Source organism: Hippopotamus amphibius, chromosome 11, assembly GCF_030028045.1.
Source record: "Hippopotamus amphibius kiboko isolate mHipAmp2 chromosome 11, mHipAmp2.hap2, whole genome shotgun sequence".
Lineage (NCBI taxonomy): Eukaryota > Metazoa > Chordata > Mammalia > Artiodactyla > Hippopotamidae > Hippopotamus > Hippopotamus amphibius.
The window spans coordinates 10,677,738-10,749,826 of NC_080196.1; the positions used below are offsets into that span (position 1 = coordinate 10,677,738).

Consider the following 72,089-nt stretch of genomic DNA (forward strand, 5'->3'; position numbering starts at 1 on the left):
TCCATCACACCTCAACAACTCAAACACTTTAAAGTTCTTTTATATATTCATTTGAAATTTATCTCCAGGTGGCTTTTATCCATTTGTTCTATTTCTACAGTGGGCCCATCCAGAGCAAATCACTCTTTCCTCCGCTAGAATGTAAGCCCTGTAAGAATTAAGAATCAATCGTGTTCACTACCGTGTTCCCAAGTTGGAAAAATACCTCCTGGCATGCGGCAGGGACTCACTAAATATTTATTGGGTAAATGAATGAATGAATGAATGAACAACAGCCCTTCAAATATTTGTGGTCAATTGCTGGAAATTTCCACTCTCTATTGAAAACCATCCCAGTCCCTTCAATTGTTCCATTAATATTCTAGTCACTGTCCTGGAAGGTGTGCCCAGAACTGAAAACAGTATTCCAGAGCTCACTGACCACCATCACTTTCCTCGTTTCAGATGATTTCCTTCCTTTAATTGAGCCTAAGAAATCACAACAGTTTTTTAAATGGCATTGTAAAAAACTATAGAAGAGTCTTACCGGCAAAGATGGTGGACTGAACATACACGTTAACCATTGCTCTGTCCTAAATTCCACTAAAACAACAGTAAACGATTTTTTTTTTTTTTTGCTTGCATAAGCCCCTGAGAACAAAAGTAATGAGAGAGGAGGAAACAGTAATAACACTTTAGAAGCTGGAAAGCAGATGAACAAATGGTAACTGACTTACCCGACCTAAGAGAGATGAATCTTAAGCCAGCAGGGAGATCAGGTGACACTAAAGAATTTCAAGTTTCAGAAATTGGTGGCATCAGTTATCTCTAGAATGAGGGCTTAAGGTGCAGGATCAAAACAAGAGGATTGGTCACAAATCTGTTAAAGACTTGAAATCTCTTTAGAGTCCTCCTTTACCCAGCAGAAGCCTAAGGGTCTATTCTCCAGAGAAGTAACAGAGAAGGTCTCCGAACAGGGGTTACACCAGACACAGTTTGGGGCAGGGGTACCTTAATAAAAGGAGGACTAAATCAGATGGAGGAGGGTTAAATAAATATGTCTGTACTGACTGCCAAGACCTATGCCCTCTTTCCTCACTCTGCTTATCTCTCTCAGGCAAGAGTTTGGAAAGTCTTTCTCTGGAGAATCCAACTAGTCCAAGAGGAAAGACATAGGAAACTGACAAGAACGGGGGTCCCCAAAGAAGTGGCTGACTCCATAGCATGTAAACCCTACACGTGAGCTCAGAACTTCCAATAAGCTTTAAAATTTAAAAAAAAAAAAAAAATTGGGGGGGGGCTTCCCTGGTAGCACAGTGGTTAAGAATCCGCCTGCCAACGCAGAGGACACAGGTTCAATCCCTGGTCCGGGAAGATCCCACATGCCGCGGAGCAACTAAGCCCATGCACCACAACTACTGAGCCTGTGCTCTAGAGCCCTCGAGCCACAACTAATGCGCTCACCCTCCTCAACTACTGAAGTCCGCATACCTAGAGCCGGTGCTCCACAGCAAGAGAAGCCACCGCAGTGAGAAGCCTGCGCACTGCAATGAAGAGTAGCCCCCGCTTGCCGCAACTGGAGAAAGCCCGTGCGCAGCAAGGAAGACCCAATACAGCCAATAAATAAAAATAAATTAAGGAATTAATTAAAAAATTTTGTCATTCATTGTAGTTAAATACACATAAGGTAAAAGTTTACCATATTAACTGTTGTTAAGTGTACAGTTCAATAGCTTTAAGTACATGCACATTGTTTTGCAATCGTTGCTACCATCTATCTCCAGAACTTTTCCATCATCCCAAAAGGACCTGTACCTATTAAACAGTAACTCCTCGCAACCTCCACCCCTTAGTCCCTATAAACCCTATTCGACTTTTGGTCTCTATGAATTTGACTCTTCTAGGCTCCTCATGTAACTGGAATCACATTGTTTAACTTCGCATAATGTCTTCAAGTTTCATCCATGCTGTAGCGTGTGTCAGAGTTTCCTTCCTTTCTAGGACTGAATGATATTCCCCGGATGGAGCAACATGGGACAAGAAACTATAGAGGTAAGGGAAAGCCTTTTGCTTAACTCTTAGCCTCGAGACTTTTCTCTTCCTTCCCAAAGCCAGGATGATTTCTAAAACCTCCTTGCACAGCAGCGCAGAGAAGCCACCCCAGGTTCTAATCGCTGCAGCAGCAGTTGGTTTTGCAGGCCCCACAGTAGAGCAGAGTAACCTTTGTAAATTGCAGTCTACATGGTATATAGATCTGCGCAGAAGCACATGAGAGAGCTAGCTAGGGAGACACAAAGGCGGCTGATGCAGACCCTGGACCCTGACGTCTGAGCTGTGAACAAACGTTAGCAAAGAGACAGAGAATTCTTTGCTGTTGGGGGCACAGCCCTGATTTGGAACAAGCACCCTGGCGTGAACCCCCACAGGGCATGAGCTGGTGTTCAATCTAGGAAACAACCACAGCCAGGTCGGCCACGGTCTGAAGATCCAGACCAAAGTGGAGATGTTTACATTAGTCTGCCTTCATAAGGGGTTTTTCCTGATTCCTATCAAAAGCATTGAGGTTCACATGAAAAATCTACAGTGGTTGCATCTTTATAGTAACTGATGTTCTTTGTGCATTCATTATTTTGGTTTTTTCTACACTTAGAGAATAAGTCTTTCCTTAGTTCAAATATTACTGAGCACCCGTGTGTTAAATGCTATTCATGCCACTTAGAATACAATGTTGAGTAATCAAGATGTCTTTTAGTATACTAGACAGATAAAAATTTTTCTATTCATTTAAACAAATACTTTTTAAGCCCCTTGGTATATCAGGGACTGCGCTAGAAGCTCAAACAGTGAGCAAAACAGAAATGATTCTGATAGTAAGTATATATACATATGCTTAAGTTAACTGGTTAAAAATAATATGCAATGTTATGCCACAGAGAATCGGTTCAGTCATTATCACTTAAATATTTTTCTTGTGTTTATGACATTCTAATCATGTTACTTGTCTGCTTAAAACTCTTTGATCTTCAAATACAAAATCCTTACCCTTCGAAACAAGGCCCTTTGGATTGGTTTCTGTGCCTGATTTTCCAACTTTTTTTCTCAGCACGTCTCCGAGGTATACCTATATGAAAACAAAACCAAACTTCTTAAATTTCCAGGCAGGGACCATGCCTGTCTGCTTTGGCACTAATTTTCCATTTGTCTGAAATCTCCTCCCAGCTCACATGCTCCCATCTGACTCTTCAAAGCTCAGACTTCAGCCACCTCCTGCCTTTCCTGTACGGCCACTCTGGTAACCCAGCAGGACTGGTGGCCTCTCCTGAGCAGGGACATGTGATGTGTGCAGCAGGACGAAATCTCGGTCCTCCTACTTAGCCATGTAGGAGCCAGCACTGTACTCATTAGGACAGAACACAGTTTTCTGACTGCGAGCACTGCTGCATCAGGCCGCAAGCATGTTAAATGCGGTCACACTTGAGACCTGCTCTCCCCGCCCTGACCTGTGCCCTGCATCTGCTGCTGCACAGCGTGGGGGTGAGGTGGGGATGGAAATGAGGCATCAAAGACAGATATTAAGAAATAAATCATGTAAAATAGATAACCAACAAGGATCTACTGTATAGCACAGGGAACTACACTCAATATTCTGTGATAACCTACAGTGCAAGAGAATCTGGAAAAGAATACACAGACACACATATATGTGTATATATAACTGAATCACTTTGTTGTACACCTGAAACTACAACACGACATCGTAAATCAACTATACTTCAATGAAAGAAGAAAAGTAAAAAAAATCGTGGCATAAACTGTTTATCTTGAACTGTTTAAATATAATTTAAACATTAGCAATTTAGTATAATAATTTCCCTGCAACATAGTTCTGGGAGGATCCTAGAACCAAATTCTTGAAATCTTCTCAGAATCAGAGAACTTAAGTATGCCAGCAGCAGCTCGTTTTCCAGAAATATGCGACAATGTTGTTTCTCAAACTCTAGATTTGCATAAAGATCACTTCGAGAGCTTAGGAAACAGATTTCTGGGCTCCCACCCCAAAAGATTCTGACTTAGTGGACCTGGAGTAGGCACAAAGCTCTGCATTTCTAGGAAGTTCCAAGGTGACTTTTATGCTGCTAGTCTGAGGATCCCACTTTAAATAGTACTGTTCTACAGCATGAGAAAATATTGTTCAACAAGTCCTCTTTGACCTGCCTTCATACTCTGCATGGTTTTCTATCCCCTTTCCTCTTTTACTTCTTTAAAATCTTCTTGTCTTCTTCCTTTTCCTCTCCCTGCCCTCGAAATATGGATATGTTCCAAGATTAAAACTTTGGTTCTTATCTCCTTGCCTTTCCTTCCATTGTAAGTCCAATAACTACTTATTGAGGATCTACTAATTGTTAAGCTTGGCTCTAGGTACCGTGTAAGGCAAAACCAGTAAGACCCATGCCCTTTTGCTCCCATATTATCTGCTCTGTGAAAATTTTCTCATAACTTTCTCACAAACATGACCATCTCCTCCTTTGCTTTCCCATAGCTCTTTATTTGTTTCACTCATCTGGCTTTCATTTCATACTATCTTGGTTGGGAATTCCCTAAAACAATATCCCAAATCCTGATTGAAAACAGGATCTGGACTGGGCAAAACTCTCTCAGCCTCCAACTTGGATTGTGTTACCCACCTGTATTTAATCTTTCATTCAACAGTAAGGTTCCATAATTATATCAGCCTTGTAATTGATCAGAAAATTGTGACAATCTTTTCAATACAACACCACCTTATATCAATGTAAAAATATATTGGAGTTACACAAAACTTTGATTAATATTTGGAGATGTTGCAAGATGACAGGGAAAGTGAAACAAAATTCCACTTCTAAGCATGTTAGCATAAGACAAATATTGAGGCATTTACTTTTATCTAATTAAGGTCAATCGACGTGTATTAACAAATCACAATATGCAAAACACCGTTCTGTTATACTTGCATGCATTCTTTCCCCTCTAGCCTACATCATACCTCTTCAAATGGTGGGGTGGAGGGGAGGGCGTGGTGGGATATATAGAAATTGGCTTTGCTGCCTCCATTCTGCATTGTGGCAGCAATCAATGACAATAGTGATCATCTCTGTGGATGTGTGTGTTTAAAGAGGATAGAGGTGGGAGCTGGGGAGAATATTTTTGCATAAAGTTTGAGTAAGTATCAATGGAAACCTCTCTGAGCTATCTCTGTCCTGTCCTCCCGACTTCCTTCTCTGTGATATACAGTGCTCACATAAGAAGTCAGAGTTGTAACGGAAATCCAAGCCTGGCCTGATTTACTAGGTCCTCAAATGTTGACCTCTCCTGGGTAAATAAGTAGAGCAGGAGGGCATTTGGATAAGAAAAATGAAGAAGAGCCATGGGTAAACCAGTAGATCTTTGGAATCAAACAATTTAACATAGAATGAATACCAAGCACTTCCTGGAGAAGGAAGGAAGCGTAATTCTGTCTATCAACCAACCTTAGGACCATATCAAATTTAGAACATCCTCATACATTCGCATTATAGTGGAGACATACACTCACATTAAACTCACACACTCAACCACATGTTTGCGGAAAACAACAGCCACAGCAACCATAGTTCTCACACAACATGGCCCCTAAACGCATGCCAACTGCTTCATCTGATGCTCAAGAAATGGAGATGTGTTTCAATGACGGAAAAAAAAAACCCAAAACTGGCTATATTGGCTCCATTGAAAGATGGTGTGATATATGTAGAGCATGCATGCTATTCTTCATGGGTGATTTAAGGGACCTTCTATGGTGGAAAAAAAAGCTGATGTCTCAGTGCTCCCAGGGCTTCCATAGGCAGCTGTGGAATTAGGCCAGTGGCTCTCAGAGACTGCTCTTCTAGACCACTGGCAGATGAGAGCACGAGGAAGGCTAGGTCTCTGTGGAAACCACCTTCCCCTCTCTTTCTATACTGCACACTCCTCCTTCTCCCCTCTTCTGCACTTCTCTTATCAGAGAACTTTCCTCATGTCACAAGATGGGGCAGTGGGGGAGATGCACTGAAGATTTCATTGATGGGGGTTGTTGGTACTGTGCACTTTTGCGGGGAGCTCTCACCCCAGATAAACTGTGTGGACCCTTCAGGGCTCATAAGCCCCAGTGCAATACAATAGCTACATCCAGCTAAGCATTGTCACAGCTTGGCTGTTTCCTAAGCCTGAGAGGTCTTGGGTGTCCTCACTATAAATTCAAGTTTGGGATTATTTCTAGGCAGGTCACCATGGAGACTATTTTTATCTATGCCAAATAGGAGCCCTTCGTCTAGCTGAATGATTACCAGGTTTTTAAGAGGATAGAAGTTATATTTATTTCTACTGTTGTGCGGAATTCTGGAGGAAATGTGTAATTAGAAGAAAAATCCAGATCTCCTGAAAGAAGATGGGAGGCCAGGGCCAAGTGGGAACTCATGGCACCAGGGCAAGTTGCTAATCTATCAGGGGAGCGTTGTGATTGCTCCAGAGGTCACCAGGAAAACCTTTGCTTAGAAACTAAATTAAGAATAAGGTCTCCATTGTTTGTCTTACAGTGGCCAGAGTTCATGAGTGTCTTGCTTTGTCCCCAGGGGCTCTGTTTCTCCACTCTAGGCCAGCTCTGATGAAGAGGAAGCCATATATCTTCTAAGAATATTTCTGTCTTGTGCTTAACTCGGTAACATGAACAGAGGGAAATGAGGTTATGTGAACTTCCCATGGATATTTGGATGGGAGTGACTCAGTTGACACAAAGGATTCCCTGTGAAACACATCCAAGTAAATACAGTCGAGTTGATTCTTGTGATTCCCCTAGGTTTCACCAGCTCAGGAAGGAGGAAAGAATATCCTAAGAGACAGTGACTCCATAACTACATGCAGATGGCCAAAACGCATGGCAGGGGTGCCCCTACCTAAAATAAAACAGTGCAAAAATCTTCCACGGCAAATGGATAAGATGTGCAATATTTTAATGATGGAGTCATTTCTGATGCAAATAGCACCCTCATTGCTGCATTTTCCAAATAAAAGGTTATTCTTGCTGGTAGTTAGGGTGCTAGTTTCAAAGCCTACCTTATCTTTAAAATCTTCCAGAGCAGAAAACCGATAGTAGTGAGGCAAATCAACTCTGAGGCAAAATAGTTTAGATTCACTCAGAGAATTTAGCAAATGTGAAAATAATTACATTTAAAAAAGAAATCTAGCCATTTAATCCTAGAATCAAACTTCTTACACTACCCCATACTCTCTCTCTTTCTCTCTCTCTCTCCCCTCTTAGATTTCTACTTTTCAGGAAGTATTAATTATAGCCCCATAGAAAACATTCAACCTTAACATGGGGAAAAGCAAGTCATTACCCTAAGCAAGGTACTAGAATAGGATACACTTTTCCATTTTTTGGACCTAGGGAAGAACCTAGGAGATCTAGGTCTCCTCTCCGAAATATGAGTGAAACTTGAGTCTCTAAGCAGCAAGGCAAAGCCACTGTGGGGCTAAATTGGAGGGGAAACAAATGTCTTTGACATTGATCTGTGGGTTCTATCTGCCTTTGGAACTACCTGAGACACAAAATCCTTGGCTACCCTTCTTCAGTTCTTATCCACTCAGTTACCATATTTTTTTAACTAATTAATTAATGCATTGTTATTTTGGGGTGCATTGGGTCTTTGCTGCTGGGCACGGGCTTTCTCTAGCTGTGGAGAGCGGGGGCTACTCTTCATTGTGGTGCGCGGGCTTCTCAGTGTGGTGGCCTCTCTTATTGCGGAGCGTGGGCTCTAGGCACTCGGGCTTCAGTAGTTGTGGCTCGTGGGCTCTCGAGCACAGGTTCAGTAGTTGTGGCGCATGGGCTTAGTTGCTCCACGACATGCAGGATCTTCCCGGACCAGGAATCGAACCCAGGTCCCCTGCATTGGCAGGTGGATTGTTAACCACTGCGCCACCTGCAAAGTCCATTTACCATATTTTTTGTATTCATCTTTTTCCTCTAATTTCTTATTCATCCCTCAGAGTGGTGAGTCAATGCCTTTAAAATAGTAGTTATTCAATAAATATTCCACAGACAAATGGATTTTTCCCATTCACTTCTAGGCTTCCAATGCTTGTTCGGCTTTCTCTCTCAACAGACATTGGTGTACAGGAAGTTTAGAAATACCACTATGGGAATTACTACAGGAATTACTTCTCCTGCTTCTTTAACAGCCTGGGCATCATATGCTAAAGTGGGTTACTGAAACCTGAAATTACTTACCATTAAAAAAAATGTGAATTGGGATCAAATACAGATGGGAAAAAGGGAAGACTAATTTCTATCACAGAAACCCTTCAGGCATCTTCCTCTTCTTTCACTCTTACTTTCACCATCAGTGGCCAGTAAGAGTGAAAATAACTCAGGCGCAAAAGGAAGGGAAACTCTCAAAAAGGCAATTAGAAATTTTAGACAGAGACGCATAACTCTGACACAACTCTCTTAGAGCGTCTGCTCCCTCCTTTCAGAAAGCCACCAGCTTTTGTTTTCATCAATAACTTCTGTCACCAGGTCCCATGTTACTAACATAAGGTATGGATAAAGAATTGGTAACAGAGGTTCCATAGCTTCTCTGGATCTGGTAAAATGAAAGGGAACTTTCTTCCTTGATGGAAATATTCCCACCAACAAAAGTAAAGGAACAAAGAAAAACTTGCCTTGATGCTTGTCCCCCGTGTACTTCCTACTTCCTCGCCTGGAAAACAAACTATCGAAAATGTTCACGGAAAGAAAGTTCTGCTCAGGCTTTGGGAGAATGCAGTACCTAATCTATATTCTGCAATGGCCTGAGTTGACAATATCAGCAAATATACTGCATTCACACAAAATTGTTCCAGGATAGAAGAGAAGCAAAGTTCCAGCTATCAAGAGATAAAGCTAGGATACCACAAAGTATTCATCTGAGTCCCCATACTTGAGAGTACCAGAGGTAGAGGGTATTCCAGGCCTGGAAGAAACTAGATTCATTTGACCTACATGTGGTTTTTCACTTGACCAAAATGAGACAGTAGCAAATGTCCAATTACACATTGAATAGACTTCAGACCATTTCAGAGAAGCTCAAGTATAGCGATGCTGAGGCACCATTATATTAGCTTTGCAAAGTCAGGTCTTTTGGATAAGTCAGATCCTGTGTGATATTTATATAACACCCATGTGTTTATAATCAACCCTGCGGACTTGTTCACAATCTTCTCAGATGTTCTCAGCTCTCTGTTTCATCTCCTACCACCACTTCATCCCTTTCAATACATGACAACCCAGCAAAGAAGAATCTCGTGGCCTTAAAACTTTTCCTTTTTCCTTGATGAAAGATTCATTGTCATTATTGAGACTTCTCTTCCTCCACACAAGATGGTACCCAGTATTCACTGTTCTGGACAAATCATTTTGTAAAGCAGTTTACAAGTGTATTCAGATGATAGTTAATATGGCGCGTTTTGAACCACTGATGGAAGATGAGTTAGGTCTGGTTGTCCAGAGACTGTGAGGCTTGTGCCTTTGGCCTTTGCTGTGTGAAGCAGCTGTGCAGCCAGAATGCAGAATGAAACTTTTGGGGCCATTGGACCTAGATGTGCTCGTGAAACTCACCTAAGAAAATCCTTGTAAGGTGCAAAAGTGGAGGAAAGAGGCTTAACAGACGCAGCCAAGATCTTAACCCTCAATGTTGATTGCAAGGAGAGTTGCATTAACAGGGGGCAGATGCCTTCCATTCTATTCTTAGACTTTTGGGTCAAGCTAAGGTATAGTCCAGGGGTCAACAAGCCAGGGCCTCCTGAGCCAAATGGCCTGTTGTCCTGTGAGTCAGGAGTGATTTTTACATTTTTAAATTGTTGGGGGAAAAAAAATCAAAAGAAGAATAATATTTTGTGATGCATGAACATGATATCAAATTTACATTTTAGAGTGCATAATAGTTGTACTGGAGCAAAATTACACCATATTGACAAAGGCTACTCTTACACTACACAATCAGAGCTGAGTAGTTGCAAAAGAGACCATATGACCACCAAAGAAAAAAATAACAACAAAACACCGTTACAAAAACAGTTTTCTGATCCCTGATAAAGTTCATCCTTAAGTTCAACCTTGTTCCTTAAATAGATGCCTGAGGTCGTGCATGGATTCTTTTCAGAGGGTGGTTACAACATCTACTGAGGAATGAGCCATTGATTTTTATAAAATAGGAACTGACATGGGACAAGTGACTTGACTATTAGGGAAACACAAATTAAAACCGTAAGATACTGTTTCACACCTACCAATTTGTAAAGAAATTTTAAGGCTGATAAATGCCGTGTTGTGAGGGCGCAGAGCAGTACGTACGAGCACTGCTGGTGGAAATGAAAATTGGCACAGCTGCGTGGGAGAGCAACTTGGCAATTCCTAGTAAAATGGAAGATAGGTTCATTAAATGACCTATGATTCCACTCCCAGGTTTATCCCCTATTCTGAAGAAATTCTAGCCGATCTGCAAGAGGGAACACATTGAAGGATGTTCCACCTCGCCCGGTTTACATGGTAAATTAACGCTGTTAGTTAATGGTTTCCCCCTTTGCTCCCCGGCACATGGTAGGTTGTGCTTTCAGTGCCCTTGTGGCTGGGTGGAGCCCTGTGGCTAGTTTAGGACATTGGGTTGTGAGCAGAAGTGACACATGTCACGACTGGAGTGTATACAAGGCCAATGTGAGATGCTTCCAAGTTACAACAACCCATAGAAACCAAGAAGAAATTATAGCACAAAATAGAAAATACTTCAAATTAAATAACACTCCATATCAAAACTTACCATTATACTATCAAATACTACATATCAAAGCTATAGCCGTGCTTAACATGTAACTTATAGCTTCAAGAGCATATGAGCAGAGAAGAAAATCTGAAAAAAGTCAATAAACTTTGAATCTGAGTTTGGACTCCTCAGAAGCAGATCGCAAGCCAATGATTCGAAGGTAAACAGTTTACGGGGAGTACAGTAGTTTCCCGGGGCTGCTGTAATAAAGTACCACAGACCAGATGCGTTAAACAGCAGAAATTTATTTCTTCACAGCTCTGTAAACTAGAAGCCTGAGACCGAGGTGTTAGTGGAGTTGGTTTCTCAGGCCTCTCTCCTTGACTTGTAGACAGCCACCTCCTCCCTGCATCCTCACATGGCCATCTCTCGGTGGGTGTCTGTGCCCTGACCTCCTCTTCTTATAAGGACAACAGTTAGCTTGCATTAAGGCCCATTCCAATAACCTCACTTTAACTCCATCACCCATGTAAAGGTCCTGTCTCCAAATACTGTCACATTCTGAGCTATTGGGGGTTAGGATTTTGACGTGTGAATTTTGAGGGGAACACAAGTTAGCTACAGGAGCGAGGTCTGGGAAGGTAGAAACACAAACAGAGAGTGAGACAGGGAAGGGAAGGCAGCCAGTAAAGGGTGTAATATTAGGGCAGACATCACAACAGGTGACTGGAGTGTGACTGCCAAGGAATGCTCTATAAAATTAGGTAAAGTATGCATGAGAATTATCCTGGCCAAAGGACGAGAAGCTGCTGTATTTACAGCCTTTGGTTAAGGGTTCCTCGCACGGATGTTAGTTCCCAGGCACTTCTAGCCCACTACGTCCACAGAGAGGGTTCAGGCAACTCCATGGCAGCCCTCGGACACAGCATCAAATGTTGGCCCTTGGAAGTCAGGCTGGTGAGCGTGAGAATGGCAAGGGGACCTATGAGCGGAGCTCCAAGAGGGTCTGCTTAGCAGCCTTCTCCAGAGGTTACAAAAGAGCAGCAAACGAACCCAGATAGAATTCAGTAATTCAACCAAATTCAAATATATAAATAGATAAGACCCACAGAACTACGGATTGGTTCATTAAAATACTAATAAAACGTTTAAATTACTATTAAGACATCGAAAATAAACAATGTGAGGAATTTTAAAACAGGAATTATTACTGATCCCACAGACATAAGATCATTAAGAGAAGAAGCAGAAATAAAAAAGAGAGCAAATAGTAATTCCATTCCTAGGTATACACTCAAAAGAATTGAAAACAGGTACTCAAACATAATATATGCACATGCATGTTCATAGCCCCAATATTCACAAAAGCCAAAAGGTGGAAACAATCCAAATTTCCATCAATGGTTGAACAGACAAGTTGTGGTATATCCATACAACAGAATATTCTTCAACTGTAAAGAGAAATGAAGTACTGACATATGCTACAACATGGATGAACCTTGAAGACATTATGCTAAGGGAAAGAATCAGACACATGAGACCATATACGGTATGATTTCACTTATATGAAATATTCAGAATAGGTAAATCCGTGAAGACAGAAATTACACTGTTGCTTGCAAGGGTCCAGTGGAGAGGGGAATGGGGAGTGACTGCTTAATGGGTTCAGGGTCTCCTTTTGGGGTGATGAAAGTATTTTGGAACTTGATAGAAATGTGATTGTACAACCTGGGAAAGTATGAAATAACTTGGAATTGACCACTTCGAAATGGTTAAGTTGATATGTGAATTTTACTTCAATAAAAAAAATTAAGATGGGGTAAGGGGGGGAGGGATAAACTGGAAGATTGGGATTGACACATACACACTACTATATATAAAATAGGTAATTAATAAGGACCTACTGTATAGTACAGGGAACTCCACTCAATACTGTGTAATGGCCTATATGGGAACAGAATCTAAAAAGGAGTAGATATACATATATGTATAGCAGATTCACTTTTGCTATACACCTAAAACTAACACAATATTGTAAATCAACTATACCCCAATAAAAAATTTTTTTTTAATTTTAAAAAATTAAAAGAGAGAATGAAAAAGGGAGTAGAACTACCTGGTGGTATTTAAGTATGGAGTGCAGACCATATGCCAGATCTACAGTTGCCACACCCTGACAATTTCTAATATTTTGATGATCTCAGCAAGTGTCCCCAATTGTCCTGTAAGGTAGGGTTTACTAATAATATTCATTTTTACAGAAGAGAAAGGAGTTCCTGGGGAAGCACCTGATCACTTCCCTGTCTTTGTGTCCCTTCGTATTTTGCAGAGTTGATCCAGAGTCTCTCTCTTCAGAAGCGGAACCCAGAAACACAGATGAGCTTACTTTAAGGCTTGGAGACGTCTCAGCTAAAGGAAGTGGGCCAGGGTGGAGTGAGGTGCTCTGACATTCCAAATATAGCCCGTGCTTGGCCACTTCGGAAGATAGATCGGTTGCTAGCAACAAGTACTTAGAACGTGTGTGATCTGGCATGTCTTGAGCTGTGAAGTAGATGCAACGCAGGCAAAAAAATCGATGCTGTCATAGGGAGGGGCTGTGTGAGGTGCTGATTGCCATCTGCAGTGCCTGGAGGACGGGTGGAGAGGAGTGAAGAATCTCTTTCTTTTTAATAGATTTTCAAGGTGGGAAAATCATACTGCAACTCCCAAGCATTCGGGAACGACTGTACGTAAGACAGAAAGCACATCTAACGTGGTGCCGGGAACACGGGACACTCTTTACCTTGCAGATTCCTGGGTGTCGGAAGAAAAGGTAAGAGCATTTCAATTGTCCCTTAGGAGTAAGTGTTCCCCTTACTCCTTCCAGCCACTTATGCGGAGCCCCAAAGAGACAGCAAAGAGCAGAATAGCAAGTACTGATGACTGTGGGGTTTCTAGTCACCATCTAGGATGGCTTCTATGATCTCGGGAAAAGGATGCAGAAGATGTTAGGTGAGATGGGAAAAGAGAAAAGACTGAAGCCTGAACCACAACCCTATAGGCATATGGTGAAGCTCATTCTTTGGCTTGGTTTAGAATTTACGTTAGAAGGTACATTAGCAAAATCTCTGAGAACCGTACGTTATTCCCTACAATTACACCAGGAGAAGTAGGTTAGTATTTAATCTTTATTTTAATTTTACCAAGGAGAAAATTATATTACAAATGTTAACGTAAAAGTGCAAATTAGCATGCAATCATAGGTCCAAAAGCTGAAGAGACTTTTGACTAAATCCTAGAAGAAATCAAACTATTGAAAAAGGAGGGAGAAGACAAAGAAGGATTAAAGTTAAAAGGAGAAAACCTTAGGTTTACACATTATTTCTTAAACCCTAAAACCCTGCACTTTTATTGTCACCCGGTCATCGAATTTATCGGTGCTTGATCTGTTGATTTAAACTCTGAATTCAAGTCCTTCCTGCCACTTTCCTGCCTTCATTCAGGCCTGGATTATTTCTTTTCTTTTTTCTTTTTTGTAAGTATATATTTCTATTGTGGTAAAGTACACATAACATAAAATTTACCATTTTACCTATCTTCAAGTGTACAATTCAGTGGCATTAAGTGTATTAACAATATTGCATACAATCATCACACTCTTGAGAACGGAACAGAACTTTAAGGATGAGTTTTCTGAATTGGTTCTGGGAATTGACTCTGATTCGATTTTAAAATGCTAATGATCCTATTTTCAGTAGTAAAGGCACAAGTAAGTTACGTGAAGAAGTTCTCAAAATGCCTATGGTTGCCACTTCTGCAACACTGCCTTCTCGCTCCTGCAGGAAGAGGCTAGGGTCTGGTTTACAGATGGTTCTGCACAGTACACAGGTACCACCCCAAACTGGACAGCTGCAGCACTGTAGCTCTTCTTTCTGGAACATCCCTGAAGGACAGTGTGAAGGGCAATCCTCTCAGTGGGCAGAAATTTGAGCGTGCCCCTGAGTGTCTGCTTAGAAAAAGAAAAGCCCAGATGTGTATCATTATACACTGATTCATGGACTGTGGCCAGTAGTTTAACAGGATGGTCAGGGATTTGGAAGGAATGTGATGGGAAAATGGTGAGGAGATTTCAGGAAGAGGTGTGTGGATAAGTGTCTCAGAATGGGCAAAAAATGCAAAGATATTTGTGTCCCATGTAAATGCTGACCTAAGGGTGACCTCAGCAGAGGAAGATTTTAACAATAGGATACCCTGTTCTTTGGATGCCAATTGGCCTTTTTCTCCAGTTACTACTCTTATCATCACAAAGGGCTCAGGAAGAAAGTGGTCATGGTGGTAGGGATAGCCCATGCCTGGGCCTAACAGCAAGGACTTGCACTCACTAAGGCTTACCTGGCTACTGCCTTTGCTGAGCATCCAGTCTGCCTAAGGCAGAGGTCAACATGGAATCTTCAATGCGGCACCACTACCTGTGATCCGCCAGCTACCTAGTGGCAGGTACATTGATTACATTGGATCACTTCCATCATGAAAGGGATAGCATTTTGTTCTTAATACAATAGACACTCAGGATACAGATTTGCCTTCTTTGCATGCAATGCTTCTGCCAAAACTACCATCTGTGGACTTACAGAACGCCTGTCCACCATCATGGTATTCCACACTGCACTGCTTCTGAGCAGGGAAATCACTGCACAGTAAACGAAGTGCACAATGGGCTTATTCTCATGGAATTCATTGGTCTTACCATGTTCTCCACTCCCCTGATGGGACCAGGTTCTCCAGAAGGCTGTGTGTGCTCTGAATCAGTGCCTAACAGGTGATGCTGTTTTTCCCACAGCCAGGACTCATGGGTACAGGTATCAAGGACAGGTATCACTATTACCCCTAGTGCCCAACTAGCAACACTTTTGCTTCCTATTTCCTCAACCGTACACTCTGTTGGCCTAGAGGTCTTAGTTCCAAAGGGAAGAATGTTTCTACCAGGAGACACACAAGGATTCTGTTGAGCTGGAAGTGAAGATTATTGCCTGGCCCCTCTGGGCTCTTCATGCCTCTCATTCAACAGGCCAAGAAGGGAGTCTCTTAGTTATTACCAGGCCCTATGATTAGGGTCAAAGAAAATGTATAGCAACCCAACCCAAGAAGGATTACTAACGGCCCAGATTCTGGAACAATGGTTTGAGTCACTCTACCAGGTAAAGAACCACAGCCAGCGGAGGTACTTGCTGAAGGCCGAGGAAATACAGAATGGGTAGTGGAAGAAGGTAGTTATAAACACCAGCTATACCCACATGACCACTTACATAAACTAAGGGTAACAGACTCAAGAGACCAACACCTGGATCCTGAAGGATGTTTCTGAGTGGCTGAATCAACCAGCTCTACAGTCTGCCCTACTTCTTATTAAGTGAAAGAAATAACCTTATTGCTTAGGTCGAGGTTTACTTATACTGTAAGCCAAAATTATCCCAACTAATACAGTGTAGGGGAGTGAGAAATACTGTTTCTATTATGAGGACCCCAAAATCTGGGCCATGGGCTGATTTTAGAAGAAGAAATGAAAGTTGTCCTTACTCTATCACACCCCACAAACACGTCTCTTCCCTTCCAGGTTCCTGAAATTCCTTTACCAGGTGACAAAAATTATTTTTCTATAATTGACTATCAACCTGCTGACAAAGGAAAATAGTAGTAGAGAAAAATGCCTAAAAACTAATAAAGCATTCGGATTTAAACAAGACCCCCTTTACACTATCAAATTGATTTTAAAAGATCCTATCATTCAAATTGCTGGCCAGGTTGTGCTAACATTTTTGAAAGCAAGAAAAATGTATCAACTTCTCTGATAAGTATCAGTCTGCTTGGGTTGCTATAACAAAATGCCATAGACTGGGGGGCTTAAACAACAGACATTTACTTCTCACAGTTCTGGAGGCTGGAAAATCCAAAATAAAGGTGCTAATAGATTTGGTTCCTGGCGAAAACTCTCTTCCTGGATTATAGATGGCTGCCTTCTTGCTGTGTCCTCATGTGGCCTTTCCTGGGTACATGCACATGGAGGCGTGAGATCTCTCTACCTTCCTCTCCTTATAAGGGCATGAATCCCATCATAAAGGCCCCACCCTCATGACCTCATCTAAACCTAATTACTTCTCAAAGGCCCCACCTCTAATTAGCATCACCTTGGGGATGAGGGCTTCAACGTATGAATTTTGGGGGTACACAAATATTCAGCTAACAGTAAGCAATGTTAAATCCTTATTAAAAACCATAAAAAGTCTCACACCTTGGTCAATGTCCTCCAGCCAATGACTGCCAGGAACACACAACACATCTGTGTTTAGCCAAGTTGGGTTTAATGCTCTTGGGGAACCATGGGGAAGGTTGGTGAGAGTCTTAGGACTTTTGATAGGATTTTGGCTCGTGCTAGATGTTTTGGGGGTGAATTTTAAAAAGTGGTGGTTGCTCTAGGTTGTTTGTTGTTGGGAAGTAACAGTAATTCTATGAATAAATCTCATCTAGAAGGAGGAAAGAGTAGGGTAAGGCTAACACTAAAACTAGTAAAGAAGCAGAAGTCACTCATATTACCCAGGATATGCAGATGTTGGGTTATTTTGTGGTTTGAACAAGGTTCATGATTTATCTGGGCTCAGACATGATTATGGAGTGGTGTGGTCTAACATTCGTGTTCTATGAAATTGTTTGTGTTCTGTAAGTGCCAGGCCAGCTCCTAGATGCAAAAGACTGTTTTCCTCTTTACCTTTCAGTGCAAACACAGTGTGTATAAGTCATCTGGGGCTGCCTTAGCAAAATGCCACAGACTGGGTAACTTAAACAACAGAAATTTCTCACAGTTCTGGAGGTTAGAAGTCCAAGATCACGATGCTGACAAGGTTGGTTTCAGCTGAGGCCTCTCTCCTTGGTTTGCAGATGGCCAGCTTCTTGTTGTGTCCTCAAATGGACTTTCTTTTGTGCATGAAGAGAGAGAAAGATCTCTGATGTCTCTTCCTCCTTTTGCAAGGACACCAGTCTTATCGAATTAAGACCCCACCTTTATGACTTCATTTAACATTAATTACATCCTTAAAGGTCCTGTCTCCAATACAGTCACCGGGCGGGGGCGGGGGGGGGGGGGGGGGGGGCGGGGTGTGGAGGGGTGTGTTAGGGCTTCAACATATAAATTAGGGGGGGACTTAATTCAGTCCGTAACACTGTGCAGCAGGGTCCATGATTTCTAGAGAGATCTTTCACAGAAGGTAAAAGTACTGCACATGTTGATCTACTTTAACAGTAGAACTTAGAAATAACTAAATATCAAAAGCAGAATAGAAAAGGCAGGTGATAGCTTGGAGGACAAATGGGCCCATGGCTGGCTCAGATAGTATTAGGGTTGTGGGTTAATTGGTAACTGTTTTTAATGATTAATTTTTTCATGTTTCTATAATATTGCTTTTGCAGCAATTAAGATACAAATACCTATGGGAAAGTTGATAAATAGATTTAAACTTTTTTGCCCCATAGAGTAAATGAAGGCTAGCAAGTGCCATCAGATGTTTTAGTGTGCTTATGCGTGGGACAACAAGAAGAGGGGACCACAGGGCACTGAGGTGGGGAGGAGACCCACGTAAGCTGGGGTCTTGGTGAAGACCATAAAGGGCAGCTGGGGAAAACCCCAGAAATCTCCCACCTTCTGATGTGCCTGTCGTCAGTCCTGCTGTACCATCAGCCCATAATGACCCAAATCACTTCCAGGCTCTGCCTTCAGAACTGAGCCAAACTCCCGTGTGTCCTGGCTGCAACCTCCCACAAGCAGATGGGAAGGGAAAATCCCTTGAAAGAAGAATCCACAACCACCCCACCCCCACCCCCAGCTGAACTCTCGCTTGGGTCAAGAAAGGTTCCCTGAGGTAAGAGATGCTAAATGACATTCCTTTCAGTCTGTTTCTGTTGCTGTTCTCATAACTGTTCTTTCAGTTGTTTTTTTGTTTTGTTTTGTTTTTTAACCTGAAAGAGCCACCCCCAGTATAAAGACTAGATGGGGTAGAGATCTTTATTTAGGTTGTAGACCTTGAAAAAGTGCTCCAGAGCCCTAAGCGTGCAGACCGGACTTAGTTTTGGGACAAATCATTACTGAAGAGAACATGCTGTAGCCTTCATTCTCAAAGTAGAGTTCAATGCTACTATCTGGGCCAAATCTATTTTTAGGATAAAGGCTGTGATCTCTCCTACCAACCAATTTCCGCTAAACAGTATGCTGTGTCCCAGGGCCGGGCACCGCCTCGGAACGGCAGACCACACAGACCTCCCCGCTAATGTGGCCCACCCCACCTGCTCGTCCACACGGGGGCCCCTGGAGGTTTAAAAGAGTTTGTTTTGAAATGCAATGGCCACTGGAAAAAGCTTTTCTTTTCATATGGGAAAAACGTCATAAAGCGTTTATTTCTCATGATTAGTGTTCACAGCCCCAGCCCGGAATGCTTTCTCCAGCCAATTTGTCGTTGAATCTTATAAAACAGATCTCTCTTCTTGATCTGATTTTTTCCCCCCTGTGCATTTGTTCTGCTTCAACCTTTCAGCACATTTGTTAACTTGAGTGACACTGAAAAAACTCGCCACCCCATTAGTGTGGAGTCATGCCATCCACGGAGTGTGCATCGCTCATTTAATCAGGACGGCTTGGTTCCTTCCCAGATGTTCCCTTTCAGCAGATACCATTGTGTTTTAAAACTTTGGATAATTATAGCTCTGTAAACCTGGAGGACAAGATTGGTTGGCTCCAGCCAGCTCCTTGCTCCTATGTAATAGCTTCATTGTTTAGTAATCGCCCTATTCACAGAGCAAAGGGATCCCTGTCAGCCAAGACATCTATTCAAAGCACTTCCCCTGTGCTGGATAAACAGGAGCAGGAGCAGGAGCAGTCCTAGCTGGAGCACCAAAACACCCGCCAGACTTGCTACAAGCTGGACCGGGGCTGCTTTTACCTTCCCAAATGGAACCCTCCTTCAGAAATGGCTTCACCTTTTCTTGGTAACAAATCAGCCTGCAGACAGAATCTTTCCCTTTGCTGGTGAAATCCCTGCTAAATGCAGGGAGCCCCTAATGGGTGGGGCAGGCCAATGTGGGGGGTGGGGGAAAAGCTGGGCCACTGAGAAGTGAGATGAAGGGTATGGGATGAGACACAGAGCCCTGGGGGTGGTTCACACCTGTTGTCCCTGTCAGGGAAGAAGACAGTTTCCTCTATCCTTCTAGGTTTGCCTTCTGGTCTAAGAATTAAATTGACATGAGACAGATTAACACGAGAAAATCAAACAAAAATCTGATAACGTGTACACAGGGGAGGGACCCAGGAGAACTGCATCACTCAGCAAAATGGCCAAAGCCCTCACCTTAAACACCATCTTCAGCTGGAGACAAAAAGGGATGTTGGGGGTAGTGGTTTGGGGCATCAAAGGCGAGCAAGGCAACTGACATGGAGGTGGATGAGGAAACATTTGGTAAATGACTATGCACTAGACGCTGCAGAGAGGCGACAGGACCCAGGGTGGACTCTGGTCTTTAGCCCCTGCCTAGAGTTCCCCCCATAAGCTTGTATTCTTTGAGGATATCTCTGGTGGCAGCTCTATTCCAGGTAGGTGCCCACTATCTAACTTCTTTTAGGCAGTTAAAGGCAAGGTCAAGGTTTCTTCCTGAGTCTTTTGGGCCTTGATTATTTTCAGCTTGAAATAATCCACATGCCAAAGTGACACTTTAGGGTGACGAGTTTTGCTCCCCTACATTCGCAAGGATGAGAGGAAGGAGAGAGAAACTTCCCTAAGCTATTTCCAGGAAGAATCCAGAATGGGAGCTCTATGGGGGAGTGAGGGGGAGCTGCACAGCGTAGGGAAAGTTAGAGAGTTCTTAGATTTTGTGGAGGATTTCACTAGGGAGTCCAGACCCACGCTTCCCGGCCTGCAGGCTCCCAGTGAATGTCAGCGCCCAGTTTCCTCTGGCTCTTGCCCACACCTGCTGATGTAGCAGCATCTGCCCCCTGGAAGTGCCCCCACTCCCCCACTGGTGTTTTGGAGATTCCCTGGGAAATCTACTTAGAGGGTAAAGACCTTGAGCCACACAGAACTGATTTCCTCTAATGTTCCCAGTGGACCCAAGAGCCTAGGGCCGCCCCATCAGAAAATGAAAGGCCTTCAGCAAAGCACCCAACACACAAGCTGCCCTTCCGCCTCCTCAGCTGTCTCCCTGTCCTGATGCTGCAGCCCCAGGAAAGCACACAGTAGAGAATGAGAGAAAAAACAGAGAGAGATTTAAAACATAACAGTCAATAGTGATATAGAATACCCACCGAAGCTGGTTCAATATGGGCCCGGGAGGTGCAGAAATGCTGTGACTCGTTCTTGGGAATCAGTGTGCTCACGCTTGATTATTAGAAACATTTCTTTCTCTTTCTCTTTTCTTTTCCTTTCTTTTCTCTTCTTCTTTCTTTTTTCCTACATACGTGTATGCATATCTTCTTTTCATAATATATTTATGTATTTTGTATGAACCTATATATATGTATAGCATCATGGTTTTGGCATAAAAATTATTTTAGAGCGAAAATATTTGAAATCTTTTCTGAACTTCCCTTATCTGACTAAAGCAGAGCCTTCTGAAAAATACAGCTGCCACCAACCCCCCTCCAAGGGGGTTTCCTGCAAATTCCAGGAAGGAGACAGACTGCCCATTCCCATCAGCACCAAGAAAACCCCAACAGAACCTGGTATACTTTCCCACTGAACCCCTCCCCACCCCACCCCCCTTTTGTTAAGTTGATATATAAACCTTTACTCTGAGTATTCAGCAAGTTACTCATTGCTGAGAACTCCTACAGGCATGTGTAAATAAACCTTGTCTTTTCTCCTGTTCGTCTGTCTAGCGTCAGTTAATTTGCAGGCCCCGACCATCTCTCTCTCTCACACACACACACACACACACCCCCTCTGCTAACTTACAGTACCTGCAGGCCCCTTCAGATCTGAAGATATTCTGAATCCCTGTCCCACAATGCCCCGTTGTCACCCCCACCCTGACACACATTGCACACAAGCCACTAGAAGTGGGTCTCCTCCCGCCGGGCTCTGCTTCTGTTGGGCGCATCAGCTGTGTCCTGCCTGGTCGGCCGGGCACTCACCTCTCCAACCACAGCTGAGGCCCTTGGCCTTCAGGACACCAGAGCCACGAAGCCTTCTATGATGGACAGGAACTGGGGTGGGGGCCTCCATTCCCTGTGTGATTTTCTATCAGCAATCTTATTTTTAAGCCTGCTGTTTCTATTGCCTTGCTTTGTTTTCTTCCCTTTAAAATCCTGCCTTCTCTCAGTGGGGCGTATACCTATATCTGATGTGGCCCAGAGAGGCACCCATCCCCATCTGGAACCCCCAGCTCCTGCAGGCACCTGGTTTGCGGTCTTCGGGGCACTTCGAACACCACCTGGCCCCCGGCCCAAGTCCACATTCCCGTATCCATAAATCTAAAATCCAGAAGGCTCTGAAAACAGAAAGATTTTTATAACCACTTTGGTGGCCAAATGTGAAGTGATATAAGGCTCCATTCATCCCCCTGAGTGTGAATATGCATGTATTCTGCTGGTTCAGGACTGTGGGAAGAGTGACGTGTTCGATGCTCAGGGTGTTGCCTCAGACCCCTCTGGGATGGTATCGAACATTTGGTTTATGTACCTTAGTGCCTCGCTAAAATCTGAAACATTCTGAATTCTGAAACCTATCTGGCCTCCAGGACTTCATATATGTGGCTGTGACCTTGGCATGTTCCAGTAAATATGTGCTGATGGAATGTCTGACCCGCTCCGTCCTTCCCACACCCGGGTTCCCTCGCAGGTCAAGCTCTTGGTGTTGCCCCTTACTCTGCAGTAGCAGCTGTCCCCAGGCTTCCCGCGAACAGGCTCAGTACGACCAGCAGGGATCATCCGCACGTGGTCCAAAGCTGGGTCCTGACTGCATGTGGGAGTTTTATGACACGAAACTCATTCTTAGCATCACTTTAAGAGAAAAAATAGGTAGACAAAATATTTTCAGTTCTGAGCAGACACTTGGGTCCAGCTAGTTAAGAGGAAAAACAAAACAAAACAAAAACAATGAAAAAAAGAATTTGATCTTGCTGGTAGTCAGTTGCAAACACCTGAATGGACGATTATTGACGCTCCAGACATGTTGAATCAGCTTTAGATGGGTGTTCTAGAATCCTTTTTGTTATTTTACTTTCCCTCCTTTTTCCCTTCTCTCTGCACTGCCCAGGGTCCGGCCTCTACTCTTGGTGTCCCAAATGGACATGGCTGGATTCATCAACCCTCTTTCAAGGACTTGTGTCTACCTTTGTATTTATATTTAGGATTTCTACTCCTTCAAAAAGCCTCCCCCTGCCAGATCGACTAAGCTCTGTCCCCTACAAAACACGGATGCTCTCTGTGGAGCTGCCAGGCGTTCCTGGCCCCAACTTGGGGACCTGTCGGGGCTTCCTGCCATCTTCAGTTTTTCACATTCTTCCTGGTGAAGCATCCACAGCGCAGACCTTCCTCAGGCTGATAACAATGGCTTCTCGCTAAGTGACTTGAGTATTTTATGCTCAAATGCTCCCTCTCTTCCAGGAGTCAGGGGCCGGAGGAAATAAGTGACTTAAAGGAAAGTCCGTCTCTGAGTTAGGCGTTTTCGCGTTCACTTACGGATAAGAAAGAGGATGCTCACAGAGCTGTATGAGTCATTTATCTAAGATCACAGAGCTGGTTAGAAACCCAGTCAGAATTTGAACCCAGGTCCTCCACTCCTAAACTGCTGTTTCTTATTCTATTTTATATTTCTAATCCATCAGAGGCATTCATCTGAAGAAAGAAATTAGGTCTTTCTGGTCAGAGCTAGTTAAGAAGCACATGGGTCTTTTGGAGTAACCGGGACCTCATGTTCCCGGCATTTTCAGTAAAGACATAATTTTGAGCTGTGTTCTCTCCTTTCACTTTTTTACACAAGTGGGTGTTTCAGTAGGAATGGGATTCCTACATTTCAGATGCTAATATGCTTACTCCACTCAACAACGTTTGGCTTAATTTTTCAAGAGTGCTGGGGCCACAGCGGTCCCAACGTGACTACATCCTGGACTGGTGGATATTTGTGCTCGTGGCAGAGCGGAGAGGCCAGGGAGGCCAAGAGGCAGGGGGCTGAGAGGCAGGACCTCCTTGTCACCCCTCTGTGACATGGTGGGCTTCCAGGTGAGGGTCCAGAAGGGTGTGCAGTGCAGAGTTGACAAGGAAGGGACACTATTAGTTTGGTAGTGTTGCTGTAACAAAATACAACTAACAGACGACTTAAACAACAGAAACTTGCTGTCTCACGGTTCTGGAGATCAGAATTCTGACATCAAGGTGTTGGTAGGGCCAAGCTGCCTCTGAAGGCCCTGGGGAAGACTCTGCCCCATGACTCTTTGTTAGCTTCAAGTAGTTCCTGGGATTGTGACGACATAGTTCCAGTCTTCACAGGTTGTTCTCTGGGGTGTGTGTGTGTCTATGTCCAAATCACCCCTTTTTATAAGGACACAAGTCATATTGGATTGGGGGCCACTCTACTTCAGTATAGCCTCATCTTAACTAATTGTATCTGCTATGACCCTATTTCCAAATACAGCCACATTCTGAGGTTAGAGCTTCAACATGTGAATTCCGTGGGGGGGACACATTTTAACCCATAATGGCCCACACTCTGTTCCCCCAACGTCCTTCTCACATGCAAAATACATTCATTTTATCCCAACAGCCCTGAACGTCTTAACTTATTCCAGCATCAACTCTTAAGTCCTAAATCTCATCTAAATAAGGTTTGGGTGAAAGTCAGAGTATGATTCACCCTGAGGCAAAATTCCTTTCCATCTGAGAACCTGTGAAACAAGACCAAAAGTTACCGGCTTCCAAAATACGATGGTGGGACAGTTGAAGGACAGACCTTCTCATTATGAAAGGGAGAAATCAGCAGGAAAAAGGGTCATGGGTCCCAGGAAAGTCTGAAGCCTAGCAGAGTAAATTCCATTAGATTTTAAGGCTTGAGGATAATTCTCTTTGGCTCAGTGCTTTGTCCTTTGAGTCCACCCACATCATGAAGGGCGATCTGCTTCACTCAAAGTCTACTGCTTTAAATGTTAATCACATCTTTAAAAAAAGGCTTTCACAGCCACATCTAGACTGAAGTTTAACCAAATAACTGGGCACCATAGCCTAGACAAGTCAACACATAAAATTAGCCATCACCTATATTTTTTTAAAAAAGGTGCTATAATGTTTCCAAGATGGGGGCGGGGGGCAGGGGGGCAGGGAGGAAGTCAGGAAGGGACTCTTAAAAGAGAAGATGGGGAAGACTTTCAGGTTGTTTGACCCGGGCAATGTACCAGTGGGGCAGGACTCGGAGGGGTCAGCTGAAGAGTGTGTGAAGAGTAGTTTTAATCTGTCCCAGTGGTTTGGATCAGAGAAAGGGACAGAAATAATGGTGTGGGAGGTGGGGAACACAGATGTCTAGAAAGTCAGGGCTGTGGCACAAGGAGAAGCCCTAAAAGAGAGCTGGCTGGTCTGGGGCTGGTCTGGGGCAGGGGCTGAATGTCTGTGCATCCCTCACCACCACCCCCTGGCACTGCCCTTCAATTCATATACTGGAGCCCTAACCTCCAATGTGATGGTATTTGGAGCTGGACCTTTGGGAGGTGATTAGGATTAGACGAGGTCATAAGGATGGAGCTCCCATGATGGGATTAGTGCCCTTTATAAAAAGAGGAAGAGACACCAGAGCTTTCTTTCTCTGCCACGTGAGTGGGAAGGAGCTAAGAGCTGGATATCACTGAGAACTGAATGTGCCTGTCCCTTTCTCTTGGACTTGCATCCCCTAGAACTCTGAGAAATAAATGTCCATTGTTTAAGCCACTCAGTCTTTGGTGTTTTGTCACAGCAGCATGAGCTAAGACACAGAGGAAGCCACTCATGGCCTCCTGCATGTGCCTCACCAGGGCAATATTCTATTGTATTGTACTTGTCTGCCTGTCTGTCTCCCCACAAGACTTCAACTTCCACGGGTTGGTCTTATGAGGGGATGTCTTCTCAGCAACAAGCACAGGACCTGGTGTCTAGAAGGTGCTCAAGTAAGAGATGTTGAATGAAAATGTCAGTGGACTCTACCCAGCTTCTTAAAACTCAGCGATGGCAACAAAATTTTATAATGTTGGAAAGGGATGGATGCAATTTAGTTTGTGGGGCACAGCAAAACTATCTTGAAGCTGTGTCTGCCAGGCAAGCACACTGCTTTTCCCTACAATGTGTGGTTGTTTGAGTTGGCTTGGGGAAGGCTGATGGCTGAGAAGAGAGAGGTGTTAAAACCCTCCCAGCCACCCCTTGGCGCCTACAAAAGCCTGGCGGTTGTGTGAGCCTGCATTATGATAAAGTGACTTTTTAAGGAGACCAGCCTGCAAGTGCCTTTCTGTTCTTAGTCTGTAACCAGAGATCTTAATCTCCACACAGAGTAGAGGTTCACGTCTAGACATTCTTTAGTCTAAATGGCATGGAGGGAGAAGGAAGGAAGGAGCATCTTTTGAGGGGGAGAGAGAAGGCAGGTAAAGCTTGTGGTCCTAAGGAGAAACACCTTCCCATTTCTTAGCTGGATGCAGCAGCAACAGTCACCCACGTAAATCCTTCGTGGAGCCTTCAGACTGTCTGCCTGTCGTGGGCCCATCTATTTTCTGCAAAGGAGGGAGGGCGTGGAAGTGGGCATCCGGGTTCATGACGACGTTTCCATGTCAGCCTGCTCGGCGTCCACGCCCTGCACAACACATGTGACATGTGACATTTGATTCCTTCGTGTTGCTAATGTCGCCCAGGAGCCTCCAGCGCCTCCAGCTTCCCACTGACATCGAGGCAGCTCCAAACTGGGATCACTGATTTCCATTTCAAAACTGCATTCAATTTAGTTGATTTAAACGACTTGACGTTGCTCTGTGAAATGACTGTGGCCTCCGAGCTCAGCCCGTTGCCCTCTGAAAGGCATAAACACGCTCCCTGCAGGGACTGATGGAACTCCGCCACCCATTGTTTATCTAAAAACAGCGTTTTATTATTGTCGCTCAATTAGTCCAGACAGCGGACACAAATGACTCTCAACCCCTACATTCTTACCCTGCGCATCACACATAAATGCCAAAGACGCCTCTAATAGCTGGCTAATAAAATAAAAATGTGCCTGTATTGACTCTGCGATTACTCAAATCGTCACCCTTTCTTCTGAAATCTCTTCTTAATCTAATTACGTACAATATTTTCACTTTGGTAAAAGAACATTAACCTCAGTAATCAACGACTCTGTTCTCCATTTATTTATAAGCAGCCAACCGAGATTCTTTTGAATGTAAACTTTGGAGGGGAGTTTATTTTCTACAAACAAACGAGCATATTTTTTCCCTTCAAGGTCAAAATATTATTGCCTGTGTAGGGTTTTTCCCTATAAGCTTTTTTTTTTTTTTTTTCTAAAAATTGCACAATCTGTCATTTCACAGACACCCATGAAAAGCCACTCCTAATCACTTGCAGAAGATAAGTTTCTCCCTGTTTATACTCACTGCTGTGAAAATGCTATTATACGTAAAGGTTTCATCCGTTTTGCAAACATATGCTTTCACACACACACATACTCACCGCAAAGGCAGTGTCTGAAATAGGAAGGGTCTTTTGAAAAAGACAGAAAATGAAATGCGTTGAGCCACTTAACATTTCCCATTTTTCAAATCCATCTTGGAAGCACGGGAGGCTGGTGCTTAAAAATCACGTGCGCCATTGACTGCACCTGAACCGCACTCTTTGCATGGAAAGATGTCTGCTGCCTGCTTCAGACCTCTAGATGACAGCTTAAGAAGCTGAGGGTCAGAGAGGTAAGGAGATTTAAGGGAGGTTAGCAACCACATTAGTGTCAAGTGGAGGACTGGGACCCAGGTGTACCAGTCACATCCCTGGACTGGTGTATGACTGAAACACAAAATCCGAGAATTTGGGTGGTAAGGCTGCGTCCTCTTGGTGGAGGTCAGAGGGTCTGGACACTTTAGGTGAGATTTAGGTGTTGAGTTTAGCTGCAACGCAGCTGCCTCCCCTCCCCTCGAATCCCTCTACCCCCCATCCTTACCCCCCAAACATACACACATGCACACTCTGGTAATATAACATTTCTAAGGTTTTCATTTGAGTTTAAGGTTGGAACACATCCAGGCCAAACATAAAGAAAATCTCCAAGCCAGCCCTTTTCTCCCTCAGGGCCCCTGCCAGGCTCCCTCTGGTTCCTGCGTAGTTGGGGAACCAATATGACCTCACGTCTCAAAACTCCGTCTCTGGGCAGGTTTGCTCTTGCCCCCTCTGTTCTCCCCTCAGGGTGAGAAGAAGGGGGGTGATGTTGGCACCATGAGAGGAATTCCTCTTTCCACCCAGAGAAATTACATTGTCGGAAGCTGAAGGCCAAAGTGAAGGAACCTCCCAAACCATTCCAGGGGCAGAGGTCGGAGGCTGTGAATGGACTTGGGGTTGGGAGTTCGGACTCTGTCCTCCTGAGCGGGCCTCATGCTTGTTCCATCAGATGAGCTTCCGCCGTTTCGTCAGAAGAACAGGAAGCATTAGGCCTTCACCAAAGCAGCGTCTACGAGTCAAACGACCTTAACTTTGGTGCCCGGTACACACCTCTGCCACTTACCCAGCCACTGACCTCGGGCACATATCATATCTCCTTCTGTCTCTGCTTATTTATCCACAAATTTCTCTAACAATTCCCATCCTTGCCTTCTGGGCATGTGGACCACACTGAAAAGCACACAATGCCCCTCAATGCAATTCCTGATTTGACCCCATCTCCTCCTTTCATGGAATGATGGTAAATGCCGAGGAGAGGGAAGAGGTGTCCTATGTCTGATTAGTGAGCTAGAAAAAGACTACCCTGGCAGGAACACAGTGCTGTGTTATTAGAGATAAGCTGTGACTTAAGGCTCATCTGCCGTGTGCACACCTTTAAAGAAAATACAGTTTTTATAATGTCACATTCTTCCAGACCGGTGTCAGCTAGCCAATTTCTCTTCCCTCTCCGCCTGCCCTGTGGGGTGAAACGCCACCCCACCTGGAAGCAGCCACCAGCGGGCTGCCCAGCGGAGGGATGGGCTTCCTGTGTTTCCACAGCCCAACGTTTCAACGATATTGTGCTCTGGCTGAGGAAGCTTTCCTCAGGAAGCCACACGAATGACCCTCAAGACAAGTGGGTCTTCCTGGAGAGATTCACCCTGAATTCTTAAGCTCTCTCCCCTCTCTTAGGTCCTGGCTTCTCTTGCCTTCTGAAACCACAGAGCAGTTAGAGGTTCTAATCTCTCAACCCAAAGTCACTTCGGCACCGCAGTCAGATGTCACCTGGGGTCACCACCACCCGTCTGTGGTGGAAAGTTCCAAGCAGTTGCAGTTGCTTTTGTGATCTGCCAGTTGACGTGGGAGAGTGCCCTGAAACCCAACAGGAAGGTGGTTTTCTGAGGCAGGATAAAAATACATTTACGTGTGTTTATATACGAGCGATTATTTTTAGTCTGAGGCAGAAGCTCGCAAGGATCTGGAGGCCTGCGGTGGTGTGGCTTAACCAGCAGGATTTGCACCTGCACGAAACCAGGAGTTTGGGTGTTTCTGTCTTGGGTCGTTGCCTCACTTCCCTGACTCCCTACTGGTCTCCCAAGGCTTCAGGACGAGGTAAAACTAAGCCCAGGGATGCCTTTGCATCTAATTTCTGTTTCTCCACAGGCTGGTGGGCCACCGCGAGACAGGCCAACGACTGAGCTTCAGGCTTCAAGAAGCTCCTTCCTGCAGATGAGGGATGGGGACTGTGCCTTTGGACGTCTCTGTGCAGTGCTGGGCTCTGTTGTGAACGATCGTGCACTCAAGTCCCACCTGTGGGTGGTGTGAACAGGCCGGCTGGACAGCCATAACCCAGATGGTTCCCACCTCACCGCAGGAGCTCCATGCTGAGGCATGGCCAGGAAGTTTAGAAAGATGTGCTGGTCCTTTACTATCGGGTTCCGCATTCTCTGCCGATGTGGGTAACAGAGGAGAAAACAGTGCATGGCTGTCCTCCAGCTAGTGCACCACCACCACGACCCCCACCTCCCTGCAGTCGAGCAGGGGCATGGGGACCAGAACAAGCTGAGATGAACGGCACACCCCCCGGGGACCACAGGTTGCCAGTAACCCTGGGGTCAGGGGCCGGGTCTGGGGCACTCACAAGTCACCCGTGGCCACCTAGGTCCTGCTGTCCCTGCGCTCCCATGGATAGCTCCGTCAGAGCTTCTCTTACAGGTGATTGTACCTACACCGTGATGACCAGCCAGCCTAGGGCTGCTGGGTCCAGAAAAGATACAGCCAGCGCAGTCAGTGCTTGGTCCACACGCCCGGGAACCCTTTCTCCTTTTCCTGCACACCTGCTACAGGTGTTTCAAAGCAGCATCTGTGTCTCTTTGTCAGAGGGCTACCCTCAGGGTTCTGGAACTACTTTGCCTCCTTAAAAAAATAATGGGAGTTTGCATCCTTCCAGGGATGACAGCCCTTAACCAGCAGATGACGGATGGGAGAAGGATATAAATACTCCAGCTTCCCTGGGCCCTAATCAGGACCACAGTGGGGGCCATAGGGAGGCGCTGGAGAGACTGTCAGTCACACCTCACCACTTCCCTCCTTGGGGCTTTGCGCGATGTTGCACCCTTACCCAGCATCCTTCCTTTCTGGGGCTGACTTCCCAAACCTTCTACCAGATTTTCCTCTGGACATTCCTTAAATGAATCACTCAGTGTCTGCTTCTGGGGAGTCTAACCTAAGTAAGACACAAGACAAGGCACAGGAGGCAATGTCTTCTCTAAGACCCAGAATCAACCCAGTTTCCCCTCAGCCCAGATGGTTTCTCATCTCTTTAAAGTTCAGGCTTCCTAGATCATCCCATAAAGATTCTTAGAGCTAAAGACTCTATCATGCTGTTGCACAAGCATAATAGGTAACTGTTCTCGCACTCCACGGAGCCTTCTGTAAGATCTCAACCCAAAGTCAGCACCAGGGCCCCGGGAGATATTTCGCTTCCTAAGTCTTAATTCAGAGTAACGTCCAAACACAATCACCTCGTGTTTCCCCCCTCCCTTCAGCCCAGCAAAAATGAAAGCCAATGGGATTCAAAACTGAAAGCCTTACGTGGCATTCACCAACTTTGGAAAACTTTTCAAAAATAGTTTCAGTTCCTTTCTTATTGTCTCCCCAGAGTCTGATAATTCCTGGAAGGAGGACTGTAGGTTCATTGATACCTGGGGACTCCAGAGGAAAATCAATCCTGTAGCTCAAGAAAGCTGTACAGAAACCCCACATGCTCCACTGGGAGCTGTCAACTCTCTCCTCCCTCTTGATCCTTTGAGCCTTGGAATTAACTCCTGCTTCTCCGCAGAGCAGGCAGCCCCAGATGCCACGCAACCAGGGAAGAAAGTGGTGCAAACTGGGAGAAGGCCAATTCCTCAAGCTTGTCCTTCCTCCGCTTTATATAATCTCTAAGAGCATCTAGTTTAGGAGAAACATCAACATTGGTTTCAACATGACACATACCCCAGGAAACTGCCCCCACATCACGAAGCAGAGTTTGGGCTTGTTGTGATCACAGTTGGTCTTGGCCCAACCCTGGAAACATTGTGAAAATACAAGCTTGAGCCGGAAGGGCTACAGGCAAATACTCCAAAGTCTTGTGGGTGATTCCATCTTGGTACGCACCACTCATATCAGGAGTTGAGGGGCTGGGAGTGGGGGAGGGAGAAACAGGAAGAAAGGTGTGGGGAAAGCTCTCCACATCCCAGATCTTGTGCTTCCTTTCACCTGTCAAGGCCTGATGGCCTCTTCCTGGTAGACTGGGACCTGCGTATTCATTAAAGTTCTAACCCTGCAGAGGATGCTCCTTACGTTTGTCAAGGGAAGGAGAAGCTACCCCTGGGGAGGAGAAAGGTGGCGTGAGGGAGAGGACAGAAGGGGGCTGCAGGCAGCAACAAAATGCACCTTGTGTATGCAGTCAGTTATCCACATTGTGCCAAGAATGCCCTTAAGGGCCTGGCCTTTCCCCGCAACCCGCAGACCCGAGGGAGGCCCAGGGAGGCCCGGCCACCCTCAGCAGGAGTGTTTGGGTTGGAGGAGGGGTTGTCTTGAATTCCAGCCTCAGCAAAACTCTGGAGGACTCTGCCAACCCAGGTGTAGCAAACAATGAAATGTGGTTTTTCTTTTCTTTTTCGTTCTCTTTCCTTTCTTTGCCAGAGTGAGTGAACTCTGTGCTTGCCATGGTGTTTTAATTAATTTTTGATGAAAAAAAGAAAGGGAAGGGAGTTAAAATTAAAACCTGCTATATAAAAGCAAAGCAATTTCTGGAAGGTCATGAGCTGCTGCTGGCAAGTGAGTCCAGGAGTGAGAAACAATGTGCTTGCTGTTTCGGGAGCAAACCAGCAATCCAGACCCAGGCTGGAGGAGGCTCTCTTGGCATAAGTCAGCATTGGGTCTGGTCAGGGATCCACACAAGCCTCTCCGAAGCTGACTGAGCAAGACGGGGCTGCATGAGCAATGGCCCATCCTCAGTCCACAGCCTTATCCTCTGGTCTTTGCTCCTCTGCACTCCCATGGGGAGGAGGGCGAGGGGGAGGGAGGGGAGAGGCTGACTTGCGCCTCTGTTTCCCCATCACCCAGCACAGCGCTTGGCATGCCGTAGGCTCCCAAAGTGTGCTTGTGGATGATAAAGGAGCTTCCCGAAGCAGTCCTGTTCTCTAAAACTTGTCACTGAAAAGGTGAAAACAAGATCTAGGGGGAAAGCACATGGGGATCTCCTTCATTTCTCTCTTTCTAGCAAACATTGGATATGCCATTAAGATTTGTGAGAAAGGGAAGAAAAGAAGAGTTTCTTTAAGCAAGCAGTCCATATTTCATGGCTCCTCTTTAGGGGCAAGAAACGGGTTTGGTGTTGTGGGAAAGCGCCCTGTGCCACGCTACCTGGGTCAGCATCCTTGCTCTGCCATTTGGGGCAAGTTATACACTTCTTTGTGCCTTGGCTCCTCATTTATAAAGTGGTAATATTAACAGGACTATCTCATAGGATTGTACTGACAATTAAACGAGTCACCATACACACAGCACTTACCACATGCCGGGAATATAACAAGTGCTATTTAAGTGTTATTATTATCAATTATTATTCTTACTTTCGTCAGTCATTGTACTAGGAACTTTACAGAGCTTGTTTTATGGTTCACATACAGCATCTCTTTAAAATAAACACCATTTTATAATTGAAGAAACTGAATCCAAGTGAGATGAAGTAATTTGTTCATGGTCAAGCATCTGGTGATGGTTGGATGTTGTATTTGAACCTAGATCTGCCTGACTCCAAAGCCTGTGCTTTTTCTAAGTCCCACTCAAGGTGACATGTTTGGAACTTCCGCTGCTCGCCCTCCAGTCAGCATTCTCTTAACCACCAAAGCTAATGAAAACACGGCACGAGGTTAGCTTCCCCTGGATCCTGACAGAGGAGCGGTTGTATCTCTGACAGAGAAAATTCTCAGCACCAATAATGGGTCTAGCTGCTGCAGAACACTTAGAGGAAATGAATTTAGGAAATCTCAGTTAGAGACCTCCTAAGATTTCAAGGATTAGATGAGAAAAATATGAAGGAGCTGCAATCATTATTCTACGACTCTGACTGAGGAGGCCAAATTCCCTTTATGTTACGAAGATTAAAGTTCCAGGGCCCAGGAACAGAGTTCTCAGCTATCGCAAATTAAAAAACAATAGAGTTCCAAATATATCCAATCAATCCATCCCATCTCTAAGGAAACCTAAGTGTGAGCCACCTGGTATGGAAAGCCACGTGTCCTGTGAGTAAAACCACTTCCCATGAGACTTAACCATGGAGACTGGGAGGAAAGAGGGAGACCAAGCTGGGACTGTTGCTAGAAGAAGGGAATTGCGTTACAGTTCTTGTGACTTCATGGCCTCGTTCTGTTCTCCCGACCTGACGATTCTGAGAAGGACCCTCTGGATGTATCCAGATGCTGTTCTTTCTGTGCGTTTGTCACTAGCCCAGATGACCTTTCAACTTTAATGTATTGGACCCATCTGGGTCTTTGAATGTGTGGGCGTTTCCAAGTCCTGTTTCTTTGTTCAACTGCTTTGCAATCTCACCTAAGCATCTATACCGCTACTGTGTCTTGCCCTACTTTGGGAGTTGAAACAGGTAGTTGGAAGAAGGGCAGTAGTTTTTTTCTTTTAATCCCATAGATTTTAAAAGCCTTTCAAATGAAGTATTGCATACATACAGAAAAGCACATAGATCATAAGTTTATAGCTCAATGAGCTTTCACAAAACGAACACATCTGTGTAAGTACCACCCAGGTCAATGAACAGAACATTATCAGCACCCAAGAAATGCCCTGCAGGTTCCCATCAATTACCACCCCTTCTCTTCTCTCCATAGGTAACCACTCCTGACTTATAATACCATAGGTTTATTTTATTTGCGTTTGGGCACATATAAAGAGAATTATACAATGTATATTCTTTCAGGTCTGGCTACGTGGCATTATATTTGAAAGTTTTTCATGTATATGTGTATAATAGGAGTTCATTTATTTTCATTGCTATATGGTATTCCATCCTACAAATGCATCACACTACATTCATTCTACAACCCATTTAATGGACTTTTAGGTTGTTTACAGTTTGAGGCTATTATGAATAGTTCTTCTCTGACTTATAGGTGAGGAAGGGGAACCCTCTGGTGACCAGTAAGTACAGGCACATTCAGGGATGTCCTGGGTATGATTTGGGGCCTCTGACTGTCAAGAGATTTGTTAAAGGAAAGTTATCTCCCCACTGGTTTGTCAAGTCTTAGAATGCCTTTGATAGAGACAAAGCTTTTCAAAGAAATATCTCTGAGAGAGGAGACCCCTGGGGTGAAAACAAGCAGAGGCATAAAGAATGTAGGAAGAAACCACAGGGGCCGGGTGCTTGTACCTGAAAGGAAGTGGATTCCAAACAGAGATGGAGGAGGACCAGGGGAAAGCCTGGAGGCAGATGTGTAGGGAGGCTGGTGGTGCTGGTGTGGGAACTTCCGTCCGAATCATGCCTTTCACAGAAGAGAGAACTTAGGGCTCTGCTTTGGGGGACTTTAGAGAAAAAGTTACACTCGATGGACAAGGAAGTGCTGCCATTTTTCTTAATGTCTGAGAGTGAGAAAGATAAGTGGGCAGAACAGCAATGGAACTCATGCTCCTCCTTCCCTAGTAAAATGCTTCTGTGGGGCAAAAACTATCCTATCAGAGACTATTTCCAGCACCCTCATGCATCTGGGCTGGGCCAATGGAATATGTGTAGAATCATTGTTTGCCACTCTGAGACACAACAATTAAGAAGAAGGTATAGCTTCTCCACCTTCACTTTTTCTTTCCATGGCTGGATACTAAGGACATCCAGCTCCTATGAAACAGCAAAGCCACGAGATGTCAGGCTCCTCAATCCTTGAGTTATCTCATTGAGGAACTGAGACTGTTCTGCGAGTGAGAAACAGACTCCTGTTGTGTTAAGTCACTGAAGTTTGGGTTTATTTGTTACAGCAGCTCGTGTCACCCTCAAGAATGCTGTTGGCTTCTGAAATAACTCACAGTATCAACAGAAAGGGAAAAAAAGCACAATGTCATTATATTACTGCCATTTGATTGGATAAAAGATAAAAAATGAGAAGGGAGGCTAACGCAAAAGAACTTTCCCCAAACTTTCTTAAGTCCTTGGAGAATATTCACAATTAGTATAAAAATAGGACAATAATAATGTCAACACATAATATGTGTGCCTAATAGATTTACACTCCCCCGATTTGCATTTTAATTTCCTGGAACTGGCTCATGACACATTCTTATGTGGGATTCAACATTTAGCAACAAATAAGACTCCCTTCTCTCCTGGCACGTCTTACTCCTCCCTGCCCCCACCCCCATCCACATCCCTGCTGCCTTCTTCTTCCCACAAACTCATTTTTGGCAAAATGACTTTCATAAACCACACATTTTAATGAACTAAGTGTAGCCCCGCCATCACGCTTGCATTCTCCCACAGTCCCCCGACGTAGACATGCCTCCAGCTATGGGAATTCTCCCTTCCACCCCCAGAAACGAAAAAAGTGCATTAAAAATTCTATCTATAAGTAGAAGAGTTATGCACAGAATGTGATGGCTCTTCCACTTTTCCTTTTTGGAAAATGCAAGAAGGAAGACGATTTTCAAACATTGCGTGTCCTCTGAGAAACTAAAAAATTCAGAGCTGTTTCTCTTTTGGCAGTAGCAAAACTAGTTATGATCATAAATCCGCCAATTTCTCCCTTTATCCTTTTCAGTGGGAGCTTCGTGGAATGGCTTCTGCCTCGCCAAAGAAGAAAGTTGAGGTGTTTGACAGCAGGGAAATTTAAAAGACTTTCAAAGAAGAAAAGGACCTCATAAGTCATAGTTTCCAACTTTTTATTTTAATACCAAAGTTCATATAGGTGGTTTAACTGGTCCAAAGTGATACCACCAGCCGATGGCTTTGGGGCAATTTAGCTACATCTGACCTTTACAGTTCATGTCACACAGGGTCTCGAGCACGTGATCTTCCTGGATCATCACATCAGCCAGGTGACAGTGATAGAACCGCTTCCGTTAGTCACGCGAGGGGACAGATGCGTGCCAAGAAGAATGCCGGGTCTTAGGATCTAGCCGCTTAACGCTAAATGCATGTCCTCAAATCCAATAAACTTTCTTTGTTCTTTTGTGGGAAAGCGGGGGGAATGCGGCGCCGACTAAGTATTAGATGCTTGACTAGACAACGACATGACCTCTGCCCCCAAAGAGTGCACAGCTCCCCGAGGGCAGATAAATAAACAGATGATTCCAATCCGATATGATGCACGCTCCTGTCTTCTGCCCCTGGCACGCGATCACTTCCACAGCCGTGCTGGCTTTTCCCGGGAAGAACACAGCAGCAGCGGCGGCAGTAGCAGCCGCAACAGCCCATCGCTGAATCACCAGCAGCTTTGCCTCCCGGCTCAGGAACATCTTACCCAACCTCCTCCCACCCAGCATCGCCACCTGTAGGTTTGGAACCACGAAAGGCTTTGGAAACTAAAGATCATGTGCTGATAGGATGTTAAAACGAAGCCACCCTCACCACCCACCACCAGGGGTAGTTTGTGTAAATCTGTGATTCCTGAGCCCTGTGCTTCGCTTCATGACGGCGCCTCCTGGCACTTTGCTAGGTTTGAAAGTGTTGCTTATCCAGAGAGCTGAGAGATTGCTTTTGGCAAAGGACTTAAAGCAGGCAGATCCAACCCTTCTCGCTGTCTCTCTCCTGTTGCCAAAATATAAGATGCTTGGTTTTATGGGAAACTCGTGTGCAGTCTCCCTCCAATGAATAACCTGAGACTGTGGTTAAAATGAAGTAGGAGAGGAAGACTGGGAATCAGGAGGACTAGGATTTGGCTCTGAATTTGCTATTTATTAAAATTATCTCTCAGGTTTTTAACAATTCTGGCCTGGTATACATTCAAAATGTTACTTCATTTTAGAAAATACTTATTGAGTACGTATTATATGCCAGTCATTACAGTAGGCATTGGGATAAAAAGATGAAAGTCCCAACCCCCTAACAAGTAGCAGACAGATTCCCTAGTGAGCTAAGCAGTTAACTGGAATTCCACCAGAGGTGTGGGATCCCAGAGGTGTGCATGGGAGGCTGTAGGGCACAGAAGAATGGCCCTGTGTACCTCTGATCCACTGAAGAGGAGCAGAACATGCCACCCCAAAATATGTCACTTTGGCATATTGTTTTGAGCTGAAAGCACTTGAGAAACAGCAGATGCAGGAAGGACTCTCCTACCTCCCCCTTTCTACCTGAAAGTACGACACAAATTTTCCATGAGAAATGTGCCCTCCCCGTACCAGAAAGAGGTGAATATCCTTACAGCCACAACGGGGAGTTGACACCGAGGTGAATCTGTAAAACGAACTTACTAAAATAATCTTTATCTTCTATTAGTTTCCCCCATATGTTTCCTAGTCACTTTCTCATAATTTATTGCTCCTAGCCCAAATCCCTTTCTCCTTTGTCTTGTCACAGCTCCACAATTTATCGTTCTTTGTGGAAACTGTATTATAAGCTCTCAGACCTGTCTACTTCTTTGGATCTTCTTTTCTATGAGGGCTCTAGTGTCATGTAAAAATATTAACATCAAATAAAATGTGTTGCTTTTCTCCTGTTAATCTGTCTTTTGTTGGTTTAATTCTCAGACCCAGTCACAGAACTTAAGAGGGTAGAAGGAACGTCTTTCTTCCTCTGTACCACTTTTTTCTCTTCCCTGAGAGGCTGGCCTACATGGGCCATAGCAACAAGGCTCTCAGTGGCTTGCATCAATGGGGAAGCACTCCAGGAGATCAGAGGGAAGGGAAGGGAGTTCAGGGGCGTTTATTTCCTTCCCTGGCAGGATGGCTGAATAGAAAGTCACTGCTCGTTCTCAACTGACCTAATCTCTACCTCACCTTCTCCCTGGTGACAGCTCTGCTGCTCCTAGCCCCAGATTTCTACACCAGTTCCTGCGGTTCTACTCAATTCCACCCACAAGTTCATACTTAGTTCCTTGTAAATAAACTCTCATTTAGTCTAAACTGACCAGAGGGTGCCATCTATTTCCTGCTGGGACCCTGGGTAATATACACATGAAGCCCACTTTTGAGATGTGTGTACATCGGAGGTAGTCAGAGAAATAGTGAGATGAAGAGAAGGAAGGAGCAGGACAGGAGAACAGGAAAGGGTCCCAGAAGTAAACAAAGCTAAGGCTTGAAAGATATGTTACAAGTAAGGAACTTCTCACTAAGGCAATGATGAAAAGGGAGAGATCATTTCAGAGAGCAAATGTGGGTGTTCAGAGACATGAGAGTGTCCTGTGGAGAGTACAATGTTCCCGATGACTGGAGAGAACTGGTAAAGGAGACAACGAGAGGAGATGGTAAACGATGAGGCTGGAGGGCGAAGGACGGGAGAGATCCTGAAGGACTCTGTATGTTCAGTTAATGGTACAGAATCTTCCCTGGAGACCACGGGAAACCACTGAAAGATTTTTACACAGTAGAGTAACAAGATCAGGTTCATATCTCAGAAGATTACTCTGGTGAGCAGTGTGGAAGGAAGCAGGACAGGAAACAGGAAGATTGGTTGGCAGTTTCATTCAACGATGAAGGCAAGAATCAATGACAATTTGGAATTTGTCCCTGGTGGTGAGGCAGGAGGGGGCATATATGAGAACTGTTGAAGAATAGAGAGAATTTGGTGAGGAATTGTGTATGGTGGTGAGTCTAGAATGATGCCCAGGGTTGGGAGTTTGGCAAGTTGATAGATGATGGAATCATTTGTCAATAAAGGAAATCCTCAAGGGGGATCCAAATTCAGTTCACTGTTCATTTATTCAATGCTCTTATGAATGTCCCCTGATGATGAGCTTTTATCAAACATTCAGTTTGAATGTCTCTCTTCCATCAGTGGCTTCTGGTTTCATCACCCAGCTAATGGGGGTATTACCAGTTCCTCCTTCATATTTAAGAATTAACAAATGGGGGGGACTTCCTTGGTGATGCAGTGGTTAAGAATCCGCCTGCCAATGCAGGGGACACAGGTTCGTTCCCTGGCCCAGGAAGATCCCACATGCCTCGGAGCAACTGAGCCTGTGCGTCACAACTACTGAGCTCACGTGCCACAACTACTGAAGCCTGCCTGCCTAGAGCCTGTGCTCTGCAACAAAAGTCACCATAGTGAGAAGCCCGCACACCACAACGAAGAATAGCCCCCATTCTCCGCAACTAGAGAAAGCCTGCACACAGCAACGAAGACCCAACAGAGCAAATAAACAAGTTAATTAATTAATAAAAAAAGTAATTAATAAATGGATGCATGCACTATTCCAGGCACAGGATAAATATTCAACAAAGGTAATTATCAAAACCAATGTGTAAACTCAACCCAAAATAGTCATAAAACTTATTTGCTCCTTCAACAAACACTTTTTGAGTGCCTGTGTTGTGCCTACTATTTTACTCCTTCCTGTCAAGAAGCTGTGAGAAAAGGCTTATACTAATGAAATAATTTATGCTTTCTTTTTTTTTTTCCTTTGTTTTCCTCTTCTTCATCTTTCTTTCCGTCCTTCTCTCCCTCTAGCTTTCTTTTCCCGATATGTATATAGCTTCCACTTCCAGGAGGAAAAACATCCAGAAAGCCAGATTTTAAAGAAAGGATGAAAAAGAAACTTGCCTGAATCATTGATTCATAGCTTTGTAATGCACCCAGGATAGTAAGGACATTTATAGATTTCATGAGCTGTTTAATATCTATTTGTAGAGCACCGCCATGTGCAATCATCTTGGACTCATTATGTTTCTTCGGCTGCCCAATGAGTCATAATGAGCCTCTGAAAATGTAAAATAATGGGTTAGAACTAGAGGGAATGAAGTAACAGCCAAAGTCAGATATAAAATTATTATTACACACAGTCTGTAAGAGCGATCAAGACAAGGGATAGAGGGCCTGTTATTACACGCACATATGCACACACAAACTTTAAAGAGAGCTAGCAGTAAAGGCGGAGGTAGGTGGGGAGCCCTATGAACAAGATCCTTAAAAGCGATGGGTTGCAGATCTATTTTCTATTAATATTCAAGGAAGAGGGGGTAGGGAGCTCAAATTATGATGAAGAAATAGAAAAGCCAATGGAGACCCTTTGGAGAAGATGGAGCCCTGTACTGAGAGAATAAAAGAGACTTTATCCTCCAGCACTTAAAGTGAAGAGGAAGAGATCATTTCTAAACAGGGCACAAGAAATAGCTTCATTTCTCCCTATTAACCTCTGTTCCCCCAAAGAAAGCCCGTTGAAGCAAAGCAGGACAAAAGAATTCTATTATTCGAACACAATGAAGAGTATCTTCTGTAATGAGAGCCATATTTTGAAAAAGTATTCATTTTTGGACTCTTTGGACTTGCAAGTATAGGTCTTTCTGCCTAATTGGTTCCAGGGTCATCTGTCTAGAGGTCTGTGGGTGTTGCATACAGTATGTAAAGAGAAAGAAAGACTTGATGTTCAGTTCTTGATGTTCAAAACTTAAAAAAAAAACAAAATCTTTTTTTTGAAGCAAGACAACAGTCTTGCAAAAAGACCATTTTTTCTGAGACCTATCAGAATTGCTTTATCTCCTCCTTTGACTTGTGAAACACCAACCAGAAGCACCCAGAATCTTGGTGTTCTCCTGCAGGTAGAAAAGTTATTCCCCCCGGAGATACAGCTTGCTTGCTGCTCCAGGAGAGGAGGAGATGCCACAAGGGGAGGCAGGTCAGCCCTGCCCTTCCTGTCCCAGGAGATGATGAGAGGATGAAGAGAGCTGGGGAAGGGATTGATTTGGGAATATCTGAAAGAAGTTGATGCAAACACCAAAGGCCAGGAGGCACTGAGACAACATAGAGGAGCCCAGCACGGTTAGGAGGATAGGGTGGAGTTGGAGACAGGGTCTAATTTGCACTTCCAGGAGATTAGGTCAGACCCTATATGGTAGCGAAAGATGGAATATACAAACAGGAAATAGCTAGGCTGTGTTTAAAAATAGAACACTGACCTATAATCTGTAACAATCTGCCCAGAAAGCCAACTCCTCATCTATAATAATCAGCCTAGGCATGCAGCCTACTATAAGTCAGTCTTGTAGAAGCCAGATTGCTATCCCTAGTGAGAATCCAGGAAGCTAAACAATAACTTCTGTAATAATCAGCCCCAAATGGCCAGGAGTTGATTAATAACTGACATCTTTCCTAATCTTTGTCCCCACTTCCATCCTAGGACCAGCTAGAAAAAGTCAAATGCACATATACTCCAATCAATCATATAGGATACCCTGCCTCTAGTTAGCCTGTCTACAGCTTCCTCACACCAACAGCCTCCAATCAGGGCACACCTTCCCTTTTTCCCACTATAAATCTTTCTCACTCCTCTGCCTGCTTCTGAGTCTGCCAAAATGCAAGTGATGGCAGCTGACTCCTTGCTACAGCAAGCTCAAAATAAATAGCCTTTGCTTTTCTCATTAGGTTGGTCTTCATTTATTTCCATAGTAGAGAAGCTTAGATTGAAGCCAGTAGTCTAATCTGGGGGCCCTGTGGCAAGGTACTTTCGTCTGAATGTTTGTGTCCCCCTAAAATTCATATGTTGAAATCCTAATGCCCAATGTGATGGCTCTAGGAGACAGGGTCTTTGGGAGGTGCTTAGGTCATGATGGTGGAACTGCCACGAATGGGGTTACTTCTTTTGTAAAAGAGGCCCCACAGAGACCCTGCACCTCTTCCACCTTGTGAAGACACAGCAAGAATTAGGCAGTCTGCCACCCAGAAGAGGACCTTCACTAGAACCCAACCATCCTGGCATGCTGATCTTAGGCTTGCAGAGAACTAAACTTCCGTTGTTTATAAGCCACCCAGTCTGTGGTATTTTGTAATAGCAGTCAGAACAGACTAAGACACAGGGTATAGACCACCTGCCCTGGGGAACAGATTGAGCAATCGCAGTTATAAGTGTTGCAAATGGTTAATGAGGAGGGGCAAGCGGGTCACCCAGAGAGACCCGCCAGGCTAGAACCAAGTGAGGGGACCAGAGTAAGTGTCATCCTGGGCATCAGCCTCAGTCGTAAGAGCCAACATGGTTGGTTGCAAGCAGGGGGCCAAAGACCATTGTTCTAGAGACCCCAGGAGCCAGAAGACCCTGAGCTTCCCCTTTTCCCTCCACAGAGAAGACACACAAGTCACATCTCTTCCTTTATACACCTAGGCACAATCTTGGAGAGGAGCTGGGGAAAAGAGTGGAAGTGTGAAAAACTGGGGAGAAAACCAGGTATTTTTACTGAGAGTCTGAGTATTAGCTAAAGGGGCTGTTTAAATGACTGAGTATTAAATGACTATATCATTGACTTTGTTATTTCCCCATTAGTCAACTCACCCAGAAGAACAGATCAGTTACAGGCAAAATATTGAAACCATGATTTCTCTGCATGTTTAAATTGTAGTACAAGCAAAATTTGCAAACCCAACAGAACCAAAGCTAACATATTTTTCCATTTCAGGACTAAACAATTCTGGGATAAAGCATAATTTCCTGGTTTCGAGCTGAGCAGTGCTGGGACCAGGCAAAAAATAACTAAACTGCTAATAAATACTTGCTCCTGGAAAATTAGACTGTGAAACTACTAAAATAGCTAACATATTAATCCTATATCCTGCAATTTTACTGAATTCATTGATTAGTTCTAGTAGTTTTTTGGTGGTGACTTCAGGGTTTTCTATATATAGTATCATGTCCTCTGTAAATAGTGAGAGTTTTACTTCCTTCCAATTTGGATGCATTTTATTTCTTTTTCTTGTGTGATTGCTGTGGCTAGGACTTCCAATATTACATGAAATAGAAATGGGGAGAGCGCACCTCCCCATTTGTCTTATTCCTGATTTTAAAGGAAAAGTTTTCAGCTTTTCACCATTGACTGCGATGTTCGCTATGGTTTGTCATAAATGGCCTTTGTTATGTTGAGATATGTTCCCTCTATACCAACTTTATTGAGTTTTCATCATGAATGTGTGTTGAATTTTGTCAAATGTTCTCTGTGCATCTATATGGAGATGACCATGCACAGGGAATAGAGCCAATATTTTATAATAATTTAAGTGGTTAAAATTTTTATCTATAAAAATATGGAATCATAATGTTGTACATGTGAAATTATATAATAATTTATAGATGAATTATACTTTAAATAAATAAATAAAATTAAAATAAAATAGCTAACTCATCAAGACTAATAGTTTCCTCATGAAAGTGCACTTTTACACCCTCACATCTCTGAGCCTACCAAGCCACAGCTATTGTGCACAGAAATTCTGCCTAATCCCAACTAGCTCCCTGCCTTGCAAAACCCACTTTAAAGCTACTCATTGCAACCATATACCTTAAGTAATCTTCCCTGACTTCTCCTTTCTGAGATGCTTCTAGATCTGTCAAGGTGAAATTCCCCCTTATTTCAGTCAGTTGAAAAAACCTAGCTTTTTGTAACCAGCAGTTTTCTTTTTCTGGCAGTCTTTTAGGATAAGCCATAGCCAATGCCTTTTGGTATTGCATGGTCTGGTTGTGGAATCCGAGGGAAAAAGAGACACGCAGAAAGCATGCGGCAACAGGAAGTGGATGAGCTCCTTCTGAGCAAAAGCAGCTACAACTCAGGAGGCCAAAGGCCAGAAGTCTACACACAGGAGAAGCTATAAACACATACCCTTGTGGTAAATACAGGGGCAATTTCCCTGAGGGACAGAGACTAAGCACACCACTTTTATTTTCCGTCATTCCCTGCACACAGGAAGAGCAAGGGTTGAATTGAAGAAGAAGGGTATAAAAAAGAACATAGCAAATACCTACCTAAATGTGAGCACAGATACAATGGGTAATTGGGAGCACACAAGTTAGAGGACTCACTTTTCACCTTTCCCATTCTTTTTTATTAAGTTGACTCAGTATTTAAAAAAAAAAATAAAGGGGGAGGAGAAGGAGCAAGAGAAGACTACAGCCCCGATTTTCCTAAGGCTCTCGTGACTGAGATAACTCACGCTCTCCTTTCCAAGCCCACGCAAAGAGAGGCTAAAAGGACAGGCCTGCGGACTATGGAAGAAACTGGAAAAGCACACATATCCAGTGCTCCCAGGCTTCCCAGTTTCCCTTTGCACACGCACTTGGCAATTCCGCTCTTGTCGTGGCCCCAGGGCCAGACTGCGGGGCCCCAGTTGTTGGAGGAAGGCTCAGAGTCAGGCTTCCTGTTTTCCAGATAAGCGTTTAGACTGTATCTTGACACTTTGAATTAATTCCTCGCTGACCTCAGTCTGCAAATCTCCTTTGTGTCACGCCCTCCCCCACCCCCGCCGCCCCACAACCCCGAATGCTCTGTTCCCTCTGCTGGGCTGTCTGGTGAGAATTTGGAGTGCGCTTCCTTCTATATTTAGCTCCAAGATGAGTGGCTCCCAGATGAGAGTCTTGGAAGCAGGCAGAACTCTCTCTCAGCTCCACCTTGGCTGAGCTGTCATCTCCTCGCTGTCGGTTCTGATGACACCTCCCTGGTTTCTTGGGCTGCAGCTGCCTGCGTCAGGCCCCCAGAAGGACCTCAGCCTGCATCGCAGCTGGTCCATCTCACTCGCTCTCCATCCCACACCCACCCACCTGCGCGGCCCAGAGCCACCAAACTTCCTGGTGTGACCGGGCAGAAAGGCACTGGATTCCTTGTGCAGGCAGACACACTCCTGCTTCTGTTTTTCTCTTTATATTGCCACTGTCTAGACCAGATAGTTACTTCCAGTCCCCAAACATCTGTTCTCCAAACATCTCTTTGCCTAAATGAGTGAGTCTTCAACCCTGTACATCTCCTTACATCATCACTGCAGTACCATCTTGTTACAGCAAAATTAGTTGAAAGAAGTAAGACTGTATAACTTGGGGAGGGGGGAGAAGTTTTATGGAAAGACAAATATTTAACTTTAAATGCTTAATGGTAAAAAAATATTGCTCTTCTTTTGTAGAACTCCACAGAGCTGAAACTATTGGTGGCAGTTATAGGAAGGGAGCTCTTGGCTAAAATAAAGGAGACTTTCCTATCGGTGATGTTAAAATTAACAAGCTCACTTGTAAAGTTTTTAAATGTGGGTGCAGATTATTCAGATGTATTCTTTTTGTGAAAGTTTATCGAGCTATGCACTTAGGATTTAGGTACTTTTCTGTATGTGTATTATATTTCAGGTAAAAGTTACTAAAAATGAATAGGACCATCCTTTCATTGTTTGCTGTTGTGGAGCTGTTGAAGTAGAGCCTAGAAGACACCTTACTGGGGCCATGATGGGAGATTCACACCCAGGACGGAAAGCTGCACAGCATCTCAGTTTCCTTGGACTTTATGATTCTATTTGCTGGTTCTTCCTAAGATAGGGAACTAGCACAGTGCGCAAGCTCTTGCCACCAAAATCAACGCTTGAGAAACCATAGACGCAAGAGGGAAAGATGGATTCTAGGCAGTGAGAATAATGACCGTGTGAAACCTCAAGTCATCACTGCAGTGGCAGAAGCTTACCCTCATTCATGTGAAGGGAGGTAGGGGGATGGGGAAGGTGGCTAGAAGGGAGAATGGGAGAAGAGGTTGGAAGAAACTTTGGAAATTCTGCTCTGGTCTCCCTGCTCTCACCCACATCTCCCAGGAGCCTGAGGACAATCCTTGACTGCCCCTCCCCCACAGAAGCTGGCTGCAAGGGCTCAGTGCTGGTTTCTGTTGTCTGAGGTCTCAGGGGTGTGGGGGCAGAGCTAATATCTGGGCAGAAGAAATCCTGGTAGTCAGTGGTGTTAATTCTGCGCAGCTGCCCTCAGGCTCTCTCTACCCAACACCCCCAGCCCCCCAGGCTGGTGGGAAACCACCTTGGAGACAGCCCCCTCCCAACGCAGAGTTCCACAAAGGGTTTAAAATTCACCCAAGACAGAGAGGTTTCTGGTGGAATGATGGACAGTGGTCCTGGAATGACCAGGGCTCCCTTCAGGGGTTCATGACCTCTCTTCTTAAACTCACCCAGGCAGGACTCTGACCCTTCCCCAAAGCACAGCACTGGATACAGCACAGTATTCCCAAGGGTACTGTGAGATCATCTGACCACAACTAGACCCTGAGGAGTTCTGATGCTGAAGACCGGTATTTGCACAACAGCAAATACCATCTGACACAGATGTGTTACAAGGGCTAGGATTTAAACTGATCATGGAAAAATGTAAGCGAAGAAATAAACGAAGGTAGTATCAATATAAACTACTGTGAAAAACTTGTCAAGAAAAATAAGGAAGTTGAAGTACTACATATGAAAACACTATGGGTTCAGTTATCCTGTTGTTCTAAGTGCTCTACACACGTTACTCATTTACCTCTTACAACAACATGAGTTGGGTACTGTTATTAAGCCCACTTTACAGATGAGGAAGCGGAGGCACAGATTGGTTAAGTAGCTGGCCTACAATCACTGACGGAGCTGGGATTTGAGCCCAAGCAGCCTATCTCTGAGTCCAGCCCTTAACACTGAACCTACTCCCAGGCTGGGTGAAGGAGCACAGTGGAAGGAGAAATGGTGGAATGAGGGCAGCTAAAGAATGAATCCACTGGCTGGAATATTAGACTAAGGAGCTCTCCCTGAGAACCCTCCTGCAGTGTTGGTGGGAATGTAAACTGATACAGCCACTATGGAGAAGAGTATGGAGGTTCCTCAAAAAAACTAAAAATAGAACTACCATATGACCCAGCAATCCCACTACTGGGCATATACCCTGAGAAAAGCATAATTCAAAAAGATATATGTACCACAATGTTCATTGCAGTACTATTTACAATAGCCAGGACATGGAAGCAACCTAAATGTCCATCAACAGATGAGTGGATAAAGAAGATGTGGCATATATATACAATGGAATATTACTCAGCCATAAAAAGGAAACAAACTGAGTTATTTGTAGTGAGGTGGATGGACCTAGAGTCTGTCATACAGAGTGAAGTAAGTTGGAAAGAGAAAAACAAATACTGTATGCTAACACATATATATGGAATCAAAAAAAATGGTACTGATGAATCCAGTGGCAGGGCAAGAATAAAGATGCAGACGTAGAGAACAGACTTAAGGACACGGGGTGAGGGGGGGAGGGGAAGTTGGGACGAAGTGAGAGAGTAGCATTGACATATATACACTACCAAAGGTAAAGTAGATAGCTAGTGGGAAGCTGCTGCATAGCACAGGGAGATCAACTCGATGCTTTGTGATGACCTAGAGGGGTGGGATAGGGAGGATGGGAGGGAGGCTTATGAGGGAGGGGATACGGGGATATATGTATATATACAGCTGATTCACTTTGTTGTACAATGAAAACTGGCACAGTATTGTAAAGCAATTATACTCCAATAAAGATCTAAAGAAAAAATAAATAAATGTTAATTAATTAATTTTAAAAAAGGAACTCTCCCTGAAATATAAAGAGGAATATATAAATGAATGGAAGATACCACAAGAAAGCCAAGAAATATAGAGGATGAAGTCAGAATGTCAACATTCAGAGTATGAGATCTGGAAACAGGAAAAGAGGTGGAAAATAAGAGAATTCTATAATTTCTAAACCAAACTGCTTAAGGAAGGTCCTAACACCTCTGCTGACTGAGTTGCAGCACCTACAATCTCCACCCATACTGTGCCTGCCAGCGGTGGGGAACTTATCAACAGAATCCTGAACCCCGAGGTCACCAGCCCTTTGGTTTTCATTTAGGGGGTCTCCCTGTGCAAGTCCATCACCTGGGGGTGGTACCCAGGGAGAAACAGGGTGGAGAAGGCAGAGCCCCATTAAGGAGGCAGACTGGCCTCTCCTCCCGGATAGAGCTGCTAAGTAGAAACTTGGACTGCAGCCCATGGGCCAATCCTGCCTGCCGCCTCTTGTTGTGAACCACCTTTTATTGGGGCCACAGACACGCCCATTCATTTACCGATTGTCTGTGGCCAGTTTTGCTCTAAGACAGCAGAGCTGAGTCATTCCGACAGAGACCGGATGGCCCACAAAGAGAACAAGTTATTTACTATCTGGCCCTTTACAGAAAAAGTTTGCTGACCCCTGACCTTGGTGAGTGCTTCTCAGTCAAAATGTGGCAGGACATGTTAACCCTTACTTGTCCCTCATTCCTTTATCTACCCTCATAGGACTCTGCCACTCACCCCTCCCATCCCATCCCCACCCATCACCCATCACCCACCACCCACCACCCACCACCTACCATGGAGTTTGCTAGCTGGGATTCACCCCTCCCTTGTGGGCTCCCGTAGGAAGTTTAGCTCCTTTATTGGCACCTGAGCAATGAGAAGGGTGGTTTCTATTCCTCTGCGAGGTGCTGCCCACGTGTAAGTTTAGCCTTCTTGCTCGTGGGCGAAGGGAAGGAGGGAAAAGCCGTAAACAACCAGGGGGCAGTTCCCGAGGCCAAAAGTTCACTCAGGTTACACAAAGAAGAGAGAGAATTTGACCTACTGCTCAAGGGGAAAAAAATACAGCTGGAGCTGCAGCCAGGAGGGAAAGAAGGGGCTCCCTGGCCAGTCTGTTGCGCTTGCCTGGCTTCCTTCCCTGCTGCCAGGATAATGGTTCTCTGAGAGAGAGGAGGTGGCGGCTCCCTCCTGCAGGGGCTCATGACTTGGCTGGGGTGCTCAGCTTTGCTGACACACGTTCTGTCTTCTCAGGTTAGCTGAGCACACAAATCACCTGTGCTTATTTGCAAAGTCCATATGTGAGATAAAGGAGAGACGGTTGGACTAAGTGCAGGGGAAGAGGGTGAAGAGAGGGAAGAGATGCAGAGGTTGTGACACCTGGCCAGAGAGAGCCTTCCTCAGGTTAGGTCGCTGTTTACAGAAAGAGTTAAAATTCAACCAAGGACTCTTTCCCCAGCTTTCTGACATGGGAGGTGGCTCTCTCCGCAGTCCCTGGAAGGCAGTGCAGTAAGCATCACAGAGCATATGACATCACATCCAGAGGGGCACAAATCATGAAATCACGTTGTGGGAGAAGCAATGAATTCCAGACTCTACAAACGATGCTGGAGATGGACGTACACTTATTCCCTCTGCCTTGAAGTTTTCATGCTGGCTTTTCCTGTCTTTCTAATTCCCACATTTTTAACCAGGGGCAACCATATCCCCTGAGAGCTACCATACACAGGGGTCTACATCCCCGGTTGGCTGACAGCATAAAGCTCCAAGCCCTTCTGCCACTCTCCAGCCCATTGTTACCAACTAACACTGCCTCAGTGACTCTTCAAGGTGACCCCGGGAGCTACCACCAATTTACGCATGGCAAAAGGAGAGTTGCAGAGGTTTGCCTAAGGTCCTGGAGCAAGCAAGCTACTGAGAGGCCAGGTTTTCTGTGAGCTTCCCGCTACATCACAGCTACGTCTGACCTCCCCTGCTCTCTGTGCACCTCTATATGCTTGGGATGGGAAGTTAAATGGCAATTAGAATGGATGTTCCCCAAGAGCAGGGAATCTGTCAGTCATGCCCCGCGGTGCATCTCTGGGCCCCAGCACAGTGCCTCTGCCTCGTAACAGTCTCTCAGTACATCCGCGTTTGGTGACGGTCCTTACATCTGTCTGTTTGCTAGCTGTTGGCGTTGTCTCCCTAGTCGTCTTTAAAGGACTGGATTGTGGTTTCTCCTTAATACGGGGTCAAGCCAATAACCTCAGCCTCTGCCTCCCAGAGATTTAAATGGAAGTAAAATCCTGAGTATAAGATGAACCCAGCCAGTCCACCAAGCATCGCTCCTTCAATGGCTTCCCTGCTGTCAAAACGTCTCCTTTCCTGCTCGGGCATCGCTGACTCCATTGTCGACGTTCTGCCTCACTCAGCAGCTCCATCTGGTAGTCAGATCCCTCCTCCCTGTTTGAATTCTATATCTATGTGTTTAAATAAGCCAGAAAACACTCACTTCGCCAGCTCCAAATTAGTTCTTCCTTTCATGCCTTTTCTGTTTCCTGGCTCCCCGCCAGACTCTCCCTCTATTAGAATTAGGAAGTGGTGCTCCGAGTCATATGTCTTCACCTAGTTAGCACCTCTCTTCTGGGACAGTTTCTCTTAGGGTGGCTCCCACACACGCCGGGCTCTGCCCCTAGCAATTCCCCAGTTGTGAGTGTCAGGGGCAGGGGCCGGGCTGTGTGTGTCTGAGCTCTGACTTTCAGCACGTGGGGGTGGGAGATGCATTGTGTTGTCACATGAGACATTCTGTCTCAGCGATGGAAGGAAACAGTTTCTTGGCCACGCGTCCAGGATGTGCTTTAAGGAAGCCAGGGAGGATTGCTCATATCTCGAGAAGAGCTATATTTGAAACCTTTACATGAATAACAAAAGCTTGTCTCTCCATCTTATCCACCTCTCCAGTTGTTGTTGCTGTTTTCATTTTAATTTTTTATCCTGAGTTTCATAAAGATACCTGGAATTCGGTCACCCCAAGTCAGGGGTCCCTAGAAGTCACAAGCTAGCACCAGCTCTCCCTCTGGGAGCTCCTATCTTGGGAAGTTGCCTCAGCTTCATTCTTACCTTCCATCCTCCCCGACGCCCCCCTGTACCATCCTGTGTGGCTCTTACCACCCTGCACTGGGATTACTGGCTTCCTTGTCTCTCCCTCCCTCCCTGTCTCCTCTGTTCACATGGAGCCGGGCTTGTAACAGAAGGTCAGCAAAAGACAGTTGAGTGGATAAACAAATGAATGAAATCTTCATGACATCCAGATTTTTCCTCAGATTTCAATAAAGGACGACTGTGCAAGTATCACAAAAGCAGAAATGATCCGAGGGAAATCTCATACGTGATGACTGAGTTATTTTTTAGATTTTAAAATACACTGCCTTTGCACTCCTCCTGTTTCAGCTACCTATTACTTTGTACCAATCACCTGCCATTGCTTCCTGTAGTTGACCGGGATTGGTGGACGGTTCTTCAGCACCAAGTGTAGTAGCTGAGGTTACTCAGGAGGCTGCATTCACCTAGGAGTAGGGCTGGGACATCCTAGATGTCCTCTGTCCTCTGTGGTCTTTCTCCATGGGGTCACTCATCATTCAGTGACTCTGCCCATGCTTATTTACAGCATGGCAGATGAATTCAAAGAGGAAGACTTTCAAGAGGACAAGTCCCAATGTACAAGTGCTGATCAAGTCTCTGCTTCATCATATTTGTTGCTGTTTCATTGGCCAGAGCAATTCACATGGCCAAGTCCAGAGTCAGTGTGGAAGGGATAGCACGAGGGCATGTCACAGTCTACCACACTTCCCTTCCTTCCTAAATATGTTCTTGTAAATATTCTGGTGGTTCAAATGTGCCTTGTAGGTGGGCTGACCTTGAGTTGATCAACAACATGTACTGAACACTGACCAGAGGCCAAGTGCCTTGGAGTGACAGGAAATGAAATCCTGGCCTCAAGGACTATATATTTTATTTGCAGACCTACAAGATACGTCTTTGGAAGGATTTTAAGCCTTCCATCAGTTTTATTTATGCACATCATAAATATATTAGTCACTAGAGCCACTGAAGTAAGCACAGTGAAAAATTTAATTATCAGAGTTACAATGTGATCCAGATTGACACCTCTGTTCCCATGCGAGAAATTTGTTGTCTGTTGATGCCAACTCTAAGTACAAGAACTCCAATAATTCTCTTAAAGAAAAAATGCCCCACAAATAAAACATAGTTGTAGCTCTTTGTCACAATTATCACAATCTATATGGTTGTTTTTTTAGCATTTTGCTTCCTTGCTCTTAATCACTCACCTAAATGATCATCCGAAATTATCCTGAGAGAGTAGAGTGAGAGGCAACATCACTGAAGGCAGTGGTTTTCATAGTTCGGTCCTTAGCTAGCAGCACCTTGGAAGTGGTTAGAAATGCAGATTCTCAGGCCCCACCCAGACCTACTGAATCAGAAATTCTGGAGGTAGAGCCCAGCAATCTGTGTTTTAACATCCCTCAGTGATTCTGATGCACACCAAGGTCTGAGAATCACTGCTATAAGGATCACGATGTTAGGCTATGGTTTTTAAAGTTGTGATGCTATACACTGAGTGTGTTTCCCCAAAATCCATATGTTGAAACCTAATTCTCAGCATGATGGTCTTGGGAGGTGGAGCCTTTGGGAGGTGATTAGGTCATGAGGGTGGAACCCTCATAAATGGGATTAGTGCCCTTATAAAAGAGACCCCAGAGAGCGCCCATGTCTTTTCCACCATGTGAGATTAGTGATAAGACAGCCACCCATGAAGCTAGGAGGCACCAAACACCAAAGTTTGGTGTTCTCACCAGGTACCGAATCTGTCAGTGCCTTAATCCTGGACATCCTGGCCTCTAGAACTGTAGAAGTCTATGGTACTCTGTTACAGCAGCCCAAACAGACTAGGCCAGGTGACTTAGCTGGAGCAGGTAATTCTAATTATAGGATAACTGGTCACCTTCCTGCCCTCTGGTCATTGTTGCAGCATCTACCCTAAAAAGCAATGAGAGATGAAATGTAGTGCTTTTGGTAAAATCATCCTATTTTTTAGAGGTAAGAAAATTCTCCAGAGAATTTCTACAGTGTAGATTTAGCATGTTATGTGTACTAATTTAGACATACCAGTCAAAAGCTTCTTTTTATTCCTCTTCTATAGAAATTTCATACTGATGCTCAGAATTTCAAGTTTAAGTAACTGCTAAAGGAACTCTTTGGTGGAGTGTCTAGTTTTACTCTATTTTTTTTTTCCTATTACATCCCAGGTGAGAATGGTAGATGATAAATCTGAAAATCAGGTCAGAAAGAAAGTAATCATACTTCTTTGAAGAAAGTTTACTCCCAGGCCCAAGATGAATATTGTAAAGAATTTCATCCTTCCAGAATTGTCAAGCCATCTGGCAAAAGAGCTGACTGATACAGTTTCTATTTCATTGGCCAGATCCTCATGTCCACTTCCTCTTTTCCTCAGAAGTGTAAATATTTTCCAGTTAAATCTCTGGGGTTGGCAGTGGTGGTGTGGGTGGTTCTTCACTGAAACGCTGGTGATTTTTTCCTTTCAAAACTAAGTGGAGGCAATTTAGAATTATGAATTAAAAGCCTTACACATTCATGCCTTTGATTCAACAGTAGAATATCTAGGAATTTATACCAACGAGATAATTAAGAACGTGTGCAAAAAATAGCCATAAAGTATTCATTTTGTCACCATTTATAATAGGAAAAAACTGAGAACAACCTAAACATTCAACAATAGAGGATTGTTTAAAAAGGTATAAGTGTGCATACACAGAACTAAAAACTACAGTATTAAAATGGCAATTGAAAAAAAATAAAAAATAAAGTGGCAATTGATATGGATTGTAGAAGAACATTAACTGACATGGAAAGACGTTTAGCATATATCATTAATAGGAAAAAGCAGATTTCAAAATAGTGTGTACAGCCACTTTGCACCCACTAGGATGGCTATTATAAATTATATATATGAAAGGAAATAAGAATTATTGGTGAGAATGTGGAAAAACTAAAACCCTAATGCATCACTAATGGGAATATATAATGACGCAGCCACTGTAGAAAACAGTTTGACAGTTCCTCAAAAAGTTGAGCAGAATTATCATGTGATCCAGCAATTTCACGCCTAGGTATTCAATTCCAAAGAATTGAAAACAGGATTCAAATTGATACTGTATACCAATGTTCAAAGTAACATTATTCACAATAGCCCAAAGGTGGAAACAACCCACCTGTCCATCACCAGACAAACACAATGTGGTATATTATTCAGCCATAAAAAGAAATGGAATTCTGATACATGCTACAACATGGGTGGACTTTGAAAACATTATGCTGGATGAACTAAGTCATACACAAAATGACAAGTACTGTATGATTCCACTTATGTAATGAATGAGCAACTTTATAGAGGCAGAGAGTAGAAAAGTGGTTATCCAGGGCTGGGGAGTTATTGATTAATGGGTAGAGAGTTTCTGTTTGGGATGATGAAAAGTTTCAGAAAATAGATAGTGGTGATAACTATACAACATTGTGAATATTGTTAATACCATTGAACTGTAATCTTAAAAACAGTTAAAATGATCAATTTATGTTATGTATACTTTACTCCAAGAAAAAAGAAAAAAAAGAGAGGGGTGAAATGGGTGAAGGGGGTCAAAAAGTACAAATTCCCAGTTATAAAATGAGTATGTCATGGGGATGTAGTGTACAGCATGGCAACTATAGTTAATAATACTGCATTGCATATTTGAAAGTAGCTAGGAGAGTGGATCTTTCTCATCACAAGGGAAAAATTTGTAAAGTGTGGTGATGGATGTTAACTGGACTTATTGTAGAGATTATTTTACAATATATACCAGTATCAAATCACTACATTGTACACCTTAAACTAACATAATGTTATGTGAATAATACCTCAAGAAAAAAAGAAAGAAAAAAACAAGGTTAAAAAATTTTAAAAAGAAAAAAAAGTATGTGCAATATAACATTTTATACAAATATACGATACACAAATATATCTTTGAATTTAAGATGTCATCATTTGTAGGAAACAACTTCAACTTAATAACAGCCTTTTAGGGAAAAAAGGTAATGTTGCCATGGTATATGTACCCATAGATTCAATCTGATTTCAGAAATATCAAACTTTGAAAAACTTTCATCTTAGAAATCATACATAAGCACAAAAAACAGTGTAGAAGATGCTCACAGCTAGTATTTTGGGTGATGGAATTATGGGTATTCTTTATTATTCTATTTTTCCTATGTATATATTTTTAATTTTTTTCTGTATATAGTACTATTCTTGTAATAATAATTTTTCTCTAATTAAAAAATGCTTTTTCTAGAATGATTTTTTTTTGGAATCCAAGAATTTACATTTCAGCCTGCAACACACAATCCCACTCTGAAAACAATGCCAGAGAATTAAAATCAACATGAAAAGACCTTTCTGCACTCAGCCAGGGTATGGGGACTGGCCTTTACCAGCTCTTTTTTTGCTTCATCCAACCTCCCTGTGCCCAGTGTCCACATCAATATTTACACACTCCATCATTCCTCGGGTTATTTATTTTCCTTGGTCCATTTTGCACAGTGACTAAGTTTTGCAGCATGGAAGTTGACAGAATTTGTCACTGATATCAATCTTTATTAAGTTTACTACTGAGAGCTCAGAAAATGGCAGTTCTGGAGGAAAGCACATGGTGGGAGCAGGAGGACCACCGGGCAATGAGAAAAGCTGTGCTTCCTTTTTTAAAAAAGTGTTTGTCATCATCGCTCAGAAGCTTGATTTACCTAGGTTTACATTTCTCTGTGATGCTTTTTATTTTTTACACAGGCAAACAATATCTCCAACTTTCCTCACCAGACACTTGTCACCATGAGATAAAGAAGGGAAAATCCTCATGGTCCCTCATTGTCCCCAGGCCAGGGGCTGCCCTCTGTTGTACAGCCAGAGAGATGGGCTCTGTTGAGAAATCTTCATGCTATGGGGCTCCTTCTGAAAGTGAAGACACGAAGACTGTGTAGCAAGAAGTTGACTATGTCTTGTATTGTGTGTGTGTGAAGAGCAAGGGCTCTAGAAAGAACCTTAGCACCTGGCTTCTCTGCTTGCTAGGTGTGTGTTCTTTGACAAATTACACAACTGCCCTCTACCTCTGTTTCCTCACCAGTAACATGGGTCAGATAATATTTCCTACCTGTCTTATCAGTTCAGGTTATTGTAACAAAATACCATAGAGTGGGTGGCTTAAACAACAGACACTTATTTTGCACAGTTCTGGAGGCTGGAAGTCTGAGATCAGGGTGCCAACATAGTCAGGTTCTGGGGAGAGCCTCTTCCTGGTTTGCAGACAGCTGTCTTCTAGCTGTGTCTTCACATGGCGGAGAGCAAAGAGAGAGAGAAGAAGCAAGCTCTCTCAATTCTCCTCTTATAAGGGCACTAATCCCATCATGAGGGCTCCACCCTTATGACTTAGTTAATTCCAAAGCCTCACCTCCTCATACTATCCAATTAGGGGCTAGGGTTTCAAAACATGAGTTTTGGGGGGACACAAGTATTCAGTTCATCACACTACCTCACTCAGTTGTTATGTAATCAAATAAATTAATACATTTCAAGTATTTAGAATAGAATCTAGAGAATAGGCTCATACAACAAAGGTCAGTTTTAATATCATAACTTGGAACAGGTTCCCATAAAAGCTGCAAATCCTCCTGGTGACTTCTGTTTCACCTTCAACCAGGAAGATCTGTGATGAGGGAGGTAGCTCTTTCTTACTGCAGATTTGTACAAGAAAGAAGTGGTACTTTTAAGCTGGTCTTCATGCTGTACTTTATAAGTGTTGGTTGACAGCCTCAAGCAATGAGGCTAGGTGAAAGGATGTGAGGGACCAAAATTAATGCAAAAACTTGTCTAGTGTGCAGCCAACGGAGATGGAACAGGGCAGCTTAAACAGAGCTGCAAACCACCTTAGGGTTTAAAGTTCTCAGCCACTGTCTCAGATTAGCTTCATCTTACATGCAGAAGGACATGTAATAAATAGTCGGGTCATATCAACCTCTTTAGCCATTCCGCCAAGCGTGAATATTAGTTTCATAAGCAAAATACCTGAATTAGCTTTTGAACTGTTTTTTTACTGAATGAATTTTTACTAAGTAAACACATCCATGGACTAACTACCTAGACAGAGATAGAACATTATTAACTCTCAGAACCTTCTAATAACTCCCAGTTATTAACCAAACACCTCACTCCTAAGGTGACCATTCGTCTGATTTGAATCATCATAGATCAATTTTTCTTATTTTTAACATTATATAAATGGTATCACATATAAGTACTTTTTTGTGTCTCGTTTCTTTTGCTCAAAATTATGTCTGCGAGATTCATCCATGGTATTGCAAGGAAGAGTTTGCCATTGCTGTACAATATGAATATTTTGTTGTAGTAGTCTGCCATATAAATATGTCCTTTCTACTTTTGATAGGCATTTAGGTTGTTTTAAGTTTGGGGTTATTTCAAATAGTGTTGCTGTGAGCATTTTGTACATAGAATTTGGTGCACAGACTTCTGTTGGGATGCACCTATAAATCAAATTGCTGAGTTGCAGGGTTGATGTATGTTCATCTTTAGTAAATAATGCCAGTTTTCCAAAGTGTTTGGATCAATTTAAACTCCCATTAGTTATATACGAAGTACCCATTTCGGCATATTCTCCCATATACTTATTTCTGTTTGTTTTATTTCATTTTTAAAGTTGTAGCCTTTCTGGTTGGTATGCAGTGATATCTCACTGAGGTGTTTATTTTTATTTCTCAGATAGCTAATTATTTTGAGCAGTTTTTCATATACAAGAATCAACCATTTGGATATCACTTTTGTAAAGTGCCTGCTAAAGTCTTTCACCCATTTACTGTTGTTACTCCCTTTTTTTCAAAAAAATTAAATTTTGAGTTCTTTATATATTCTGGATATGTCCTTTGTCTGATTTATGTATTGTAAATATCTTCTCCCAGACCATAGTTTGCTTTTTTTCATTATCTGAACAGAAATTTTTAAATTTTATGAAGACTAACAACTTTTTCCTTTGTGTACTTCCTATGTCTTGTTTATGAAATCTCTGCCTAGCCCTAGATTATGAAAATATCATCTTATTTTATCTTCTAGAATATTTATTATTTTACCTTTAACATTTAGGTCTACAATCCATATAGAAGTGATTTTAGTATATTGTGAAATATATAGGTTAAAATTCATTCCTTTCTTATTCATATTGATCTAGTACCATTTATTAAAAAAAAAGCATATCCTTTCTGCTCTGCATTGCAGTGTCAGCTTTTTCGTAAATCAGATGACTTAACTGTGTAAGTCTATCTCTGGACTCATTCTGTTCTAATGGCCACCAATATTACACTGTTTTAATTATTGTAGTTTTATAATACTTCCTAATATCTGATACTTTAACTTTATTTCCTCCAGATTATCTTTGCCATTTTTTGCCATTTGCATGTCTATATAAATCTTACAACTAGATTGTAAATACCTACACACATTAGAAAAAAAAAATCCTGCTGGGATTTTGATTGGGAATTACACTGACTATGTATAGAAAATGGCACCTTTGCCAGCACTGTCTTCTAGTCAGTGATCATGGTCTATCTCTCCATTTTTTAAAGATCTTTTTCAATTTCCCTTGGTAAAGTTTTGTAGTTTTCTGGGTAGTAGTCTTGAAAAACTATTTCTAGGGAAAGGGTATCATTTCAAAATTTTGTTTTCTAATGATTTTACTAAACTAAGAATATAAATTATTTTTCTATCCTGACCTAATATCCAATGGCCTTGGGACTTCCTAGGTGGTTCAGTGGTTGGGAATCCACCTGCCAATGCAGGGGACATGGGTTTGATCCCTGCTCCAGGAAGATCCCACATGCCTCAGAGCAACTAAGCCCATGTGCCACAACTATTGAGCCTGTGTGCCACAGCTACTGAAGCCTGTGTGCCTGTAGCCCGTGCTCCACAACAAGAGAAACCACTACAATGAGAAGCCCTTGCACCACAATGAAGAGTAGCACCCACTCGCTGCAATTACAGAAAGCCCATGTGCAACAACGAAGACCCAATGCAACCAATAAATAAGTAAATAAAAATAATAATTAATTAATTAATTAATTTTAAAAAGTCCAATGGCCTTGGTAAAGCCACTCATTAAATATCATAGTTTATCAGTATATTCTTTTTTATTTCTATATATATATGTTTTCTGTATACAATAATAAATTTTTGAAGATTCTTTTCCAATCTTTATGACTCTAATGTTTTCTCTTTCCTTATTGTAGTAGGCCCTTCAGTAAAATGTTGAGCAGAAATCGTGATAGCTGAAATTGTTGTCTTATTCCTAAAATCAGAGGGTAAGATTTCAATTACTCTACCATTAAGTATGATATTCACCATGGTATTTTGTGTGTATCCTGTATCAGCATAAAGAAGTTTTTTTAAGTTCCAAATTTACTGAGAGTTTTTGTAAATTATAAATGAGTGTTGAATTTTATCAAATGATTTTAATACATCTATGGAAGTGATAATATGATCTTTTGCCTTCGTTAATGTGGGGAATTTCACTAATTGATTTTGGAACATTGAGCAAACCTTGTAATTTTGAATAAAGCCTATTTAGTCATGATGTATTATCTATTTATACATTGCAGTGTTCAATTTGTTCCTATTTTGTTTAAGATTTTTGTGCCTATGTTTATGAGAGGGATTATCTAGTAATTTTTTTTCTTGTAATATCCTTGTCAAGTTTTAATATCAAGATTATGATGGCCTTATGAAATGAGATAGAAAATATGTTCTCTATAACTATACTCTGGAAGAATTGGTGTTATTTATTTCTTAAAAGTATGAATTTATGTTGAAGTCATCTGGGTCTGGAATTATCTTTGAGGGAAGTTGTTTCATTTTGAATTTTATTTCTTTAATAGACGTAGGACTATTTTTCTATTTTTTCCAGTGTCCATTTTGTAAGTTGTATTTTTCAAGGAATGTTTCTACTTCTAAATTTTCAAATTTATTGGCATAAATTTCTTCACAATTTATTTTAAAAGTCTAACTGTACCAACTTCCTATTTTCCTTCACAGTGAGAATTTGTACTTCTCTCTTTTTTTTTCTTCATCGGGTTTACTAGGGCTTGTCAACTGTATCAGTCTTTTAAAAAATAACTTTGTTTTTGTTGGTTTTCTCTTTTTTGTCTGTTTTCTCTTTCATTGATTTCTGCTTTTAACTTTATTGTCACATTTCTTCAATTTTCTTTTAATTTAATTTCTTCTAATTTCTTGAATGGAGGCTTTAATGGTTAATCTCACGTTTTTTTCTTTTCCCATGTATTTATTTAAAACTATACATTTCCATCTTAGCACTATTTTAGCCATATACCATAGATTTGATATATAATATTTTCCATCTTTGTTTTATTAAAAAAATACTTTCTAATTTCCAATATGATTTCTTTTTTGACTCTGATTACTTAGAAGTTCACTGCTTAATTTTCAAACATTCAAAGATACTCTAGATATGATTTCATTACTGTTTTCTAGCTTACTTCTACTGTGCTATGAGAATATACTTTGTCTGATTTCCATCCTTTGAAATTTGTCAAAACCTGCCCAGTATTTACTTAGTTTTGGTAAATTATTTCTTGAGCACCTAAAAAAGTCTCTGTACTCTGCAGTTTAAAGTTGCAATTTTCAATATATGTAAATTTGATCAAGTTTGTTAAAAGTATTATTCAAATATTTTGTAGATCTAATTGTTTTATCAATTACTGGAAGAGAAGTAGTAAAATCTTCCACTATATTTATAAATTTGTCTAATTCTCCTTTTGGTTCTGTCAACTTTTTGTTTATATATTTTGCATGATAAGTGCATGCAAATTTAGCATTGTTATATCTTCCTGTTGAATTGGCTTTGTCTTCATCAACTGAATTTGTTTGCTTCTTCAACAAAAATTTCATCTTTATCTCTAATATATTTCCTGCCTTAACAAGTCTCCTTTTTTCTGCTAATAGTAGAGCTTTACCAGCTTTTACTTGGTGGTTGAATGGAATATAGTTTCAAATTTTCCATTTTCTTACATTGAATTTCTGTCTTTGTAAGCAGCACATAGCTATTTTTATTTTTTCCCCTTTTTTTTAATGATGAGAGATGCTACTGTTATTTTATTTTATTTTATTATTTTATTTTATTTTTTGGCTGTGTTGTGTGGTTTCCAGGATCTTTAGTTCCTCTACCAGGGATCAAATCCCAGCCTAAAGCAGTGAAAGCACGGAGTCCTAACCACTGGACCGCCAGGGAATTCCCAGTTGTTTTTATTTTTAAATACAGTAGGACAACGTTTTGTTTTAACTGGAATATTCTATTTACATTTAACATAATTATTGATAAATGTAGGTTTATAGCTGCCTGAAACCATCTCCTGTTTGTCCAATCTGTTCTTTGCTCCTTTTTCTCTGTTTTCTAGCTCTTTTTTAGCATTTATTGAGTAGTTTTTATTCCATTTTCTGTTTATCAGGTTTTTAGTTATATCTTTTTATATTATTACTTTGGTGGTTGCCCTAGAGATTACAATATGTAAGCTTAATATATTAGAATCAATCTCAACTTAGTATTTTTATGACTTCCTGGATTTAAAATACTACATTACTCCCCTCTAGCCTTTTGTGCTATTGCTTTCATGTTTCCTCATTCCATATATATTTTAAACACCACAAGACATCATTATTTTTGTTTCATTTAGGCAACATTGATGTAGATTTACCCACACATTTATCCTTCCCAGTGCTCTTTATCCCTCATCTGCTTTACTGTACTTCCTTCTAGAATTATTTTCTTTCTGTCTGAAGATCTCTATTCAGCTTTTTATTTGCATAGTGCTGCCAACTATGAATTTTCTGAGTTTCTGTTTATCTGGAAGCATTTTTATTATGCCTTCATTTTGAAGGCTATTGTCTCTGGGTAGAAAATTCTGGGGTTAGTTATTTACTTGTTTGTTTGACACTTTAATGATGTCATTCTTCTTACTTCCCAATTCCCATCATCAGTGTTATTATTGTTCTCATAAATGTAATGTGTCTTTCTTTTCTTCTGGCTGCTTTTAACATTTTCTCTTTGTCTTTGATTTTCAGCAATTTCTAGTATTCTAATATAGTGTTAGTCTAATATTCTAGTACAGTAAGTTTTTTTGGGGGGAGGGGGAGTTTTTTTATCCTGTTTTGAACAACCATTTTGAAAAATTCTCATTCAGAATAAATATCCTGAGAATATTCTCAGAAAGAATAAAGATAGTCTTTAAATATCTTTATAATTACACATGTGTTAGGCTATATGAAATTGTTTCACAGCTCACTGATGCTTTTATCATTTGTTTGAGCTTCATTTTGGATATTTTTTTGCTGCTGTGTCTTTAGGTTCACTGATCTTTTCTTCAGCCATGTCTAATCTGCTGCTAATCCCATCTAATGTATTATTTCACCTCAGACATTGTAGTTTTCATCTCCAGAAGTTTGAAATGGGTCTTTTAAAATTATCTACCATATCTCTACTTCACCATTTGAACATAGAGAATACAGTTCTGACAACTGTTTTAATGTTCTTGTCTGCTAATTCTAACATTTGCATCTGTTCTAGATTGATTTCAATTGATTATTCTCCTCACTATGGGTCATGTTTACTGTTCTTTGAATGCCTGGTAATCTTTGTTTGAATGCTAGACATTGTGAATTTTACCTTGTTGGACACTGGATATTTTTGTCTTTATGTAAATAATCTTTATCCTTTTTCTGTGATGCAGTTACTTAGAAATATTTTGATCCTTTCATGTGTGATTTTTATGATTCATCAGGCAGGCCCATAAAGATGCCCTGTCTAAGGTTAATTATTCCTTATTGCAGAGGCACAATATTCCTGAGTATTCTACCCAAATGTCTCATGAATTATGAGTTTTTCCAGTCCGGCTGATGGGAAGAGTCACTATTTCCAGCTTTGTGTGAGTGCCAGCTATTGTTTTATTGTTTTGGATGTCTTCCCCCAACACTTGGGTAGTTTTCTTACATGCATGTGTTGGTCTATACTCTGTTGTATACTCGTGGGGGACCCGTGCAGATCTCCAGAGTTTTCTCTCTGTGCAGCTCTCTCCTTTCTAGTATGTTAGTCCATGAACTTGGGCCATCGTGGTTTCTCAAAGTATCAGGTCCATCTCCTTAACTCTGCCTGGTTGCCCCTCCCTGCACTGCAGCCTGGAAGGTCTCTCAAGACAGTAAGCTAGGGCATTCACTTGTTTCCTCTCTCTTAGGCATTATTGTCCTTTGTTGTTTGATAAGCAGTCTTGAAAGTTGTTGTTCTGTATATTTTATATGTTTTGTTGTTATTTCAGGAAGAGGGTAAACCCAGGCTCCTTTACTCCACCTTGAGCAAAAGCAGAAATTAGTATAGTAGATTTTAAAATTTTATTTGACTGCAGAACTTTTTTTTATGGTGCATACTTTGGGAAAGTCTACATTGAAACATTCAATCCACAGGAATAACAGAATCTAACAGACACTAGATACTCAATATTTTTTGAACTAAGAAATGAAATTTACCTTTTAAAATTTAAAACCCTTTGAGAGATAAAACTCCTTAAATCATTAACATTTATTAGCACTGATTCGTTCATCTGAAGATTGGTTTTCCATTTATTTCCTTGTCTAACAGAGAACCACAAAATGGAAGAACTGAAATTATAGTCAGAAAATTAGGTTGTAAGGAGAGAATAAAGATAAGTGCCAGAGCTTGATAGCATCAAAGGATTACTGTTTTTAGAGCTTCTTTTTACAGGTGAGACGAATCCTTCAGAGGTTAAATGATTTGCCTAAGGTCATACAGCTTGGAATGCAAGAGCTGGGATTAGAACCCAATTCCAAATTAGATAACACACTTAGATGTGGCCAGTAGTATAAGAAATGATCAATAGGTGCTAGTTTTTCTTTTCTTATAAATCTAATGCTGGGGCAGGGGTACTGAATGAAGAAGTGGGGTCTTGTGATATTCTTGAGGGGCCCACAGTGAACAGTCTGGCTACTCTAACTGACATGAGACACTGGGACAAGCAGGCCAGGGATAATAGAATAAGAAGAAGGAAACATACTGGCCGCTAGAGGACAAAAATGCTAGAATAGGATGGAAACAAGTGACATATATGGCAAACTAAAAAAAAAAAAGCCACCGCCAACAACAGAAAATACCTCCAAATATGCCTTCCTTCCTTCCTTCCTCTTGGAATCCCCTCACACACTGGCTCCCCAACACCCATGAATCCACTGACTTCCTATCTTGTTTCAGCTACTCTGGATTTAATAGACCAGCTTTGGTCTGGATATTCAGTTCTGACCCACCAGTTCCCTAAGGGTCCACCTCAGACATCTGTCCAAAGTCTTTAGCGCTTCAACTCAGACAAAAGATACCCCTCCTTCAGACCACCTCCTAGAACACTGTTGGCTCAGACTCTAAAGGAGTGAAAGTGTCAAACCCGCCCTGTCCAAAGCTTGCCTTCAAGCCAGTGTGAAGTCCAAATGAGAAATTATCTGTGCCTTGATTTCTGCTCTAGGCTCAACACAGTCACAAAGAAACAAAAGGTACTTTTTCTTTGCTCCAATCCCACCCTCAGACCATATCACACCTTTAAGAGAATAGTGAGGTGTGAGGAAGTTTTCCATTCTGCAGGTGGAGCATCTTTTGCTCCAGAGAATTAACAGATTTTGTTTAAAGACTGTGGTCCTAAAGCTACAGAACTGGCTTGCCTAGGAGGCCATGGACCCACTGATAGAGAGACGGAGCCAGAAAGGCAGAGAAAGAGCCTCTGAAACTGAGTAGCTGGACAGGTAGGAAAGACATTGTCCCCATTCTGCTATGGGAAGGCAGCTAGTCCTCTGGTGGGGATGGCCTGTGGATTTCAGGGAACTGGATTCTTGGAGCACGGCTCCAGGTGAGGGTTCACCAGTACTGAGTTTGGCTTGGGTGACCACTCTGTAACCTGCCCAGAGCACACACAGGTGCCCAACAGGTGGTAGAAGACCAGCACTGGATAGCACATCAAGGAGTACAAGGGGTGAACTGATAAGGGATGGTCGTTGTTATAGAGTAAGGATCATGCCACTGTCCCATTTTGCTGGCATCACATAAGTCTCTCAGTTCATAACAATATTCATCAAAGTTATGATCAAATTGACACCTTCTGAACGCTTGGTATGAAACAGGCTTTGCTCTAAGCACTTACACATATGGTTTTATTTAGCGTTCCACAACAGGCTTCCATAAACAAGAGAAGTACTAATAGCCCCATTTTATTAATGAGGAGACTGAGACTCAGAATGGTTAGTAACTTGCCAAGATCAGGCCAGTATCAGCTGGTCCTGGACTTTCCTCCAAGCCATGGTAGAGGCTTGGAGCCCCCACGTAATTTGATTTTAAAAAATAAAGAACTGCTATGTTTTTCGTTCCCATAAAAATTGAAGTTTTTACTTTCTGTACCAACCAGCCCTGATGAGACGTTGGGGCTTTATTTGTAGAAGTGGAGTGAGTTTGAGTGTAGCTAATATGACGATAGAACTGTTCATACTCAGAAACGTCTATGGAAAAAGATCTCCAAGTTCCCCTACGCTGAAAGGCATGAAGAAAGGAGGAGGTGGCTCTCTCCCACGGGCAGAAGAAATATTTTCATTAGTCTGAAGAGTCTTGAAGAGAATTCCATGAAGAAAAAAATAAAACCAAAAAACAAACAACAGCAAAGACAACATCAAAAACCCCTGAATTTTTTTTTTCAATTTGAATTTCTCCTTATGGAGGGACACAAGTTCAACTAGTTTGCTACTCAATTTAAAACTTAAGCAAGAACCTTGATATAACTGGCAGATTTTCAACTGGATATCTATTATTTCTATAATTTATACTATCCAAGGCAAATTTCCCCAAATATTTTGATCAGCATTTTTAAGAGGCAGAGAATCAGGTGGACAATAGTTCAAAATATGTGCAATTAGCAATTACGAAATGAATGGAAACCTTGGGCTCTTAACTTCGAGAAGCTTAATCTGAGAGAAGGTACCAGAAAAACACACATCTAAGGGCTGAACAGAATGTCCCCAAAGCACTGCCATGCAAACCTAGGTACCCTCGCGTGAATGACCGCTACTGTTGTCGTAACATGTTGAGTACTACGTGCCAGCACTTGGGTACTTTATACGTGCTACGGCATTTAATCTTCACTTGCAGGTAAGGAAATCAAGATCAGGGAGGTTAAGTGACTTGCTCAGAACCCTACAGCTAGCAAATGACAGAACGATGTCTCAAGGCCTAGTCTGTTTGACCCCATCACCCTCGCTCCTACCATTGCCCTTCTAGAGATGCACAGAGCAGTGGATTCTCAGACACCAAGTGGAATTGGTAACATGCATATCCTCGACAGAGATCAATTTAAGATCAGTTTAGCTGGGAGGACCTTGCATAGGTTGACAAGGTAAAGGGGCACATGTGAAAACTTAAAAATAAAACGCTGTCACGTGGCAGCAGAGTCAAGAAAAAAAAAAAAGCTTAGATTTAAAAAAATAACAATAATAAAGAAAAACCAGATAGGGAAGGATGAGGGCATGTTGACCCCTATTTCAACTTCCCTGGTTTCTTCCTCCCCAAGTCATGTAGGGAATAGACAGATAATAACAGGAGGGCACAGGCACTTAATCAGAGATTTTACAAACCACTAAATCAAAAGAGACTGTGAAATTCCCGCCCGGGGAAGCTAACAGTGAGATTAAGTGGATTAGCCTACTGTACAGGAATCTAGGGAACGCGGCTGCATGGGCTTTTGTTGTGGGTTACTCAGCAGTAACATTACGGTTTTACGTCTCCCAGAAACATATGGGCCTGTGCCCTTCTACAAACCAGCAAGCAAGAGCAGCGGCTGGCCTGCTGCTGCCCCTGCCCCACGCTGGCTGATTTCAAGAGGGAAAGGTACTGACATTTTACAGACGGTTTGTGCCAGGACCATGTTGGAAAGGAGAAGGCGGCCAAGCTAATCGTACCCAAAATTTTTATGATTGGAGCCTGGTTCCTGATGGCCGAGAGAGGGGGGAAAAAAAAGGCAGCTGGAATTAGGAGTTCAGGCATTATCTTTCCAAAGAAAAAGGGAGAAGGCCTTTGACAGCACTGCTCTCAAACTTCAGAGGAAATTACTACCTGATGCCAAAGAGCATCCTTTCTAAGCGGCTTTCCTTTCGGTGTTAACTGCCCCAGCAGCAGCACGTGGAATTAACTCGAAAACCACACAAATGGATCATTTTCAGAAATCCACACCCAAACTCCAAAAAGCTAGAGCACTGGATAGATACGTGTACAAACGATGACCTGCCAGAGTTAACAGTTTACATCAGCAGCCTATAATAAATAATTAATATAGCCCTAGGAGGTATAAAGCCAGTGACATGGTATCTCTCCCTCAGCTCTAAATGGAACTCCAGATAACCTACTTTGAACAGTAATGTGTTCACAGTATGTGGGAATTAACTGCTCAATATAATAAGTACTATTGAATTTCCCATCTCCATGCAGATAAAGGGCAACTGCCACCAAAAACATAGTAATAACAGTAACTGAGTGATGAGGGGGGGAAAGAAGAACCCCGTTTTTTATTACCACCTTAAAATGTTATAGGTTAAAACAATCTTAGAGGGTTTAAAAAACAGCAATTAAATCTTTCCATGTCTGTTTTCCAAGACTGCAGCTGAGAAAACGAGGGCCTAAGAGCCATCCGGTGCTAGCCTTGTTAATAACGCTCTGTGAAAAATCTCATTAATTCAGTCTGGCTCTTCAGATCAGCCGCTAAATCCTTGTATTGTCACTCATCCTCTGGCCTTTTCAGGATTTCCATAGCCTAACTAGCAGTATCTCCATGGAAACCAAGCAGTCCTGCTTTGCACATCCCGGAACTTTTTGTTCCTGACAAAGCTTGACAAATCACATGCAGCATGGAGAGTTTAACATAGCGAACTAAACCCTGACCCACACTTAGAAATGATAAACCCAAGCATACCAGCTTTATTATAAATGATTTCCTTACAAGATACTTAACCAAGCCGGTGAAATGTTGAACCAGACAAGTTTCAAGAACAAGGTGCTAGGGGGAGAAGAGAAAAAAAAAAAAGACAAATAAATAAATAAATAGATAAATAAGAACCCCAGGTGTGTTCAGCTGTAGGTTTTGCGATCTCGTTTTCTATCTAATTGACTTCAATTGAAGGCAACCAAAAGAGAAAAAGAGTGAGAGGGATGCTATTTCTGGGTCATTCCTGAGCCTGAGATATGGCCTTCCTTTGCCACTCTTAGTCAGAAAGGGACATCCTAAATCCACGCCCTGTTTTTCCCTGACTCCTGCAGAGGGTGGCCTTGGGAATCTAACAGGTCTCTAAGCCTGGTGACCACTTCCTGGCTGTTCAGTCTGACTCGTTTGAGCAGAGGCTCATACCTCCTGGCATTGCTGATCCTAGACAGTGGGGCTGGCTTCGCTGGGGAGGGAGGCTGAATTCTCTCACAAGGGTGACAAAAAAGACAGATAGAGGACAGCGTTCTCCAGGGTCCTATCTCCATCTGAAGCGCCAGCGTCCCTGTTCGTTCCCGCTGTTTACCTGGCAAGCCTCCCTTCCATCCTCCTCTCCCTTGGGCATCTGTCCAGGTGATGGAGCCAGGTTGGAGGTCCTCCCCACGGGGAGGGCTGTCCCCAGAGGAAGGAGAAGAAGGAAGGTGTGTTTGTGGGACGGGGCAGCCAGAAGCAGATAAGGGCCCTGCAGAGGGTCCACATACATGTGCTTGACATTAGCTGTCACTTCTTCACAGAGTGGGTGTCCTGACTTACAAACCACCTCCCAGCCTTAGCCAGGCTTGAGAGTTGTGTAGCTCTGCCTTCCGAAGGAGGAAGGGCCCTTTGTATCCACCCCCGACTCCCACCCCCACCCCCACCCCCGGGCATCTCATCGCTGCTTTACCAGCTACTGATGCTTCCTGAGGGTAGATGGAGACAAGGACATCCAATGGCCCTTCATTACCGGTGACCCAAGAGGGTGAGGGCCACCAGCATCATTAGTTCCCTCCATCTCCTGCCTTCTTTCTGTCCTTTCTGCAATGCAACAGGCCAGCAGTGGTGAAGCGTGTGACAGGACGAGCCACGGGCGTGGTGGAGGGGGCCTGGGAAACACCCCAAGGTCTAGACTTGATTCTATCTCCTTGGTCAGGGGCCTGACTACACTTGGAATCACACTAGCACCGTTTAAGGGTCTGAGACGAGGTCTTCCTTCTTTGCTTCCTCGAGGTTTTGAGACTGGCAGTGTTTTAGAGACGCCATGATACTTGCAGCCTTGGGGATGCTTTGCCTTAACAAACCAGACAGGACCAGACTGACCTCTGCATTGGCAGCAGCGTCTAAGGCCTGGTGACCCAGGAACTCGCCAGCACAATGCTATTGGATGTTCACAACAGTGACCAGTTCTGGACATGGTGTACAAGTTCCACAAATATTTGTTGATTAACTGGAATGGTGCCTGCAAGATCCCACTCCGATCCTTCAAAGCAAGAGTAAACGAGGCCTAGTCTCATTTCAGCCTCCAGGGAACTTTATTGCATTCCTTGCCTTTGAGAGTCGAGAAGCCATAGAATAATAATAGTGATAAAAACAATAACACTAATAACAGCAGCCAGCTCTTCTCAAGCTCTTACTCTGTGACACCAGGGATTCTTCTCAGTGTTTCCCATGTAATAGCTCCTTTAATCCTCACAACTCCCATCTGGAGAAGATGCTATTAATATGCCCATATTATTATTTTTTAACTAATTAATTCATTTATTGGCTGCATTGGGTCTTCATTGCTGCTCACAGGCTTTCTCTAGTTGCAGCGAGCGGGGGCTACTCCTCATTGTGGTGCGCAGTCTCCTTGTTGCGGTGGCTTTTCTTGTTGTGGAGCACGGGCTCTAGGCACGTGGGCTTCTGTAGTTGTGGGGCGTGGGCTCAACAGTTGTGGCTCTCAGGCTCTAGAGCACAGGCTCAGCAGTTGTGCATGGGCTTAGTTGCTCTGTGGCACGTGGGATCTTCCTGCAGCAGGGATCGAACCTCTGTCCCCTGCATTGGTAGGCAGATTCTTAACCACTGTGCCACCTAGGAAGTCCTAATATGCCCATATTATTAACTTCATTTTATCCATGAAAATACTGAGACACAAAGAACTTAACTAACTTGCTCAAGTTCACAGAGCTGGTTGGTGGTAGAACTGAGCTTTGAGCCCAGGCAGACACATTTTACCTTTTGCCGTCTTGTTATACTATCAGTGCTAATGTCCCCAAACCAAAATAATCATCTAATTATAATAGCAAACAATTACTAGATGTTTGCTATGTGCCGGGCACCATTCTAACTTTACGTGCGTCTGCTCCTTTACCCTTCACAGCACTCCTTGAGGGCTGTGTTACAGGGTAGATGCTATTATTAGCATCATTTTACAGATGAGGAAACTGAAACCCAGAGAGGTTAAGTAACTCACCCAAAGTCATGTAACTACTAAATGACAGAACCAAATTCAAACCTGAGCAGCATGGTTCTAGAAGCTTCCATCAGCCAGGACACCCATTTCTGTGATCATTCCTGGCAAGATGGAGAATAATATTCCATGGAACCATTATTCCAGGCAAATATTTTATTCCTGTAGCCCCCACTCAGCCCACCAGATGACCCTATATGACTATATTTTTCTTTCCAAGACTCCCTTTCAAACTGGTTTTACTCAGCGGTTCCCCAAACAAGTTGAGGCCCAGGAGTGAGCCTGTGAGAAGGGCCTCCCCATCCCCTGGTCCTAACAGGTCACACCTGAGCAGGCACAACCTCTCGTGCCCTCCTCGGCATCCCAGACCCAGAAAGGAGCCACCTACCTTTCCACTTGCACACGGGACTGTCACAGAGCTCAGAGGAGTCTAGCTTTTGGCACAGACACTGGGAGATCAGACAGCGTTCATTGGATAGAGGGACACTGCCAACGCTAAGGGACCTAAAATTAGACCTACCAGCTGTGTTTTGGTTTTGCAGGCACGTGCATGTCTGCTCCATTCTTGAGTACGCCGGGTGTTGAAATATATATGAAACCTGCTCTCTGAAGTACAGGGAAAGCACAAAATTCTTGCACCTTTTCTTTAATTTATTGTTTCTGTTCTGAGGCCCCCTAGCTCTTTTACTGCCCAGGGAATGACATGTCCTCCCCGTCCATTTTCTCCAATGGGCTGCTGCCTCCAAACAGCGCATTAACACTCACCCTTAAGAAACCCAGCCAGTCTCTCTGGAGACTGAGCACAGAGCATGTGATTCTCACTCTCAGTCCAGGCTCTCTGCTTCCTGGATCACAGCCTCTTCTGGAATATACAGCTTGCTGAACTTAGCAAAAGGGGCCCATGGCTGAGCCCCAGCTGGTCCAAGGGCTGGTACTTGACCTGGGAGTGAATAGGGTTGGTATGTGTCTGTGAAACATGGGGGTAGCGAGGACCAGGGTCCACATCCCATGAGGATGACCCCAAGCCAAGCACTAGGGAAGGTCAGAGGCAGGTCTGAGAGAGCAGACAGGACATCCTGAGTCCATTCAGGCTGCAATAACAAAAATACCATAGGTTGGATAGCTTATAAACAACAGAACTTTATTTCTCACCGTTCTGGAGGGTGGGAAGTCCAAGATCAAGGTGCTGGCAGATATGGTGCCTGGGGAGAGCCCGCTTCCTGGTCCATAGATGGCCATCTTTCGGCTATGTCCTTACATGGTGGAAGGGGTGAGGCTGCTCTCTGGGGTCTCTTTTATAAGGGTAATAATCCCATTCAAGTGGGCTCCACCCTCATGATGTAATCAGCTCCTGAAGTCCCCACCTCCTAATACCATCACCTTAGAGGTTAGGATTTCAATGTAGGAATTTGGGAGGGGCATAAACATTCAGATCATATCAGCACCCAAAACGAAAGAGTCAGCAGCAGAGCTCTAGCA

General features: G+C 43.1%; 1 long non-coding RNA gene across 1 annotated transcript; it reads left to right on the top strand.

Moving 5' to 3' along the window:
- The first annotated feature begins 13,378 nt into the window (after positions 1-13,378).
- On the top strand, positions 13,379-21,638 carry LOC130830783 (uncharacterized). Its single transcript, XR_009047906.1, has 4 exons — positions 13,379-13,581; positions 17,519-17,644; positions 18,504-18,658; positions 21,385-21,638. It is a non-coding gene; the product is annotated as an uncharacterized LOC130830783 (long non-coding RNA).
- Positions 21,639-72,089: the final 50,451 nt, after the last annotated feature.